This window comes from Rhineura floridana, chromosome 2 (assembly GCF_030035675.1).
Source record: "Rhineura floridana isolate rRhiFlo1 chromosome 2, rRhiFlo1.hap2, whole genome shotgun sequence".
Taxonomy (NCBI): Eukaryota; Metazoa; Chordata; class Lepidosauria; order Squamata; family Rhineuridae; genus Rhineura; species Rhineura floridana.
Window position 1 is genome coordinate 18,988,454 of NC_084481.1, and position 72,089 is coordinate 19,060,542.

Sequence of the window (72,089 nt, forward strand, 5' to 3'; positions counted from 1 at the left end):
AGGAGGTAATTAATGCCTCTTTGCGAGAGGGAGTGGTCCCTGACTGCCTAAAAGCGGCGGTAGTGAGACCGCTCCTGAAGAAACCCTCCTTGGACCCAGATAACTTGAACAACTATAGACCTGTGGTGAATGTTCCGTTCCTGGGCTAGGTTCTGGAGCGGGTGGTGGCCGGCCAGCTCCAGGGGCTCTTGAATGACACTGATTATCTCGATCCATTTCAATCCGGTTTTAGGCCTGGGTTTGGTACTGAAACAGCCTTGGTCGCCCTGTATGATGACCTTTGTCGGGAGAGGGACAGGGGGAGTGTGACCCTGTTGATTCTCCTTAATCTCTCAGCTGCTTTTGATACCATCGACCATGGTATCCTTCTGGGAAGGCTCACGGAGTTGGGAGTTGGGGGTACTGCTTGGCAGTGGCTCCGCTCCTACTTGGTGGATCGCCACCAGAAGGTAGTGCTTGGGGAACATTGCTCGATGCCCTGGACCCTCAATTGTGGAGTCCTGCAGGGATCAGTACTGTCCCCCATGCTTTTCAACATCTACATGAAGCCGCTGGGTGCAGTCATCAGGAGTTTTGGAGTGCGTTGTCACCAGTATGCTGATGACACGCAACTCTATTTCTCCTTTTCATCTTCCTCAGGTGAGGCTGTTAACGTACTAAACCGTTGCCTGGCCGCGATAATGGATTGGATGGGAGCTAACAGACTGAAGCTTAATCCAGACAAGACCGAGACGCTGTTAGTGAGTGCCTTCTCTGCCCAGATGGTGGATGTTCACCCTGTTCTGGACGGGGTTACACTCCCCTTGAAAGAACAGGTTCGTAGCTTGGGAGTTCTTATCGACTCTTCCTTGTCTCTTGAGGCTCAGGTAGCCTCAGTGGCAAGGAATGCTTTCTACCATCTCCGATTGGTAGCCCAGCTACGTCCCTATCTGGACAGTGATGACCTCGCCTCAGTCGTTCATGCTCTGGTAACTTCTAGATTGGACTACTGCAATGCGCTCTACGTTGGGCTGCCCTTGAAGACAGTTCGGAAACTACAGTTAGTCCAGAATGCAGCGGCCAGATTGTTGACGCGGACAAGAAGGTCCGCTCATATTACACCCGTTCTGGCTCATCTGCACTGGCTTCCTATTTGTTTCCGGGCTAAATTCAAAGTGCTGGTTTTGACCTATAAAGCCTTACACGGCATGGGACCGCAATACCTGGTGGAGCGCCTCTCCCAATATGAACCTACCCGTACACTGCGCTCAACATCTAAGGCCCTCCTCCGAGTACCATCCCATCGAGAAGCTTGGAGGGTGGTGACTAGAAATAGGGCCTTTTCGGTTGTGGCTCCTGAACTATGGAATGGTGTTCCTGATGAGGTGCGCCTGGCGCCGACGCTGCTATCTTTTCGGCGCCAGGTGAAAACCTTTTTATATTCCCAGGCATTTTAATGCGTTTTATTATATGTATTGTTGTATTTTGCTGCTGTTTGATTATTTTTGTTTACCTTTGTTGGCTTGATTTTATTGTATTATTGTATTTATATATTCCTGACTGTTTTATTTTATGTACACCGCCCAGAGAGCCCTTGGGCTTAGGGCGGTATATAAATTAAATTAAATAAATAAAATAAATAAAAATAAATTAGTTGGCTCTTCCTGTCATTGGCTCTGGCTCCTCCTACTGTTGGTCACCCTGCCTTCCACCCTATCAATCCCAAAGGACACCAACCACTACTGGTCCAAGTGACTGTTTTTACGTATCTGTTGTACATTAAGGGGATTGCTTTCAGCACAGGCTCCTAGTTACTTCTGAGAGACCCTTCCTGAAATATTAATACTACCGTTGAAGAGCGAATTTAGATACAGCCAGAAGAATGCAAAGAATAGAATCAGAACTCCAGTTCCTGTCATCCTAACGAGATCATGCCTGCTTTCTTCCATAAGAAATCATTAGGAAGACACTATTTTGGTCTTCTTCTCAGTCTCGTCAGTCTCTCTTTACAGCTGCCAATAATGGGCTTCACAGTGTGACTGGAATAGCTTTGCTTATTTCCCTTGTGGGCCCTGAAGAGCAACACATTCAAGCCTCCTCTGTCCCTACATCAATACTCTGGTGGGAAGGAGAGCCTTTTCTGCTTAATTACGTGGCTTATATTTAACGTTCTCCTCTTCCTTTTCCCCTCCAACTTATTTGCCTGGCAGTATGTTGTGTCTGATACTAATTGCAAAACTGCAGAGGTTTGTTCAGATGCCTTGTAGACGGCTCCATGTAGACAGGTGGTATGATGTATAGTCATGTAGCTTCCCCACTCAGATGCTTTTAAAAAATTCTTTATGTGTTGCACTGCTTACCTAAAAAGAAAAGGCTCCTATGAATAGGTACTGAATACTTTTTTGAGGATGGGGGAGGAACAATAAGTGGAAGCATGTGTGGAGATGCACGTTGCTTCAGAGAAAAAATATGTGCAAGGATTGCCAGGAGTATGCTGTGGAAACATTTGGCTGTATCTCAAATAGGCTTCAGATGCAAATAAAATTCTTTTGCACAAGCTAAAATGGAAATAGCTTTATATTATTATTACTATTTTAGGTTTAAAGCTGCTAAAATCAAGGCAATTAAAAGTTAAGGCTGGAATTTTATTCTGTACTCTCTTCCCCTTCCCCCCAATGAAATATGCACAGTTCAGCCCTTTAAAATGCCTTGGTATTGCAAAGTATTGTTAAAGAGCAGAAGACTTCACTTGGCTTGTTTCAGAATACAACCTTGCAATGAATTAGGAAGTGAGCCACTGGCAAAGTATCTGATGACATGATCCCTATCATCATCCTTCTTTTAAGGTTGAAATGTGGTGTACTTTGAACAGGAAGACCTGAGTTTTCAAATCCCTTTGAAGCCTTGTCCAAGTCATTATCTCTTGATCTAGTCTACCTCAAGGGGTTGTTGGGCATGTGTGTTGCTCCAAAGAGGAAATCTGGGATCCAAGTGTGATAGATACTCATATATCAGATGAAACATGCAAACCTTAAGAATTTACTAGGTCGATAAAATAATTAAACATCAATGTATTTGATGTAATACTTGGCATCATACTTGCTACTGCTCTAAAGGGAACAGGAAAGATTCAAAAAATAGTTGTTTTGGAGACATTTCAGGTTGATATTACCGCTAGAAGTTTTGCTACATACGTGCCCTGCTGTTACCGTCTAGAAAATAATCCTGTCCATCACACTAACTTGATGGCCTTATAGGCCTCTTCCAACTCTACTATTCTATGATAATGATTATTAATAAATTAATGTCCAATGGGTACATCACTCACTCCAGCTGAGTTATCAGAAGCCTTCAAGATGATGGACTGATTAATTGAGTATTAGATGTTTCAACAATATTGATTTATGACATGGTTGTTTCTTCAGTTAAAAGTGGGTAGAGATGTTAATAGTGTTATTATGTAGCTTAGTCAATAAGTGGCACTGGACTTAGTTGTATATATGGGTGGAGTCAGGAATTTCCTATGTCTCTTCTGCTCCTGTTTAAGAGAGAATTCTTGTCAAGCATCTTGGCTGGGCTGTTGTCTATGCCTTCCATGACGCCTCAGCACTTATCTGCTAGTGTTGGGCAGTTGTGCTTCGATAGAGAGGGAAAGAGAAAAGAATCTCTCATCTATTTAATATTAAGTTATGGGAGGGGGAAGAGAAGATAATCAGAAGATAATCAATCAAAAGACAGAAGAGGTGTCATAGTGAGATGGATACTACCATATCTTTTACAAATCAGGAAATGATCTCCTGATAGGAAATTTGAAATTATACTCCTTCCTTCCTGAGTTGTAAGCTGTGACTGAGCTTAGAGCAACCATATGGTCAGAAATCTTAAAGGGGCAGATCTAAAAGGCAGCTAGAGCCAGAACAGAAGGGAATTGGACACTGGGTAATGATTCGAAACCAGATCTCTGAGGAAGAGACAAGTTGGGGAGGGATGAACTACTGGAGCTGCATTTGATTTCATTCATAATTTTGTTCATGCCTTCTAGGTGTCTGAAGCAGCTTTCACAGAAGTAATCTAAAACTTGCTGGACTGTGGCTGCATGAAAGTGAATGGGCTCGGGACTTCTGGGAAGGGTGACTTCGCTTGTGCCTGATTTGAGACGGGCTCCCGCCTCAAAAGAAGCTTATTCAGATATAAATCAGTCAGAACATTTTTTTTTGACTGATGAAATTTCTCCCGGGCAGGGAGAAACGTAGAGATCAACCTCAAAAGCCTGTTTTTGTTGGGAGGACTGGATTTCATTAATTTATGAGAAAAGGTCCAGCCAGCAATGCCGGACGGACTTCCGAACAAGCTCTATCTGATTAATGCGATACGTTTATCTTTTCTTCAAAGAGAAAACGGACTAACAGGCAAGCACCCTTCTTTCTATTATTTTTTTTACTTGGTTTAAATTGTTGCAGCAAAAAGAGATTTGTCAAATGAATCGGCTTTAAAGAACTTCTGGGTGAGCTATAACTCTTCTCTGTTATTCACGAAATTAACAGCTTATCTCTGTTTCTATTGCAAAAAGCTGTCCTGCAAGTGCATTCTAAAGATATAAACAGAAGAGGGATTTCTATTCCGAGGAACATTATATTGTCTGGGACTATTCTCTTTTTGGTCTATTTTATTTTGACGATTCTGCTTCTTCACGACGCCACTAACTGTTTTGATGCTGGGAACTAAATTTGTTTTGTGTTCTTGAACATAGAGAGATAAGGCAGGCTGCTCTGTTTATACTGTGATGTCATCAAGCCTGGAATATTAACCCAATTGTTGCTGAAATAAGAAGTGGTTCTTCTTTATTTTTGTTTTGTTTTGTTTTCGTGGTTTTAAAAATGGCAATCAAGAAAGTGGCTGAGAATCTGGAAGTAATTATGTTTCAGAAAATAATGGATGAGATTGAGATAACGAAACAAACCCTGCGACAGGGCAGTAAGGAGCTGAAAATTGAACTGAGCAAAATGACGCAGGAGCTTAAAGAAATAGGGGATCCTGTGAGAGAGGAGAATGAGATCAGAGATGAGAAAAGAAAAAATAAAGGGAAGATACAAGCCCTGGAGATTGGAACAAATGTGGAATTGGAAAAAGATCTGGAGTTTATGGATATTAGAAATAAAATCTACTGTTTGGAATTTAACGTTATCTCTGAAGAAATTAATGAAGATTTTAGAGATAAAGTTATCAATGGCTTGGATAATCTTCTGGACTGGAATGACGTGATGGAGCTTGATATAGAGAAAATCTATGGAATTAACTGCAGCCATGTGACAATGGAAAAACTCTCAAGAGATGAGCCAGTGCATTTTGTAAAAAAGAAGAACACAGATATGACTTTACAACAATATTTCAGCAACTTATTCAGAATTGATGGCAAGAAAATATTTGGGATAGAGGAAATTCCCATCAGACTCTTATTATATGACTATGGCTATGACAGCAAGATTATTATGGAATACTGATAATGGAAGATTGGACACTGAAATTACTGGACTTAACAGGACTATTGAAGATGGAAGATGGAATAATGGCTATTGAAATTATTGGACCTAACAGATTTTGATGAGATGGATTAATCGATATGTTTATTTGGACTATGGTTATGACAATAAGATTACTATTATTATTAACGAGATGGATTAATCGACATGTTTATTTGGAGAAAAATTGATAGATATATTTCTTAAAGAATTGAAACCTCTCTTTGACTTTTTGTGGAAAGAATAAAGTAATGTTTATGAGATTTGATGATTAATTAAGATAACTACTGGAGGAAAGTGATTTTATGATATAATTTAAGAGACAGGATTGTTATATATTGTAGACCTACAACTGATTTGATCTGCGACAAATGGGAAGTCAACATTTTATTTTTTTGTTTAATCATTTTTGTTTTGTTTTGTTTTTTGTCTTTGAATGTTTTATGATTTTGTTTTGTATGTTTTATGAAAATTTGAATAAAAATTATTGTAAAAAAAAAAAGTGAATGGGCTCAATTTTCATGCGATGGTTTCAGCTGGGGGAAGGGCTGTGTCTCAGTGGTAGAATATCTGCTTTGCTTGCAGAAGGTCTCAGGTTCACGCCCTGGCATCTCTAGGAAGAGCTGGAAGACTTGTGTATGATTCTGGGAGCCGCTGCCAGTGGTAGTGGTTGGCAGTGTGGCCGGCACTTACCTGACTTGTTACTGGCGTCACTGTGGTTTACCAGAGGGGTGAGGCAGTGGTGAGGTTGACACAGTACACACACACTGGTGGAGCCAGGCCACCACTGCCTCATCCCTCCCCCTATCGGTAAGCTGCGGTGATGAGCGGTTAGGTGAGACCTGCTGCCCGCTGAGCCAGATGGACCAGGGGGCTGACTCAGTATTAGGCAGCTCCCTATGTTCCTAACCGCAGCATTGAAGATGCTACAAAGGGATTTTCTTATTGGGGCTGTTGATCTAATGTATTTATCTGATATGGTCTCTGTAGATAGACCATGTGTCCTGTTCATTAGAGTGTGACAGATTTTTCCCTTATCAGATCACCGGAAGCAGTGCTTGCTAAAAAGCAGTTAAAAAACACAAGAGTCTTCTCAAGAAAAAGTTGGCAACTCTACCAAAAGCAAGAGGGAGAGAAAATGGGGGACGTTAGGATGACCAGATCCAAAGGATGGCAGGGCACCTTGCCTTCTGTGCCAAATAGGAGATTTGGGCAAGTACAGACATCCTGCTATTAAAGGAGTGGCAGATTAACCTCTGCCAGATGGGCATCTAACAAATCTAATAAATAAATAAATAAATAAATCTGTCCAATGGTTATATGATATTTAAACGAGTGACATTCAGCATATAGTTCACACTCATTGACAGCCAGTGTAGAATAGTGGTTACAGTGTCCAACTAGGACTTGGGAAATCAGAATTTGAATCTCCATTTAGCTCACTCGATGACCTTGGCCCAGTCACAGGCTCTCAGCCTAACCTACTTCACAGGGTTGTTGTGAGGATAAAATGTGGAGGGGGAGAACCATGTATGTCACCTTGAGCTCTTTGGGGAAAATGTGGAATATAAATATAAGCATATGTAAGCTGAATTAGCTGCACCTGTTGAATCTGTAGCTTTTAATGGCACAAACCTCCATCTGGAATAAGGTGGCAACATTATCTTGGCTGTTCATAAGTAAGCCTACATCATTTGCAAAAGCATGACAAATACATTTTAAAAAAAGTATGGGACAACTCCCCCCCAAACAAACACAACTCACTGAGGACTGAGCATTCTCAGTAGCCACAGAATGTAGTGTCACGGTTGGTTAAAAAATGAATAGTAAGGAAGGGATTGGAGGGAATGGCTGCCTGTAACCCTGGAGCACCCTTTTAGGAGGGAGGATATACTGCAACATTTTGTTGCAGGCCTCACGTGTATATTATAAGGACCAGTGAATGGTATACATCTGATGCTGTAGCAGTGCTGTAGCTCTCATCAGGTTTGGCCCTAATCAGTATTATAGATGGAAAATTACTGGGAGCCTTGTGTAAGTGAAAGATGTAAGTAAGAAAAACAAATTCTGTGTGTGACTTTATAGTCTGGGACAAACCTCCTAACGACTTAAGCTTGGAAATCTCAACCCCTATTGGCTCCAAATAGTTCAAATTCTTACATTTATTAGAAAGTTAGTCCAGAGGGGGGAAGGTTTGCACTCTTTGACTGTGTATGAATATTTCTGTTATTGATTTGATCTAGATCTAAAGGGGCAGCATCTATGATTTATAAATATTTGGTTAATATATCTATGACTAGTTTGTTAGTGCTCAAGGACACTTGGGAAGGAGATTTGGGTGTTGACATTCAGGATACTATATGGGATAAAGTATGGACTAAATCTTCTCTTATGACGGTTTCTGCAAAAATTCAGGAAGTAACTCTTAAGGTTTTATTCAGATGGCATTGCACTCTGTTGCCCTTTATCATATTAATAAAGTGATATCTCCAAAATGTCAGAGGAAATGTGGTGCATTGGGATCTTTTAAGCACATGTAGCAGGATTGTGCTGCTATCTGGACCTTTTGGGATTCTGGTTTTTGTATTATTTCTTCCACAGTGAGCCAAACTTTGTCACCTGATCCAGTACTGGTGCTGCGTTCCTTGGAACATGACAGTAACCCTGACATAGTTCACAAGGAACTGGTGGCCTTTTTGCTGTCTGTGGTGCACTTCACAATATCTGTGAAATAGAAAACTGGCGTGGACGTTTCCATTCAGTGCTGGTTAGAAGAGTTAGCCTTGGCCGAGTGCCTCATGCAACATAGCAGAGCAGACTGAGGCCAATCAAATAAAGGCAGATTTGATGCTGTTGAGTTCCTTTTTTTGTGTTATGGGAATAATCATACGTCTTCTGTATCTCCCCCAACATTGCAGGTATCTTTATAGAGAGGGCATGTTAGTACTGCTGGTGAAGCATCCTTATAACATATTCTTTCTTTGCCCCTATTCCTTATTTTGTATCACCCTTGATATGTATTGGGTCTACTATTTGTCCTTATTTGTGTACGAATGTCTGGAATTTAGGGGTCCGATTGACCAAGGGTCCTGAAGAAATTGAGGACACAGGCTTGCAGCAAAAACGTAGGCCTTTATTTAGTAAGGAAACATACAAGAAGCCAGTTTCCCATGATGTTCAATGGAGCTCTGCCACATGGCACTGAGGTCTACATTTTTATACCCTCCAAGACAAAGAAATTAGCATCTTCCAATCCAAAAGTTACACATGAGTATTACCTAGACATTATGCTGCTTACATTAAAATCTAGCCAACCAGATAATAGTCAGAAATTCTAATACCAATCCATCCCTTCTATGACCTAATACATTCCAAAGCTAGCCCTTTGGAGACACTGAGGCTGCTGTACCAGGGTCTTAATCCCCTTTATCTTATCTCCTGGCCTTGCTGTCCCAGCATACTGAACATTCCAAGAAGGGACCCCAAAGAAACAGAATCAAGCAAGAAAAAGAGATTTTTAGCTTTGATTCACCTATTAATATATTATAACTTCATTATTCCTAAAGAATATATAGTTTATTAGTTTATTATAAAAATTCCATATCATTTCCCCCCTTTGAAGCTACAATAGCTTCACACAACATCTCTTAGCGGCTCTGGAACTCCTTCCTTGCCTATTGCTGGGCCTGCTGGAAGTGTCCATTCACTGTGTCAAAATTCTTCAGACGGCTCATCTACTTTGTAGGGGCTTTATTTTGGCTCGTTTCCTTTGGTGAGGGTGGAGTTGAAGACGTCTCCTTATTACAGATTTTCACAATACTCAGGTCCGCGTAACAGCTCAAGTAATTACCAGCAATAACAAAACTACAGTAATAAAACAGCAAGAAGAAACCCAACAATGCTTCCCCCCTTTTCCCAAAAACAGTTTGCTACAAACCTGTATTAATATAACATAGAAATGGACACTTACCGCCAATGAAGATGAAAGCTGGAGGAAAACAGGAAGAAACAAACTGCAGGGGGTGGGGATTTTCAAGTGGATCCCTTACTGACTGTTTCAAGGTCTCAGCTGTTCAGTCTTCCCAGTTTCACCAGCCTTTGTGATCATCTGGTGTCCCAGTCCATCCCACTTCTGGCACCAGAAATGACGGGGAATTTAGGGGTCTGATGGACAGGGGATCCTGAAGAAATTGAGGACACAGGCTTGCAGCAAAAACGTAGGCCTTTATTTATTAAGGTACAGGAAGTCAGTTTCCCATGATGTTCGATGGAGCTCTGCCACATGGCACTGAGGTCTACATTTTTATACCCTCCAAGACAAAGAAATTAGCATCTTCCAATCCAAAAGTTACACATGAGTATTACCTAGACATTATGCTGCTTACATTAAAATCTAGCCAACCAGATAATAGTCAGAAATTCTAATACCAATCCATCCCTTCTATGACCTAATACATTCCAAAGCTAGCCCTTTGGAGACACTGAGGCTGCTGTACCAGGGTCTTACTCCCCTTTAACTTATCTCCTGACTTTGCTGTCCCAGCATACTGAACATTCCAAGAAGGGACCTTGGAAGGGGCCCCAAAGAAACAGAATCAAGCAGAGAAAAAGAGATTTTTAGCTTTGATTCACCTATTAATATATTATAATGTCATTATTCCTAAAGAATATATAATTTATTTAGTTTATTATAAAAATTCCATATCAGTTGTTTGTACTACTTTGTACTCCATCATTGTTTATTGTAAATTCTAGTTCCTTTGTTTAGGAATTTCAGGTGTTGTTAATGTTTTTGTTTTATAAAAACCAATAAAAATAGCTCTTTTTAAAAAAAAGAAAACCAAATTCTAACCCCCCTTCCCAATATATGTGATACCATAGTGCCTATCCATGCTCAAACTCACACAGTTTGGCTGATGTACTGAATTTTAAAAATCTGGGAATGTGTATGAAAAGTTGAAAGTATGTAAAGATGTGGTGCCTTAAGGTCAAAACCTGATTTCTAGGATGTAGAGAAACAGGGACACACAAGGTACTTTTGTTACTCTAGATGTGCTGGTGCAACCTGGCTATGTCCAAAATTAAATCTGAAACAACAGGCAAATCCTATAAATGGTAGCCTTGGCCATAGCTGTTTATCATAGATGGTTGCCAGTATTTGAAGCATAGTGTCATTTGCTGCCTATCATAAATGTGTCTGGTATTCATGGAAGTTGCTTTGGAAATTCTTGTATAAGGACTTGTCACAAGACATAAATAGTAACATCAGTGGGAATTCTTCAGATTAAATAATTTGGGGATCATAGCTATAATTAAATGGGAATCGGTCATACGGTTATTATTGGATAGGAAGCAGCTAGTTTCCCATTTTTCATATGTCAGTAATGGAAGCTATAGTACAAAATAAGGTTGCCAATTTTTTGTCTGGCTTGGGCTTCTGGTGGAAATTTAGGCTGCAATCCAATACATGTCTGCTCAGAAGAAAGCTCAATTTGGTTCAATGGGACTTACTTCCAGGTAAGTGTGTATCAGACTGCAGCCTTAGCAGCTGAGGCTGCCCCCGCCCCATTATTGTATTTCTGCACACATACCCCTTTGCATCTCCTGCAGAATTTCTGATTGTTGTGCAGGTACTCAAGGCACAGGTAAGACAGCTTTCAAATAACTTCCTCTGCTTGTTGAGATCATCTTGAAGGGCCCTTTGTGAGCCAGGTGTGTGGCCCTTTACGTTTAGAGAAGAGAGGGTGATGGATCACACTGGAGTTGTGTGAGCTCAGTGGAGATTTTCTTTGTTTTATGGCCTCCTGGTTTGATTTTTATTTTTTTTAATTGTCCAGGTTGCTAGTGGGGTTACAAGTCTATTTCCTGAGAGACAACATAGAGAGAAAGGGTGGGGGAATATTCTCCTATAGGAGAACTAGCCTGAATAGTTTGGCTCAGGATTTTCTGCTTTCTTCCACTGTCTCGAACTGTTTGCCCCAAAGATTAGCATGGATCTTTGTTTTTCCAGCTGGAACTTTGCCAGAAGCTGATATCATTCTGTCATCATTAATGTGGCTCAAATGGCAACAGCCATGCACTGTTTGAAAGGTGTCAGTAGGTTTAGAAAAACCCAAGCCTGGAAGGGTGACCACCTGGAAACAGTGTGCACACTGACTTGCGCTCTGCAGCGGAACAAAGGCAGGATACACATGTAAGAAAATAAAATAAGCCCCAATGTTTGCCCAAGTACAAAAAAAAAATGAGGGGGAATAAACTCTAAGAGAGGGGAATCCCACTAATAGCCCAATTACAGTAGAGCCAAGCATGCACAGCTGGTATGAACTACTGAGTGTCGACCTGGAAGGGGAACGGACTGGAGAGACTCAAATCCTGAAAAGCAGCACTCCAAATAGTAATATTTTGTTCCCAGTCTCACTTGTCCTCTTAAATCAGGGATGGGGAATCTTTTTTGGGTTGAGGGCCACATTCCCTTCTGAGCAACCATACAAGGGCCACATGTCAGTGGCGGGCAGGGCCATAGGCAAGAGTGGGAGGAGCAACTGATTAAAATGTTACCTTTTCACGGTAAGCTAGTTTCTATGCCTCCCCATCCAGACCAACAAGAGACATTGGGTTCAAAGACGTTCCAGCCAGGCAAAAACACTTATGGAAGTGGACTGCCTTCAAGTCGATTCTGACTTATGGTGACCCTATGAATAGGGTTTTCATGATAAGCAGTATTCAGAGGGGGTTTACCATTGCCTTCCTCTGAGGCTGTGACTGGCCCAAGGTCACCCAGTGATAGGGTTGCCAGATCTCCGGCAAACGGCCAGAGTCTCCGGACCCGCCCTTGCCTTTCTCACCTCCGGCCAGAAACGCCTCCATGTTGTATAATCTCCAGTTTTCACCTGGAGTCTCTGGTTTTGGGGGGGGGCTCCAGCTCTCCGGCTAGCATCCCTTAATCTCCGGACTCTCAGCTTCAGTTTAAAGAAATAAGTAAGTTTCTAGGTGGTCTAGTTCCCAAGATATACACCAAAACATCAACCGTCCCCCCGCGCAACTTTTTTTTACAGTTCATTGCTCTAGCTACAACTCCCATCAGCCCAATAACTGGCCATGCTGGCTGGGGCTGATGGGAGTTGTAGTTTAAAAAGTAACTTTTCAAAGTTCTGGCTGTAACCCCGCCCTTTCAGAATTGTAGCCAATGAAGCCAGAGTTGTGACTTGTCGATCCAGGCATGCCTAGGCTAAACATCAGAAAACGGTGGCTTTAAGATTTTTGCAGTTTGCGTAAGTAATATGGCTTAATGTTTTTTTCCCTCTTCTGTCCAAGAGTCAGACCCTGGGCTATGAAATATGAAAGTATTTAATCCAATATCTGCTTTTCTGGGAGTAAAGCAATTTCTTGGAGTAAAGCATGTACCTGGAGTAAACCCCACTGAACTCCATTCAGACTTACTTTTGAATAGACATGGTTAGGATTGTGCTGTAAATTAATGGGACTTGTGAGTAAACATAGTGCAGACTTGTGTTTGTGTTGTAAATCTTTCTCTCTCCCTCCAACCCTATTTTTAAAGAAATTAGGCAGGGTTTATCACAGTTTTTATTATGTAGGAAACTTACTGATTTTTTTAAAAAATGAATGAAGTTTATTTATTTATTTATTTTTATTATTTGATTTATATCCCACCCTTCCTCCCAGTAGGAGCCCAGGGCGGCAAACAAAAGCACTAAAAACACTTTAAAAATCATAAAAACAGACTTTAAAATATATTAAAACAAAACATCTTTCAAAACATTTTTAAAAGCTTTAAAAGCATTTTTTTTTAAAGAAAAGGTTTAAAAACATATTAAAAAGCAATTCCAACACAGACGCAGACTGGGATAAGGTCTCAACTTAAAAGACTTGTTAAAAGAACAAGTTCCTTATCACTTCAGGGTACAGTTTTCCCTGGTTGAGTAAGCCCCATTGAATACATTGGGACTTGCTTCTGAGTAAACAAACATAGGATTGCACTATAAATATCTTTACAGGTTGTATAAATAATAAACATATTTGATAGTCATGCTTATATAAATATTTTCATAGAATCATAGAATAGTAGAGTTGGAAGGGGCCTATAAGGCCATCAAGTCCAACCCCCTGCTCAATGCAGGAATCCAAATCAAAGCATTCCCGACAGATGGCTGTCCAGCTGACTCTTGAATGCCTCCAGTGTTGGAGAACCCACTACCTCTCTAGTAATTGGCTCCATTGTCATATGGCTCTAACAGTTAGGAAGCTTTTCCTAACTGGCTTCTTGCAACTTGAGCCCATTATTCTGTGTCCTGCACTCTGGGATCATCGAGAAGAGATCCTGGCCCTCCTCTGTGTGGCAACCTTTCAAGTACTTGAAGAGTGCTATCATATCTCCCCTCAGTCTTCTCTTCTCCAGGCTAAACATGCCCAGTTCCTTCAGTCTCTCTTTATAGGGCTTTGTTTGGAGTCCCCTGACCATCCTCGTTGCCCTCCTCTGAACCTGTTCCAGTTTGTCTGCATCCTTCTTGAAGTGCAGAGACCAGAACTGGACGCAGCACTCAAGATGAGGCCTAACCAGTGCTGAATAGAGGGGAACTAATACTTCACATGATTTGGAAACTATACTTCTGTTAATGCAGCCTGATATAGCATATGCCTTTTTTGCAGCCACATCACACTGTTGGCTCATATTCAGCTTGTGATCAACGACAATTCCAAGATCCTTCTCACATGTTGTACTGCTGAGCCAAATATCCCCTATCTTATAACTGTGCATTTGGTTTCTTTTTCCTAAGTGTAGAACTTTGCATTTATCCCTGTTGAATTTCATTCTGTTGTTTTCAGCCCAATGCTCCAGCCTATCAAGGTCCCTTTGAATTTTCTTTCTGTCTTCCACGGTATTAGTTATGCCCCCCAATTTTGTATCATCTGCAAATTTGATAAGCATGCTCTGTACCTCCTCATCCAAGTAGTAAATAAAAATGTTGAAGAGCACTGGGCCCAGGAGCAAGCCCTGTGGTACCCCACTCGTTACTTCCACCCAATTTTGTCATGCTGTGTCCCTATAAGTATCCGATTTCATACTATGGTTGTACAATACTTCCTTTACATTTTAAGTATGCCTTGGGGTAGTCATGGTTCTCCATTGTATTCATCCTGAGGGGCAGATAGGCTGAGAGATGGTGAGTAGCCCATGGTCACCCACTACAGTTTATAGCTCATTTCCATTTTGAAAAATTAATTAAAACAATTTACATGCAGGCAAAATTTATTAAGTGGATTCACACAATATGTGTAAAGCACATCCAACTCGCATTTAAAGCGCAGGACTTCCCCTAAAGAATTCTGGGAAGTGTCATTTCCCCCTCACAGTTATAGTTCTCACCACTCTTAACAAACTGCAGTTCCCATGATTCTGTGGTGGGATTCATGTGCTTCAAATGGGTGTTGAATGTGCTTTAAATGAATGGTGTGGATCTGCCCTAGGTATGATGTTCATTCAAGAGTGAATTGAAAAGAACAATTTTAAAAGATACTTCTTACTCTTACTCATTTTTCAGACCTCTTTCTGAAGTAAAGGGTCAAATCTATAAAAACGTTTGGAGCAGCCACGTTAAAAGATAAGGGCAGGGTATTCCAGGCAGGGGGTTGCCAACCCTGCTTGGATATGGATGTCTTTGCAGAAGAACCCTAGTCAAGGTTTACCAACAGCACAGTCCAAACTATATCTACTTAGAAGTCAGTCCTGTTGAGTTCTATGGGGCTTAATCCTTTAGTAAGTGTGTTTAGAATTGCAGCCTTCAGGAGCATCCATCTTTACTCCCCAAAGCTCCCATCTAACATCTTCACAACAATAGGTTCCTTTGTCTCTGCAGTGGCCTTCTGGTGACTGCCCTGGCCTGAAGGCACTTAACCCTTCTTGCTGAAAGCAAGTAGGCTAGATTAAATGTTCCCTACCCAGGCTCCATCTTTTAGCTAAGATTTCTATCTTAATTTCCAATCAGATTTTTTTTAATTGTATGCTCCAAGCAACTGTGAATGATGCTTAATGTATCATGCTTAATGACATCACTTGGGCCCACCCCATGACATCACTCGGGCCCACCCCATGACATCACTAGGGCCTGCCCCTCAAATCTCAGGTTTTGGGATGCTTCTGACCTGGCAACCCTACCCAGTGAGCTTCATGGCTGTGTGAGGATTCAAACCCTGGTCCAACACTCTGGAGGGTGCAAAGAAGGGCCAGTAAGGGGTGTGCCCTGGGAGAGTGCCAAGAGCCAGATAGAGATTGCTCCTCCTACTTTTGGCTGTGGCCTCTCCTCTCACTGTGCCTTAGGGTTGCCAGGTTCATGGCCTGAGACTGATCCTGTATCTTTAGGAGAAGAGAAAGTCAGCCAAGTGCAGGTGTTCTTGCAACACTGTAATGGGAAAGAACACAAGGCGGTTGCCAGGCCCGCCTCCAAGAGGTCTTCTGTATCTTTAAAAGTTGTGCAGGGGGAAGGGAGAATTCCACCTTGTGGTTTTTCCCATTACAGTGTTGCAAGAACACCTGCACTTGGCTGACTTTCTCTTCTCCTAAAGATACAGGTTCAGTCTCAGGCCATGAACCTGGCAACCCTACTGGTCCTAGGGTTCCCCATCCCTGTCTTAAATGGTGATTTGCAGAGGCCTATTTCATCTGTACGGATACCAAGAGAAGACCATTTGAGCTTTGATATTTTATTGTTTCAACTAAAGTTGTCTATCTCGTGCTGCTGTTTCTTAATGTTTGAAGGAAACAGTGTAATAAAACAGTCATTGAGGTTTTTCAAATACAGACATTTTCATGTGGATCCTTTGCAAAACATTTGCTACTAAGTCTACTTCCCCATGAGTACCTAACTTATTTTGGTAGCAGCGGTGCTATCAGAGCAGGACTTTGCCGGAGAAGCCCCACTCAGCATGATGAGCAGGAGGACCCACATACACAGTAGGGTTGGCCCACTACATTTGAAGTAAGTGATGTCAACATACATTACCATCTGGAGCAGGGGTGGGGAACCTCCACTCTGTGGGCCAAAGTTGGTCTGGCACACTCCCAGTTTGGCCCATGAGGCTGTTTTCTTAAAACTACATGCACCTGCCCCACACATCAGGTGCGGTGCAGGTAAAGATGCAGCTGGATTGGCTGTGCGACCGAGTTCTCTGCAAGAAGCAACAACGGGGGGTGGGGGGGTGGGGGGGAGGCTAATAATTCTCTGGATCACATCAGGCAGGGAGTGGGGATTTAACCTATTCTTCTTGTGTTGCAGCCCTGAGGAAGATCCCTCTCCTGAAACTAGTATTTGCTTTGAGGGAAATCCCCCATTGGCTTCAATGGGGTCTGTCCTCACTGCGCACAGAGCACCTGCATATTACATGCAAATACATCTACTCTGGCCCTTTGATGGAGCCTGCCATATCTTTAGAGAACAATGTAAGGTCTAATTTAGTAGGAGCTTTAATTTGTCTTCATGATCTACATCTATGCTGTATATACGCTGCAAACCTTTAATAACGCAAGCAGGATTATTCTGTGAATTTTAAGAACATAAACATAAGAACATAAGAACATAAGAAGAGCCTGCTGGATCAGGCCAGTGGCCCATCTAGTCCAGCATCCTGTTCTCACAGTGGCCAACCAGGTGCCTGGGGGAAGCCCGCAAGCAGGACCCGAGTGCAAGAACACTCTCCCCTCCTGAGGCTTCCGGCAACTGGTTTTCAGAAGCATGCTGCCTCTGACTAGGGTGGCAGAGCACAGCCATCATGGCTAGTAGCCATTGATAGCCCTGTCCTCCATGAATTTGTCTAATCTTCTTTTAAAGCCATCCAAGCTGGTGGCCATTACTGCATCTTGTGGGAGCAAATTCCATCGTTTAACTATGCGCTGAGTAAAGAAGTACTTCCTTTTGTCTGTCCTGAATCTTCCAACATTCAGCTTCTTTGAATGTCCACGAGTTCTAGTATTATGAGAGAGGGAGAAGAACTTTTCTTATCATTCTTTTATCATTCATTATACTAGCGGGTGGGCTGTTTCACTGAAGAGCAAATTACTTTTAATATTCCCTTCTTGAGAGAGGAAGGCGAGCAGGATGGGAACATCAGCGGTATAGATTTCTCTCTCTCAAAAAGTTTCTCTGCCACTCAAGGACAAATTTAGCAAATGCAAGAGAGAAAGTGAGGGGGAGGAATGAATACTGGAAAAAGAGGAGAGAAAAACGACATGAAGGACGGAGCAAGTTAATAAATAAAACAAGAGCCTGAAGGAAATGATGCTTTGTCAGAATATAAGCATTTACCTTCCCTTTTTATCTTTAATGTAGTGAGAGGAGCTTATTAAAGAAAAGTCTCCTCCATCCCTGGAGCCCATCCCCATAAAGACATGTGGGGAGTTGAAGCCAATACTCTTTCACGTTGCACAGCCAGTGCCATACATTTATAGTTGTCTCTGCTGGAGGCGAGCCTAATGTACCAAATAATAAAAGAGGAAAAAGGAAATCGGTTGTGGCCATTAAGGATTTCTTATCTTGATGGATCTGGTGCCACATGATGAGGGCTAAATGAGAGAACCCTCTGCTCTGATGGAGTCTGAATTGCAGTGGAAGCTGCTGTTGGAGAGATGTATTCTCTGTGTCTTTTGTTAGGAGGGAAGGGAATTTATGTCTGGCTAGGAGGACAAAGCCATTTAAAAAAAAACCTAGAAAAGTGGGCAGAGAGGATGGATAGATGGATGGATGGCTATTAGGAGAATTGCATATGCATATGCAACATTTGATTAAAGGACATGAGAGCGTTTTGCTGAGTAACTTTGTGGAACTCCACATCATTCTGACCTATGCATTATACCTATGGTCAAAGTGGCAATGTGGGAAAACTGGAGTTTGCATTAGGGACAGTTCTAAATTTCTGATATGAGAGGCTGTCAGATTCAGCCAACCTAGGGTGGCCATGTGCCCTACTTTACCCTGGGCATTATTATCATTAGTGTTAGCATTTATATCCCACCTTTCCTCCAAGGAACTCAAGGTGGCATACTTGGTTCTCTCCTCTCTCTTTTTATCCTCACAACAACCCTGTGAGGTAGGTTAGGCTGAGAAGCAGTGGTTAGCTCAGAGTCATCCAGTGAGCTTCATGTACAAGTGGGCAGTTGAACCCTGCTCTCCCAGGTCTTACTATGATATTCTAACCTCTTTGCCACACTGGGTGTCAGAGGTCAGTCTTCTGTTTGAAGGGTTGTCTGGTCCAAGTCTGGTTTAAAGGGAGAGCAGAAGGGGCCCATCAACACCTGGCACCTGAACAGGACAGGCTGAGCAAGCACACAGGTTGCCTGGTCAGGATCTTCCCCCCTACAGTGGGATCAGTATTGCATTTCTATTTAAATTATAGTCATTATGTCTAAATTTGCATCTTTAAATATAGCAGCGTATACAAGTTGAAAAATCACTTTCTCACTGAAAAGCTCTTCTCTCTAGTACCAGATATGCGGACAGCTGGTTGTAGTTGGTAAAGACACTGTGTTCTTTATCACGTTATGAATGATAATAATAGTATTGTAAGTTTAAGATGTAATCATACCAGCTGATAACACTGTAATAGCACAGGATGAGCCATAGTTAGGATTGTCATTCTCTCCCCCCCCAAAAAAAATAAAAATGGGCAGGGCTCCTTTGTCTTTAATAACTGCATCACAGGTAAAATACTTTCCCTCTGTATAGATACATCAATGGGGGAACTTCACTTGTTGAATTTCTCCCATCACAATATGTTTAAAAACCCAGGTGGAGGAAAAGGCCTCCTTGGATTAGAGAGACCTGGATTCTGATCATTATTCAGCCATGAAAATCCATGATGATCTTGGGCTAGTCACTCACACCCACATTCAGCCTAACCTATTTCACAGGGTTGTGGTGAGGATAAAATGGAATAATCCCCCAAATAATGCTACCTCAAGCTCCTTGGAGGGTATAAATGTCACTGATCAAAATTATCTGATATTTGTGTGAATAGTTCCTCAGTGGTGGTGGCAGTCAGTGTTTGCAGAGCATCTTGGGAAATCAGCCATCAAAGTATTGATTAGCCTTAGCTGAGAAAATAGTCCCAGATGCCTAAGAAAAGACTGTGTAACGCTGAGGTGGAGATTACCAAACCCTATACTAGTGCATGGGATAAGAACCAAAAGTGTCGCTCAGTCATATAGAAAAGAATAGAAACTGTTTGACTGGAACTTTCAGCATTAGATCAAGTAGCATGATGTTGTCGTCTTTCAGTCTGCAAGAAAGACTTGCAAGGTATGCATGATTTGTTTGTGACGGGCACAAAGAGAAGAAGCAGTGTGTGTTATGACTGCCCAAATGGCTAGGGATTGTTGGGCTTCAATTCCTTTATACCAGGGACGGGGGAACCTTTGCAGCCCTCCAGATGGTATTTGACTCCATCAGACCCAGCAGACTTGGCCAATAGGTAGGGATGATGGAAGCTGTAGTCCAGCAATATCTGGAGGGCCGCAGATCCTCCACCACCCCTGCCTTGTGAATGTTAATACAGTCCTTTTAGGACTCTTCTTAATCTTTTTAATCTTTTAATCTGTATTTTTAATTTTTGTAGTATTTATTTTGTTTTTGCTGTGCTTTTTGTTGTTTGTTTGTATATGTTTTTGTATTTTTATTATGATATATTGTATTTTATCTTGTTTGTTCACCGCCCTGAGAGCTATTTTACTAAGGGCGGTATATAAATTGAAATAATAAATAAATAAATAAATAAATTTTAGTTAATTGCATTTGCAGCCTACCCTTCCTTCACAGAACACAGAGTGGCATCCATAGGATCTCCCACCACCACTTTTTTTAAAAAAATCCTCACCATTGAGCTTCATTGCCATCAAATGCCTGGGTGAACAGGAATGTTTTTAAATTCCTCCTGAAAATTAATCATGATGGAGACAGACATATCTCACCGGGAAAGGCATTCCACAATGGGGAACAGCCACCAAGAAGGCCCTGCGACTGGTCAACACCAATTGGGCAGCACCACCAACAGGGCCTCTCTTGCCAATCACAGGGCCCAAGATGGTTGAGAATTATTTTTATTTTATTTATTTATTTATTTATTATTTATTATTTATTTATTTATTTATTTAATTTCATTTTTAAACCACCCATAGCGAATAGCTCTCTGGGCGGTGTACAAAAGATTAAAAGTACAGGAATACAAAATATCACAATAAATAAACTGAAACAAAGAGATTTAAAATTGTAACATTAAACGCTTTAAAATGCCTGGGAGCATAGCCAGGTCTTAACCTGGCGCCGAAAAGATAGAAGCGTCGGCGCCAGGCGTATTTCTTCGGGGAGGCTATTCCACAATTCGGGGGCCACTACAGAAAAGGCCCTAGATCGAGTAACTGTCCTCCGGGCTTCCCGATGGGTTGGTACCCGGAGGAGGGCCTTAGACGCTGAGCGAAGTGACCGGGTCGGTTCATAGCGGGAGAGGCGTTCCACAAGATACTGCGGTCCCACGCCGTGTAAGGCTTTATAGGTCAAAACCAGCACCTTGAATCTGGCTCGGAAGCAAATAGGTAGCCAGTGCAAACGGGCCAGAACAGGTGTTATATGCGCTGACCGGCTGGACCTCGTCAGCAGTCTGGCTGCTGCATTTTGCACTAGCTGAAGCTTCCGAACTGTCTTCAAGGGCAGCCCTACGTAGAGCGCATTACAGTAATCCAACCTAGAAGTTACCAGAGCATGAACAACTGAGGCGAGGTCATCCCTGTCCAGATAGGGGCGTAGCTGGGCTACCAACCGAAGGTGGAAGAATGCATTCCTTGCCACCGTGGCCACTTGCGCCTCCAGAGACAAGGAAGGATCGAAAAGAACCCCAAGACTACGAACCTGTTCCTTCAAGGGGAGTGTAACCCCATCTAGAACAGGGTAAGCATCCACCATCTGGGCAGGGAAGGCATTCACCAACAGTGTCTCAGTCTTGTCTGGATTGAGTCTCAGTTTATTAGCTCTCATCCAGTCCATTATCGCGGTCAGGCAGTGATTCAGCACATCCACAGACTCACCTGTAGAAGATGAAAAGGAGAAATAGAGCTGCATGTCATCAGCGTACTGGTGGCAACGCACTCCAAAACTCCTGATGACGGCACCCAGAGGCTGCATGTAGATGTTAAAAAGCATGGGGGACAAAACCGACCCCTGAGGGACTCCACAATGGAGAGTCCAAGGAGTTGAGCAATGTTCCCCAAGTACTACCTTCTGGTGACGATCCGCCAAGTAGGAGCAGAACCACTGCCAAGCAGTGCCTCCAACTCCCAACTCCGCGAGTCTCCCCAGAAGGATACCATGGTCGATGGTATCAAACGCCGCTGAGAGATCAAGGAGAATCAGCAGAGTCACACTCCCTCTGTCCCTCTCCCGACAAAGGTCATCATACAGGGCGACCAAGGCTGTTTCAGTGCCAAAACCAGGCCTAAAACCGGATTGAAATGGATCCAGATAATCGGTCTCATCCAAGAGCACCTGGAGCTGACCGGCAACCACCCGCTCCAGAACCTTGCCCAAAAAGGGGACATTCGCCACCGGTCTATAGTTGTTCAGGTCATCTGGGTCTAAGGAAGGTTTCTTTAAGAGAGGTCTTACTACTGCCTCCTTGAGGCTACTAGGGACTACTCCCTCACTCAAGGAGGCATTTATCACTTCCTTGGCCCAGCCGGTGGTAGTAGTCCTGCTAGCCTTCACTAGCCAAGATGGACAAGGATCTAGAGCAGACGTGGTCGCCCGCACCAATCCAAGTACCTTGTCCACTTCCTCAAGCTGCACCAACTGAAACTCATCCAATAATGAAAGACAAGACCGTGTTCTGGACACTTCAATGGATTCGTCTGTCATAACATCGGAGTCTAGGTCCCTAGGGATGCATGCAATTTTATTTTGGAAGTGCCCTGCGATGTCATTACAGCGAGCTTCAGATGTTTCAATAGTATCTCGAGGACCAGAATGTAAGAGTCCTCGTACAACCCTAAAAAGCTCTGCAGGGCGGCAGAGAGATGTCCTGATAGAGGCAGCGAAGTGAAACTTCTTCGCCGCCCTTACCGCTTTTATATACGACTTAGTAGAGGCACTTACCAAAGCATAACTGCATCCGTCTGGAGTTCGTCTCCATCTGCACTCCAGCCTCCTTCTCTCTTGCTTCATCACTCTCAGCTCCGGGGTATACCACGGAGCTGTATGAGCTCTGCATCGAAGAGGGCGCGCGGGAGCAATCGTGTCAATAGCCCGGGCCATCTCTGTATTCCACAGTTCGACCAAGGCCTCGACAGGAGCGCCAGTACTATCAGCTGGAAAAACTCCCAGAGCCGTCTGAAAACCAATAGGATCCATAAGCCTCTGAGAGCGGACCAACTTAATAGGTCCCCCACCCTTGCAGAGGGAAAGAGTCGTTGTAAGTCTAAAACTCAGCAGGTGGTGATCTGTCCATGACAATGGAGTAGATGAAAAACACCCCACCTCCAGATCACCATTTCCATGACCAGTGGCGAAGATCAAATCAAGAGTGTGACCCGATACATGCGTTGGGCCAGTAACAAATTGAGACAGCCCCATGGTTGTCATGGAGGCCATGAAGTCCTGAGCCGCCCCAGATAAAACAGTCTCGGCATGAATGTTGATGTCCCCCAACACCACAAGTTTGGGGGACCTCAGCAATACCTCCGAGACTATCTCTGTCAGCTCAGCTAGGGAAGCTGTTGGGCAGCAAGGTGGGCGGTACACCAACAGGATTCCCAGTCTGTCTCCTTGACCCAGCACAAGGTGGAGGCACTCTAGACCAGTCGCCATCTGGACAGGATGCCTCGTGAGAGAGAAAGTACTCCTATAGACCACAGCGACCCCGCCTCCCCGACCCTCAGGTCTACCATAGTGCTGCACCGTATACCCAGGTGGACAAAGCTGAGAGAGAGCAACTCCTCCCTGCTCACCCACCCAGGTCTCGGTTAGACATGCCAGGTCAGCACCCTCATCCACAATTAAGTCGTGGACAAGGGAGGTTTTATTATATACCGACCTGGCATTCAAAAGCAGCTCCTGGAGATCTAAGGGCTGGCTGATAGAACAACCAGCAGTTCTGTGGCCTTGAGGAGAACCGGAACAAGGCACAGACACAACTTGTCTGGGGCGAGTTCCCCTTACCTGGCACGTTCTCCTCCTAGCGCTATACCTCCCATAACCCGTCACTACGCTAATTGGGCCCCCCGAAAGCCTCCCCGTTAAATGCAAAATATGCTCTCCCAGGCACACATTTAAAAATACTAAAACACAACAGGCACATTCACACAACAACACATAAAATACACATAAACGCACACAAACACATCCACACAATCTCATTCACACGCACAAACAAACAAACTAACTAACAAGTTAAAATACACCCAAACATCAACACTAGCAGCCGGTATTAAGAATACTCCTCCGCATCAAACTTTGTCCATAAATAATATCTGCAAATAAAGTTGTAAAATATCTGCCCACGACCCAATAAACAAACAAACAAGTAAGCAAGCCAAAAGGGTAAAACACACCCCAAGCAGCGAACTTGAATGGAGTGGCGGCAAGCAGGCAGAAAGCCACGATGAAACAAAGACATGGGAGCAGGCAGAAGCAACGGAGCCCAGCAGCAACGATCCAGCGATGAAACAACAACAAGGAGCAGGCAGAAGCAGCCGAAAGAATGTCCGAACAACAGTGGCACGAAGGCCCCGGCAGCAGTGGAAAAGCAATGGGCCCGGCCACTACGATGATGTTCCAGTGGCGACACGGCCCGCGGTGGCGGGGGCGACGACAGCGGCAGCAGCACAAGCCGCAACGATGACGACCCGGGCGAGAGCACAGCCCGCAGCGGCAGAGGCGGCGGTCACAACGCCTGCACACGGGCGGGCCCGCAACAACGGCGGCGACAGCACCAGCCGCAGCGACAGCGCCCCGGGCAGCGACACAGCCCGCAGCGGCACACGGGCGGGCAAGCGCCGGTAACAGCAGCACAGGCCGCGACGAAAAGCAACGGCCCAGCCTCTGCGATGGCACTCCGAAGAGCGGCCCGACCGCCGCAACAACGGCACCCCGGCAGCATGGCACGGCCCGCAGCGGCGGCGATGAAACAGAGCCGCAACGCCCAGGCAGCAACACAACCACGACAGCGGCAGGCGGGCAAGCGGCAGCAGCGGGCAGGCGGCGGCAGCGGCACAACCCAGCAACGACGCCCGCACACAAGCAGCAGCAAAGCCCCAGGCAGCACAGCCCGCAAGGACGACAACAGCGGGTAACGGCGGCGACAACGGCCCCAGGTATGCAGCAATATTCAGCCCGTAGTGACAGGCAGACAAACCGGCAGATGATAATGATGGTATTGATGGCATTGACGTTTTTTTAAAGATGTTTTTAAGTTGAAGCGCGGAGCTCCCTGCTAAGCATCCGCCTCAGTCGCCATCTTTTTCCCTTTTTATATCCCGCCCTTCCTCCCAGCAGGAACTCAGGGCGGCAAACAGAAACGCTAAAAACACTGTAAAACATCATAAAAACAGAACTTAAAATACATTAAAACAAAACAACATTAAAAACATTTTTTTTAAAAAGCTTTAAAAACATATTTTAAAAAAGGGTTCAACACATTATTAAAAAAACCACATATTAACATGCAAATTCTAACACAGACGCAGACTGGGATAGGTCTCAAATTAAAAGGCTTGTTGAAAGAGGAAAGTTTTCAAAGGGCGCCGGAAAGGTAGCAGAGGTGGCGCCTGCCTAATATTTAAGGGGAGGGAATTCCACAGGGTAGGTGCTGCCACACTAAAGGTCCATTTCCTATATTGTGCAGAATGAACCTCCTGATAAGATGGTATCTGCAGGAGGCCCTCACCTGCAGAGTGCAGTGATCGACTGGGTATTTAAGGAGTAAGACAGTCTTTCAGGTATCCTGGTCCCAAGCTGCATAGGGCTTTGTACACCAAAACTAGAACCAGTAGCAAATGGGCAGCCAGTGCAATTCTTTCAGCAGCGGGGTGACATGTTGGCGATACCCTGCCCCAGTGAGCAGTCTCACTGCAGCTGCAGCTTCCTGACCAACTTCAAGAGCAGCCCCACATAGAGCGCATTACAGTAATCCAACCTGGAGGTTACCAGTGCATGGACAATAGTGGTCAGGCTATCCCAGTCCAGAAACGGCTGCAGCTGTCTTACCAGCCGAAGCTGGTAAAAGGCACTCCTAGCCACGGTGGTCAGCTGGGCCTCTAGCGACAAAGGATCCAGGAGCACCCCCAGGCTACGGACCTGCTCTATCAGAGGAAGTACGACCCCATCCAAAGCAGGCAACTGGCCAATTATCCGAATTTGGGAACTACCAACCCACAGCACCTCTGTCTTGCTAGGATTCAGACTCAGTTTATTGGCCCTCATCCAGCCCACCACTGAGTCCAGGCAGCAGTCCAGGGCTTGCACGGCCTCTCCTGATTCAGATGTTATGGAGAAATAGAGCTGGGTATCCTCAGCATACTGCTGATACCTCACCCCAGATCTCCAGATGACTGCTCCCAAGGGCTTTATATAGATGTTAAACAGCGTGGGGGACAAGATGGTGCCCTGTGGCACCCCACAGCACAACTGCCAGGGGGCCAAAAGACAGTCACCCAATGCTATTCTCTGAGAGCAACCCTGGAGATAGGATCAGAACCACTGTAAAACAGTGCCTCCAATACCCATCTCACCAAGTCAGCCCAGAAGGATACCATGGTCAATGGTATCAAAAGCTGCTGAGAGATCAAGTAAGAATAACAGGGTCGCACTCCCTCTGTCCTTCTCCCGATAAAGATCATCCATCAGGGCGACCAAGGCCGATTCAGTCCCATAACCAGGCCTGAACCCAGACTGGGATGGGTCAAGATAATCCGTTTCATCCAAGAGTACTTGCAACTGCTGCGCCACAACCCTCTCAATCACCTTCCCTAAAAAGGGAGTATTTGCAACTGGTTGGTAGTTGTCAGAAACCAATGGGTCCAGGGTGGGTTTTTTAAGATTGGTCAGATCACCGCCTCTTTCAAGGCGGCTAGGACCACTCCCTCCCGCAATGATGCGTTGACCACACCCTGGATCCACCCAGTCAGACCCCCTTGGAAAGCTTTAATAAGCCAAGAAGGGCAAGGGTCAAGAGGACACATTGCTGGCTGCATCATTGCAAGCACCTTGTCCACGTCATCAGGCCGCATCAACTGAAACCGTTCCCAAGAAGTTACAGCAGACGTTGCACTGGACACCTCATTGGGGTCTACAGTAGATGCAGAGGGAGCATCAAGTTTGCTACAGAGGCGAGCAACTTTACCCTCAAAGTGCCTTGCAAACAATTCACAGTGGGCCTCCGAAGGGTCTAAAACTACATTTCCTGGAGTTGATTTCAACAGACCCCAGACAATATGGAAAAGTGTTCTTGTACTATGTCTATTTGCCTGGCTTGCATGAAGGAGGAGTGCTGAGAAGTGTGCCCTATGTAGAAACCTTTGATTTTGCAATGGGTGGAATGTAGCTTCTTGTACAAAGGTCAGAGGCCCATCTGTTGCTCCACCCACTTCTGCATTTTGCCCCATCCACCACTTGCAGGAAGTCTGCAGAAGGTGGCCCATGAGAGGATGCAACCTTCAGGCATTTTATTTTATTTATTTATTTATTGAATTTATTAGTTGCCCATCTGGCTGGTTATCCAGCCACTCTGGGCAACGTACAAAATAGACATACAAATACATTAGACATTAAAAATCTGAAAACACTGATAATAAAAAAGAAATACACTATTCTAAGGATGATAACTTACATAAGCTACACAAAAAGATCAGAAAAAAACCAGGCTAGTTTCTTCCTGCTACCCAGAGGTTAATGTTGCCGTACCCTCTGTATTCATCGTTCATTTTAATATGCAAACATTTCCTTCTCCTGGGATCATCCCTGCTTTTCAGCTCCTTCCTAGGAACTGTTGTTAAGTGTAATGGTTATGGAAACTGAGGCCTTTTGCTTACCAAATTGTTTTCTGATGGAGATGTCAGCATGGCTCTGTAATTGCTGGGGTGGAGCCATTACTTACTAGTCATTCTCTACCGATCAGGAAAGCATGTAGCTCATAAACCATCTTGCTCCCTCTGTCTGTGTCCAGGGGTGCACTATGCATTTGTAGTGGGACAGAATCAAGTTCCTATTTTTCCCCATCCTGGTGTAGAACAGATTAACAATACTTATATAATTATAATTATCTTAATTACATTGGGGGGAGGACAACAGCAGGGGTTAAGACTGCACTGCAATCTCTTAAAACCCGTTTTCGTAGGTGCTTCCAGCTGGTGGATTTTCTTGTTGCATCTTAATCATCTACGCTCTAGGTTGAAGGCGTACTGGATTTGCCAGGGTAAAATCCTAATGCAAACATGTCCTTTATCAGGGTTATTCTTCTCTGCATGCAGCAGGGTTCAGCTTGAACAGTCCTTGACTCCCATATACTATCCTGTATCATTCAACATCAGGATTTATGCTGGCGAGGCAAGGGATCAACTAGGTAGACTCACTTGGTGTAAACAACCATGATATTAATATTATTTCATATAATAATTTTTAAAACCCTGATATGCCTTCTAATAAGCTAGTTGGCACACACTCCTTTAAACCTGAAGGAAACGTCTGATACACTGTCTTACACACACACTTAACAGAAACTTGCTTTACTACTCTGGTTGTTAAATTCTAATATTTTATTTTTATTTATTATTGATTTATATCCCGCCCTTCCTCCCGGCAGGAGCCCAAGGCAGCATGTATAAACCTGCATCTTACAGGCCTACCTCTACCTGCTAAAATCTAATAGAAACCTGTACTGCACCTTATCGTCCCATCTATAATAGGCAATATCATGCCCCTGGAGAATGACTTCCCAGAGTCGATGCACCGTGGGTATATCTACACCCAGTGGAGGCTCATCTGTTAGGGCAAGTGGGGCACTGCCCAACAGCCTCAGTCTGTCCTTAGCTAGACCTGCCATGTCTGCCTTCTTACTTATAACCAGTCCAGGTATTGATATTGGCAGTCAGCTTTCTCCACCTCAGTCTCAAAGTTGCCTCTTGTAGAGCTCAACAGGGAGGAGGATTTGGACAAAACTAGAATTAGTTGGCTCTGCCTATCATTGGCTCTGGAGCCACCTGCTGTTGGTCTCCCTGTCTGCTACTCTACCAGTCCTGATGGGCAACAGCCACCGCAGTCTACACCACAGTTTTGTACCAGTTTAATGGTACCAAGGGACTAATTTGGTGAGAGCTCTGAGAATTCCCTGCTAGAGAGAACCTTCACTAAACTACAGTTTCCTGGGGAGATAATATCTGCTAAAGTGGTATAGTTATGTTCTGTAATGAAGTAGATGTGGGATATCATAATGAGTAAAACTTTAGTTCTCATGAACTGGAACATGTTCTTATTTATACAGGGAACAAATATGAAAATACCTATGCTAGTTGTTGTACTAGTACTAACACACAGCATCCCAGGGTTGCCAGGCTCAGGGCCTGAGACTGATCCTGTATCTTTAGGGGCTCATCCAGACGACTGTATAATGTGCAATATGATCGCTTTGTGTATTCATTAATTTTCGGTGGTCCATATGACATCACCCATTTTTCCTCATTTTCTCACGGTTAAATCCACATTTGCATTATCGCAAAAAATGCGATTTGCATTTTTAAATTGGGAATCATTCGCTGTACCTTCAGGCGCTCAGATGGAATACCGCGGACTTTAGAGCTGTGGGCATTTCATGGGCGGTTCTTGGGCGGTTCCCCATACCCCTTTCCTCATTCTCAGCCAATCATGTATTTCCACTTTTGCACATGTGCGCAAATGTCTGGGGAAAGCCCAGGAAAACTGAACCAATCAGAGCTATGGTGTGGTGTTGGGGGGGGCTCTGCAACTTCTACTGCACAGATGCAAAAATGTACATTTGCGCAGAAGCAGCAACAGCCGTTAATTTTTAGCCAGTCTGCGAACTGGGCGGCCGCTCTGGGTGAGATCTGTAATTGTGGTTGTTTGTAAAGCCCCCCTTTTCCTGGCTGGTCTCACTCAAGTGCGGCTGGTTGGTGCAGGGAGCTTGCTTTGCTCTTTCCTCCTCGCTCGGAGACAGACAGACACGCACAGGCACACACAGCGGAGAAAAGCGAGAGCCTAGCCCTTTGCAAAGGGCCACAGGAAGGAAAGGGAGAAGGAGGTGGAGTGAAGGCAACTGAGCATCAAGTTTTGCCTGAAGTGGTTGGGAAGCTGCTGGGAAGCCTTTCTTGGTGGCTGTTCCCTGATTCTGCCGATGCCGCCGCCAATGGAGAGTGAGAGGCAGGCAGAGCGAGAGCAAGAATGGGGAGGAGCTGGGAGCCGCCGCTGAGCGCTGCACTGTAGAAAAGCTCAGCGTTTACCCTCTGCCATTGATGGCAAGTGGGAGAGCGGCAACCAGCCTTGTGTCTTGTACACATACAGTTGGTTTTGCGAAATATCGCAAAACAAGCAAAAAATAACACAGGAATTATTGGCATAAACATACAAGTGGTTTGCTAGAGCGTCTCGGCCACCCGGAACCATAGAGACTGGTGCTCTACCTTCCTAGACATGACACGTTGTTACTTGCTTTTCCGGAGAAATAAGTGGAATTGCCAGCCTTCTGTATCTCCAGAAACTTTAATATGCATAAAGGCAGAAAAGCATACAGTCAAGCAAACAAAAATACAGGAATTATTGGCATAGAAGTGGTTTGCATGTTTCTTTTATCAGAGGGAACACCGCAAAGTCTGTGCTGGGCGCTTCAGCGCAGATTGACATAGCAGCGTGTGGGGCTGTTTGCCTGCATTCCCTGCCTGAGCCCAGAGCGGCCACCCACGGGGGGGGCTGTTTGCTTCCCTCTGGGGCAGCATTCCTGCCGCTGAGCCACACAATGCCCTGCAGTGAATGAGTCCAGGGGTTACAGGGGATTCGCCCGGCGATTACAAGCACTGATCCCTTGCACTGCCCACAATTCCCCTGGACGGTCAGGGGCACCTGGAGACACCCCCCGGTTGGCCCTGCTCCAGAGTGGCGAGCGGCAAGGAACTCCATTACAGCCACTACTACCAAAGCATCAGGGAATTCAAACTTTCGCGCTCTTATGTTCAAGTGCATGCGCGTTATTGTGCTTCGGTGCAAAGGGGGACAGGAGCATATGTCATATTTTGCAGACCAATTGGCTGATAGGGGGTGGTGTTACAGGCGGAGCTTGGAAAAAGCGAAAAGAATGTACGGATCTTCCCGCTGTGTGTGCAGGCGCAAAAAAATAGTATTTTTTACATCGGGAAAGAGCGAACAAACAGGCAAAGTGGGGACTGTCAGATGACAAAGTGAATATGGAAAACATGGATTATCCGGGTCAGTTTGGACAGGCTCTAGGAGAAGAGAAAGTCAGCCAAGTGCAGGTGTTCTTGCAACACTGTAATGGGAAAAACCACAAGGTGGAATTCTCCCTTCCCCCTGCACAACTTTTAAAGATACGGAAGACCTCTTGGTTGCCAGGCCCAGCCTAGAGGTCTTCTGTATCTTTAAAAGTTGTGCAGGGGGAAGGGAGAATTCCACTTTGTGGTTTTTCCTGTTACAGTGTTGCAAGAACACCTGCACTTGGCTAACTTTCTCTTCTCCTAAAGATACAGGATCAGTCTCAGGCCCTGAACCTGGCAACCCTACATCATTCTGATGTTCAGAGCTTGTATGAACTGAAAAAATGGCAGCTTCTTAGGCTGATTTCTTACCTCTGGAATGTAATTGTTGCTTCTATATGATCTGCTCCCATTTCACACTGCTAGTATTTTTAATGGAGAGGTTTCACAGAGCAGGCAAGTGACATGATTATCACACATTGGTATGACCTGACCTTATTGCAACAAAAATGCAATTAGGGTGGCCAGATGCAAAAGAGTATAAGGCTCCTGTACCTTTAATAGTTCTCTAAAAGAGGAGATTTCAACAGGTGTAACTTGTCATTCATGCTACACCTGTTCAAATTATTTTTTCTACACAATGATTAAAGGTGCAGGAGCCCTGTTCTCTTTTGCATCTGGCCACCCTAAATGCAATAATAAATCATTGCTCAGAATCTGAATCATGCATTGAAGTCTGACTTCTGTGTAGTATGCTTTCTTTCATCTTGAGCTTTCTAAAAGTTTTCAGATGTTCATCCAACTGGCTTCAGAATTCCACTGCAGAAACTTACGGAATATGTTAGTAGTTTCTAGCAAGCCAGATTCTTAGGGTGTTACTCAGTGCTAGTCCTACTGAGAGTATACCCATTGAAATTAATAGACATTACTAACAGGTTCATTAATATTGGTGGGTCTACTTTAAGTAGGAGAGGTTATCCTGGTTATTAGATAAAGTGTGCAACTTTGTTTACATACATTTAGAACTGAATTAGTTTTTTTAATGTATCCATATAAGAAACAACATTAAGAATGATCTGGATATTACACTTTCCCTTTCATACACACCAAAAGGTTTATTTCTTCAGGGAAAGAAGACGTTCAACTTCTGTGAACAAAAGGAGACAAACAAAAGGCATCTTTTGTAAGTTTGGCGGTATTTGTGACAGATGTCATTATGTGAACAGAACAGGACTGAGCAGCTTCTTCTCTCTTTTGCAACAGCTGGCTTGCTGTTACACCTGAAGAAGTAATTAGAAAGAGGTCAGAACACTAATTGGCTACACGCAAGTCTTCCCTGAGAAGGTATCACCATCACAAAGGGAAATAATAGAACTCTTAATGCAAGCAAAGGGGAACTGCCCACAATTTTTCACCCCATTTGCTGGCAGTTCAAGGGTGACCTTTAACCCGTTCCCACCAGCCTCTTTAAAGAAGCTACAAGATTCAGATGAGGAAAACAGAATAATGTCAGTATACAAAATGTTGAGCACACTTGTCCTTACAAAAGTGGTAATTATTCTGATTCCCAAGCTTTATGTTTCTTTCATGAGCTTTTAAAAGGCAACAAATTGTGTTTGCTATATGGTCACTATAACACAATATATATGGGTTTGCAGAAACTCAAAGGGGGAACTGGAATAGGAAGCTATTTTGGAACACATAAAATATTTTTTATGTGGAGGTATCAGTTGACTTCATATATATTAATAAACTGAGCCTCTCAAAATGCACCTGGGAGGCAGTTAATTTGATGCCATGTGGAAATGTTGGGATAGTACCAAAGCTAATTGTGTTGAATGGGTTTGGGGGAACAGTTTTTAAAGTTGCTTTTAAAATAATTTTGTTTAGTTCTGCCTAAAAAAACAAAAGCTGGAACTGTCTGCTGATGGGTTTGTTTATGAGTCAAACCATTTTGCTTAAGACTCCAATGACTCCTAATATTTTAGACTGCCAAAGGGCAGATGTTAGCAATAATCTTGTATACATTGAGTAGGACATTCTTCCCTATCTAGAGATCCATTCTGAAGAATAATACTATTGGTAACTATGTTTGATAGTTAGTTGGCAGGAAATAGCTTGACTCCTTCAGCACAGAAAGTTTCTTTCATTCTATACCACAAACAGTCTTTCTACATGTGACAGTATTTGGGACGGTTAGATGAATTCCAGGAACATCAAAAAAACAAACACAGTTTTCCTGGCCCATCACAAGGATCCAGAGGCCAGCAACCATTTTCAAGGAGTTCTTTGTTTACAAAATGGTGTTTGAATTAGACACTTGTTTAGCTAGGTTCTTGTGTTACAATTTCCTGATTCACTGAGTAGAGAAGGCAGATATAGTTTCTATATAAAAAGAGAGAGAGAGAGAGAGAGAGAGAGAGAGAGAGAGAGAGAGAGAGAGAGAGAGAGAAGAATCAAATCAAAATATCTATCTACTTCCAAACTGAAAAACTGAAATTATATGTGCTGGAGCTGATATTATATGATGAAGGAATGCTTTTTAGGAGATACGGCTATAAATATGCTATTCATAGTTCAAGAGAAACAATGAATGAGAAGTTTTGTGTGTGGCAGAGAGAACTTTGATACATGGAATCTCAAGGTCACCATTGCCCAAATCAGAGTTGGACACACCATTGCTTGTTTCAGTTGAGGAAGGTTTCAGAGGCATGCCTAATGCAATTTCAGTTTATAGTTCATCATAGGCTCTCTGCAACTGGGGTCAAAACAATTGGCTTATTGGGTCTTCACAGGTTGTATGAATTGACTCTCATTTGTGGTTCCTTAAAAGAAACTAAAATGCTTCTTCTAAACACAGGTATTATTATGTAGGCCCTTCCCCAGCCTGGAGTCCTTCAGATGTTTTGGACGGTATCTTCCAGCTGCTGTGCTGGCTGGGGATGCTGTGAGTTGTTTTCTAAAACATCTGGAAGGCACCGGATTGAAGAAAGCTGTCCTACAACTTTTTTTAAATTATAATGCAGTAGTTGTACTATTGTTATTTGGGTTACTAATGGGGCAAGCAGTTGCTTGAGGAATTATTTACATCGAGAAAAGTTCCACAGAGAAGGTTAAAAAACGCTTCTCCTATGCTTCAGTCTCAAGCCAATTAACTCACAAGTGTCCACTATGCACACCAAAATGAACGCTTAAAAAAAATAAAGTAATGGGAAAGCCAAGTATTGATCTAACTTAGTTTGGTCCAACTGAAAGCCAAACATCTTTTCCAAGTTGTGCTTCTCTGCAGATAAGCTGCATTTCCTAGTAATAGTAGTAGGAATGATAATAATTCTGAATTTGAAAGCTCCAGCATTGTGTTGCTAACCATGTAGAGCAATAGTTCCCAACCTGGGGGCCGTGAAGTAATCCAGAGGGTGGCCGTGAACAGTAAAGAAATGACTTATTTATATATATATATATATATATTTAAAAACTCTTCACTCCCTGAATGCAGTCTGTTCCCCATTGCCGCTGCAGATCACACATCCCCCTTGCTCCAAATAAGGGAAGGACTTTGCTGAAGCACCAGAGCATCTTTCAGGCGCACTGAGGGCAGGCATCTGCATATACCACACATGGCAGATGCCAAAGGAGGCTGAGGGAGGTGCTACCAGGAAGAAGAGGGGGTTACTGTCCCAACTCCTGTCTCCTTGCTCTGCTGCTGGTGATGACATCCTTACTCAGAACGAGAGGAGAGGGCTTTTCATGAAGCAAAAGGAAGCAAGGTTGCAAGGAAAGGCTGCTTTCCCCCTTCCTTCCTGGCAGCCAGCCTGCCTGCCTTTCTTGACTCCTGCTTTGCTGCCACCTCCTTTTAAAAATTATTCTTATTTGCGAGGCCACCCAGATTTCGCCTTCGACCCAGACAGAGCCAAGGAGCAGTGACAAAGGTCCTGCTCGCCCCCCATCTCTGAGGCTAAGTGTGTGTGCCAGCATCCCCCCTTTCTTCCACCTACATTCTGCCCCCAACCTCTCTCTCCAAGATGCTGCAGCAGTTGAGGGTTCCCCCTCCCACATGCCCAAATGCATGCATACCTGCAGATGCTTGCAGAAGGGGCAGGTGTGTTTGTGTGTGTGCATGTGTGGATCTATCTTCTGCTCCGCTCTCATTCCCAAGTGCATGCTATCTAACTCATCAGTTCTGATTATTGTCTCAAGATCTAAAAGCATTAACTCTTCTCAATCTATCCACCCTTTTGTCTTCACAACCTACCATTCCCACCACTACCACATTGCTGTTTCTTGATACGGATGATTTTTAAAAAGCTCAGCAGGTTGGCTGAGGCTGGGATCCTGGTATTGCAGCTGAAATGTATTTATTTATTTAATTATTATTGCATTTATATCACACCTTTCCTCCAAGTTGCTCAAGGTGGTGTACATGGTTCCCCTTCTTTTGCATTTTATCCTTACACCAAGTCTGTGAGATAGTTCAGGCTGAGAGACTGTGTCTGACCAAGGGTCACCCAGTGGGCTTCATGGCTGGGTGAGGATTTGAACCTGGATCTTAGTCCAGCACTGTAACCCACTGATGTTGGAAGACAGGACTGTACATCTTCAGACTGTCGGGGAGGGAGATCCCAATTTGACTGGACCCTTACATTAAGAAAAGAAAGCAACACCTCCCTGTCTGCAGGGAGCTTTTTATGGAAAGGGATATTTGGTGATTTTTGCCATGCATCATTTTTTCAATTAACAGAGACTAAAATTACAATTAGTGTTTGTGTGGGGTCATGAAATCTTTTGAGCTTACAAAGGGGGTCCCGTACTCATAAATGTTGGGAACCACTGGTGTAGAGGGTCACAGAGACAATTACATTAGTTGCATTTCTCCTCTGTGTGTAATATCATATCAATCCACTTCATGAATGCAAATACTAGCATTTTGTACTCTTGGATGTACCTCCTCCACTATTTTCTAGTTAGTGGAGAGGCCACAACTACATGAAGACAGCTGGAAGGAAGCGTTTCTTTCATGTCATGTCTGTTTATAGGGACATACATGTGTGTCCACCAGATCCTTTGAATTAGAGTCACATTTCAAGGCTCTACTTTGTGAACTGTAGCTGTTCCCACATTACATGCTACATTAATCACAATTCTGATCATTTTTGAAAGACCCCATAAAACTATAATATGAGAAGTTGCCTTCAGCTTCATGAGGACTTGTGTATTTTCTGGCTTCTGTAGTCACTTTATTCAGCTTGGTGCCTGAAGCCTAAAAGGTCTGACTAATCATCTTTGTGATGGATATTCTTGCATCTGAAGTCCAGTTCACACACAGTACTACAAAATGGTTCTTCATGATACACCCTGAAGGGCATATTCATATTGAGGAGTATAGCATATGAGCAGGACCCTTTTTATTTATCTACTTCATGCATTTTTATCCAGCTCTGTCGCCAGAATGGTCCCAGAATGGCTTACATAAGATCAGTAAAAAGGATGTCCTTGCTTACAGACGCAATACAAAAAGAAAAAGGGATGAGGAAGGAAAACAACCAAACACAAGCACAGGTTCCTAACATTACACTGTTCATATAATGACCAGTGGAATGAAAACAATTGAGAGAACTTAGGAACCAAATCAAGCTAGTCTTGCAGCTGAACCTTGGGGACTAGGTGGAGAGAGAAAATCTTAACTAGTCAGCATGTGATCCTGGGCATTTAATTTTTCTGTTGTTATTGTGTGAATAACTAGATGTAGATGACAAACAACATAACTATGAGATAATTGGATCAAATGGTAATACCAATGGACTGTTGTGGTCTATCAAGATTTTTTATTCTCTTAATGTTTCAGTGTGTATTTTTAATATGTATGTGCTGGTGGGGGACTATGGCTCCCTGCTTGCTTTGTTCACCACCCCATCCCAAATTCACACATACACCAGGCACCCCCAAACACATGCGGCTGCACACGCATGCACATTTACACATACACACACTCCCAGGCACTCCCAAACACACATACAAATGTGCTCCTCAGGCACTAGCAAATGCCCCTCAGGCACACACACCCAGACAGCCCATTTCCCTTGCCACCTCCCTTGCAATTCCCCTCAGTGCCTCCAGGCATTGGTGTGCACTGGCTGCTATGGGCCTGCTAACACTTCTCACCTGTTCCTCCACTGCATTGCTGCCTCCTCAACAAATGGCAATGTTGCACAGCGTGCCTAGACCATGGGCTCCTACTGGGAGGAAGGGTGGGATATAAATTTAATAAATAAATAATAAATTTATCTGTGTCCTGCTCAGGCTGCCACCGCCACTTGCCCCACAGCCACTCCCCCTAATGCTTGCCTGCTCTCTCCACAGCTGCACAAACACTCACCTGCCCCACAGCTGCCCACTTGCCTTGCTTGGTTGCCTGCCCCCCAGCCATCCTTGCTGCCCTCACACCCTTGCCTCGCTTGCCGCCTGCCCCCACCCTCTGCCCCCACATGATGCTGTGTGATAGCATGACAGCATGACAGCTTAGGAAAATATTATATGGTATGGTTAGGGTAGGGTAGGGTAGGGTAGGTAGGTAGGTAGGTAGGTAGATGCTCACTCATTAAAAATCCTTTGCACATGAAAATCCATTTTTACAGAATTTAAATAGGTAGAAGGTATTGCACCCTTTGCTACTCACAACACAGTGATTCATTTATACAGAGATAAATATAAAGTCCATTTCCACATCATAAAACTCAGATATCTATTTCAACTTTCAAGTCTTTTTTCCCCACCCCCTTTCATCAAAAGGGTATTCAGATAAGCATTTCAGTATGGAAAGTTAAGTGTCTGAGTGAGTTGATGTTAGTCAATTTAGTAAAACTAGAACAAATCAATGAACCACCCAGGAATCTAACGCTCTCAGTATTCCCACTGATGGCTCCACAACATCAAACAGTATGGAAAACATTTTCAAGGTAAGCCCTCTGTATTTGGAAACTGGTCCCTAAAGGCAGAAAGATATAAATTTCTTGGCCTACCTGTTTAAAAGAAGGGTTATGATCTGCATTCACAATAGGATCAGGCTCTGCATAGCTCATGAAAATGAATCTTGAAAAATGCTGGATCAGCCAGTCTCCTCAATAGGATGGGTGATTGAGAAGAATGGACCTGACCATTGGATACATGGGCCTTTTGTCCCAGCTGGGTGGCCTGCCAAGAGCACTAGGCCATTGGCTTCTGAGCTTTCCCACAGCTGCTGTCACCCTGTGCCACTCTGCAGTACTGATGCCTCTCCCAGTTCTTTTTGCTGGTCAGAGTGCGGACTAGTGTTTGAAACCCTGAGAAGAGGTCGAGGAGAAACTGCTTGGGAGGGGCGATTTGGAATAGAAATAATAGAGAAAGGGATAACTACAAGCAACTTGTCCTGTTAAAAAAGGGCCATTAAACTACCGGGTAATTTGGTCCTTCCTTAAAACAAACAGTGAACTTATGAATGGGTCAGTTCTCTAGCATCAGATACTGAACTCTGGATCATTCAGATCACCTGTCAGGAAATTTATGGAACAAAGTGGCTTGCTTTCACGTGACAGTTACTGCTTTCTACATACCAAACATTATCAGATACTATATACTATATCTGAAAAATTGTCAAATGACAGGTATTTTCATATAAATGATTGCTTGCTTATGCGCTGATTTGATCCATTGTTTCATCAGGGAGCACAGATAAGCCCACTCAGTCCCCCATTTTTTCTCTCACAACCACCCTGCAAGACAAACAAGCCCAATGAGCTTCATCACTGAATGGGAATTGATCTCCTCAGGTCCAGGTCTAATACATTCTCACTGAGGTGGTGAAGATCAAGTATCAGGGCAAATGTAGTTGACTTTAATTTTAAAAAAATCTAAATGGAATGTAGGATATTATTTTCTAGCATGGAAGGTAGACAGGTCATTGGACCTTCCTATGTAATAAAGCTGGAATTTAGGAATATCTGCCATGTGACTGCATTTGTGTACAGCAGGTGTGGGGGACATTCGGCCTTCCAGATGTTGCTGAACTGCAACTCCCATCAACCCTAGTAAGCATGGGCCCATGGTCAGGAATGATGAGAGTTTGTAGTTTATCAACATCTGGAGGGCCAAACCTTCCCCACACCTGGTGAATAGGAAGGAAGTAACATCTGGAGATGACTGGGATGACTGACCAAGCTTTGAGCTGGGAAACAGGACACATTCCCTTTAACGCCTTGTACCCTCCCTTTACCAAATCAGCTTACTAGTGAGGAAAATTCCTTTTGAGTGCTCAGCTATAACAGTTGGTAATAACCTACCTCAACTTTGCTCATAGCCCTTGTGAGATTGTAGTTTTATGCAATGATCTGTAGCCTTCTCAGAGAGTGCCAGTTTAGACAGCTGCTGGGGATATGCATCGTGGCTAATTGCTGCTCCTCATCTAAAGCACCCCGCATGCAGAACAGAAGCACCAGAGAAGCTTAGATTAGTGCCCTATTCCCTGACCTGTTACCTTTTTGCTATATGGGACGGTGGGGAGAGGAGAAATGTATTCACATATGTGAATGCTTCTCCCATATCTGCAGTTTGAAGAGATATGATCTATGATGTACCGTGTGTTATTTCTAAGTGTGTAGTGTGGGCCTCTGTTCTTGGAAATTATCTGCCTGGGGTGGGATGAACTAGATAATGTTATGTGTGCATTATGAGAATGCATGGGGTATAGATAAACAAAAGGTATCTCTCAAATTAAACAGGATATTGCAATGTAACTTACTCAAAAGCATCTAGACGGCCTCAATGGTGAAAATAAAGAATCCTTATTGCTTTCTGAATGTCACTGTTTTGAGATCCAGATCTGACTTCACTTTAGAGGTACTAAGTACTTATCAATACCCATTGAGTTAAAGGAAAATATACAAGCTGTCTTAATGTCTCTGTAGATCAGATGCAAAGAAGTCTTTTCGGGCTTTACATCTCCAAAGTTGTCACTTCTGAAGACCTTTGCTTTTATTTGTTCACCTATATTTTTATACTGATGTAAGCTTTTTTTCTGAGCTAAAAGCAGAAAGTCCTGATTTACACCACAGTTAAAGAGCACTCTTCAAGTTTTGTCTCTGGGCAAATGGAGGTATCCTGTTCTCTAGCTACAACGTGGCATGTGCCCTCAGAATTTAAAAAACAACAACCCCCAAAAACAATACAAATAATAGCAATCAGTTGGGCTACTGGTGGAAAAGGTGTATGTGTGTGTATGCATGTACGCAAACCATCCTTACCACATCCAGAGCTTCTGTGAAGCCAGTTATTTTGGAAACACAGTCCTGTTGTTTAAAAATGAAGTAATGAGATTAATATATACGGCAAATGAGGAGAAAGCAAGAAGAATTGGTGGTGGGTGAGGAGGAGAGAAAAGGAAACAAGCTCTCTTTCCCTGTTAATTATTTATCATTTGGGTTGTGCTCTGGCTCTCGCCTTTTAGACACTCTAGAGATGGATAGTTGTGACAGTAAGGATATGGGTGTTAATGTATTCCTCCCTCTAAACCCACCTTGCATGGGAAAAGGCAATGGTAACAAAAAGCAGACTGTTCCTTGTTCATGAATATTAATCGGTAAACTCCCCCTGGTATTTCAGATCTGAGGCAAAGCCCTCCCTCCCCACCACAGCTCCCCGCTCAAGCAGGCCCAGAGGAGGAAAACCTTGAATGTCCTGGGAAAGCCGTAGACTAAAGCAGCCCTGACTAAAGGCCTTCCAAGCAGTGACATATAAAACTCTGAGGTCAGGGGGGCAGAGAAAGAGGAGGAATCAGCTTTGTTTCCGCTGTGTGTTGCTGAAAGCGAAACCTTTATGGAACATTCTGAGCTGCATTTTTGGCTATTTAACCTTCAAAACAAAAGACTTATTTATTCCCATCTTCCCCTCCCCTCATACATTCTCCTTCAGCTAGATTTTTTCCCCCACGTTGACAGTAGTGACATATGAAGGAAACCTGGTCTCTCAGGCCTGAGTAGGCTGCGTTAGCTGCTGTTTGCCCTAAAAGGAAGAGTATGTGTTTTTTAGCAAATAAGGGAGGGGGGTGTAAATTGTACAAAGCCAAGGTAAACACTGCTAAGTAGTTCCTCTGCTTTAATTTTCAAGAAGGTGTATGGTTGCCATATTCCATTTCCACAAATCTGGCCAGGCGAATGTGTGTATTATGCAAATTATTTGCAAATTATGCAGATTAAGCATATTCATGTGTTGTCCAGTTGTTTTGTTTTTGTGCCTAGTAATTGCAACCAAAACCTGGAGGAGGATGTGAGGAATCTTTTTTTAAAAACTTACATTTTCAGCCTTAAATGTCTTAACTCTAGTTTCCAACACTGGAATATTTATTTATTAAGAGGATTTATATCCTGCCCTTCCACTGTTAAAAACAGAGCTCAGGGCAGTTTACAAACATAATAAAAACAATAATACACAATCAATATAAAAACATAATAAAAACACAAAATAGAAACAAACACAAAACAAGTCAATGCAGCAGTATAAAAATCCAGCATAAAAGAAAAAGCCAGCAAAGCATCAATTAAAAGCAATATTGTGAGTTTGTCTGTAACAACAATTAGGAAATGTGAAATGAACACACCACTACAGCTTGTAACACAGATAGAAATCAAGATTTCAATATTATCAGTTCAGTCAATCATCCTATCTAAAGAGAGTAGTGTCTGAGCGTGTGAGAAGTATCTTTAGTACACTGATTCTCACAAACCAGATCAGGGACATGGGAAACACAGCCTTCTATGATACAGGCTGGAACTTATGGAGATTTGAATGCTAGCACCTCTTTTTTTTCTTTTAATGCAGTGAATTCTAGAGACCTGCCAAGCTGTGCTAGCATTAGACAGGGCAGCTGTTCCATTCCTATTGATCTTAGAGGGAAAGACCATTCCTATTGGTCTTGGGGGGGAAAGGTTACACCCCCACTGCACTAAAATAAATAAATATGTATGTATGTATGTATATATGTGTGTGTGTGTGTGTATATATATATATATATACACACACACACACACATCCATCCCTGGGGAGGAAGAAGTAGAGTGATCTTTGGTGGGGTAATGACTGCCAGACATTATGAAGAACGATATGTATCAAAAAAACACTTTTTAGCCTTTTCTGAATTGCTGAATACAGGTTCTGCTGGGCAACAGGGTGAGAGTGGGGATGTGTGAGAATTTTGATTCAGTTTGCATTTCAAGCTGAATTTATCAAATACACACTTTCTGAAACAATATGAGAACCGAAACACAGCCATCCCTTGAAATTTGCACTTATTCGAATTTTGCAATGCTATTTGCCAACCAACCAATGTTTACAAACACACATCTATTAGGGCAGTGTTTCTCAACCTTTTTTTATTTTTTTTGTTGCTGGACTACAGTTCCCATAATTCCTGACCATTGGCCATGCTGACTGGGGCTGATGGGAGTTGTAGTCCAGCAACAAAAAAATAAAAAAGGTTGAGAAACACTGTATTAGGGGAAAGTGTGCAGAAAAATGAATATATGAGTGAAGATAACATGCAAAAATGCATTATATGAAGAGAAATGGCTTGGAAAAATGTATACATTAGTCAAAACAAGATTGGTTTGATGAGAATGATACTGAGATTGAACATATCAACAAGAAAAGGAAAGCATTCTGGATATGGCAGAACAACACTGACTGTGCTGCTAAGAAGAAAATCTATGCCAGTGCAAAGGCTGAGGTCCAACAAAGAACTAGAGAACTTAAGAATGCCTGGTGGATAAACAAAGCTCAAGAAATCCAGCATTTTGCAGATGCTCATGATATACAAGGCTTTTTTAATGCCACAAGGGCTATCTATGGACCAACAAATTATGGTATTAATCCCTTATGTTCAATGGATGGTACCAAACTTGTTGCTAAAGAGTCTATTGCACTGCATTGGAAAGAGCATTACCACAACCTCCTTAATCTTTTGTGGCTGGTGAGGTCTTCTTGCAAATTCCACAACAACAAACTAGAGACAAGCTTGCAGTATCCCTTAATTTGGATGAAGTCAGGAAAGCCATTAATCAAATGAAGAATAACAAAGCTAGTGGACCTGATGGGATTCCTTTAAAGGAGGTGGGCCTGAACTTACACAACAACTTCATAAACTCATTGAAAAGATCTGGATGAGGGAGGAAATCACAGAAGACTTTAGGGATGCCATAATTATCATTCTTTTTTAGAAGGGCGATAGAACAGATTGTAGGAACTATCAAGGTATGTTTCTTCATGCTACCGCAGGTAAAATCATTGCAAGGATCCTCACAAATCGCCTCCTACCTGTCTCAGAAGATATCCTCCCTGAATCCCAAAATGGTTTCCGTCCTTCCAGGAGGACAGTGGACATGATCATCACTGCACAACAGCTTCAATAAAAATGTCGGGAACATATGTGGCATTTATTGATCTGACTAAGGCCTTTGATACTGTGAATCGAACTGCTGTCTGGACCATCCTTCTGAAAATTGCTGTGATAAATTTGTGAATATCTTGCAACCCCTTCATGACAACATGATGGTGACAATTTTGGATAACAATGGCCATTCAGAGTCAGATCAGGCGTAAAACAGGGATACGTCATTGTTCCTACCTTATTTGCTATTTTCATTGCTATGATTCTACACCTTATTGAGGTGAGACTTCCTACTGGTGTGGAAATCACATATCGAACAGATGGAAAGCTTTTTAATCTCAGTAGGCTGAAAGCAAAAAGTAAGGTAATTACAACCTCTGTCGTAGAACTTCAATATGCCAATGATAATGTAGTCTCTGTGCATTCAGAGAAAGATCTTCAAACTATCCCAAATGTCTTTGCAGAAGCATATGAAAAGCTTGGCCTCTTGCTTAATATAAAAAAACAAAATTATTGTAAGCCGCCCTGAGTGCCTTATTATAGGGTAGAAGGGCGGGATAGAAATATTTATAATAATAATAATAACAACGGCAATGGCAACTAGATGGATGGATGGATGGATGGATGGATGGATGGATGGATGGATGGATGGCAGGGGTGTAGTGACTGGGGCAAATTAGGTCATTGCCTTCCAAATTATAATTCTGTTTCTCCAAAATTTTCCTTCAGTCACCAAATTTCTAGCATTGCAGTAACTTTTAAAGCTTCAGTTGAGCTTTTAGAAATATAGTTTAGGCATCCAAAGAGAGAGGCAGGGCAAACCTACCATGGGAATGTGAACACAGCAAATATAAGGGTTAAAAGTGTGAACGAACACAAGTATTGATGGCTGGTGGAGAGAGTTGGCAAACCAGAGGGTTTGCAGCTGAATGAAGGCAAGGTGGGAAGGACAGTACTGTTATGCACTACAGAGCATCTTCCCTTTCCCTGTAATGCTCAACCAGCCTCTGTAGATGGTGGGTGCTATTAGTGCATCTGGTGGGTGTGCGTGTGCCTAAGCTTTTGGGCCTAGACCGTGCAGCAGCCTAGCCTAGTCCAGGGCAGGACCTGAGACCAAGCAGAGAGGTGAGTAAACTGGCTCTCTAACACACAGGAATCCTAATGAGACCTTACTAACATAGCCCAGGCAATGGAGAGCTGGAATACTGTGTATGTGTGCGTGTCTGGGGGGCATTTCTTCCCTAGTTCGTTTAAAAAGTTAAAAAATATATCCTTTTAAACTGGTTCCATTTCAAAATGGTTTTGAAGAGTATAATGTGACTAGAGCCTTAGCTGCAACAGTTTAAGACCTTCACCCAACTGTGCAAATGATAATTATGAATCACATTATATAACTTTTCTCATATTAATTTATGCAGTACCAAAATAGGGTGTGTGAGATTTGCTGGTAGAGCCATCAGAAGCCGTGTTAGCTGGCTGGTCCAGAGCGTTTCTGTAGAATAGAGATTGTGTACTTGTACAGTTGATTCTAGCACTTGTAGTTCAAGAAGATGTATAGTTCCTATGTGACATGCTGAAATGTTTATAGGTATTAATTTAATTTTTAAAGTGAAACTTCTCTTAATTTCTTTCCTGGAATGGCAAAGGAGACCAGGGTCGTTAGTTCTGGAAAGCAGCTGGAACTGAACTCACAATTCACAAACTTACTACAACATTGTGTCTATACAAGGAAGTCTTTCCACGCACATACACCTTTGGTGCATCTACAGCTGTGTGTGAAAATTCATTCTCAACTTTGACACGTGTTGACACCATACAGGAGTTCAGTTGTTCATCAGAGAAAAACAAACTTCATAGAATCATAAAAGAGTAGAGTTGGAAAGGGTCTGTAAGGCCATCAAGTCCAACCCCTTGCTTAGTGCAGGAATGCAAATTACAGCATACCCAACAGGTGGCTGTCCAGCTGCCTCTTGAATGCCTCCAGTTTTGGAGAGCTCACTACCTCCCTAAGTAATTGGTTCCATTGATGTACTGCTCTAACAGGTTTTCCTGATGTTTAGTTGAAATCTGGCTTCCTGTAACTTGAGCCCATTATTCCATGTCCTGCACTCTGGCACAGTCAAGAAGAGATCCTGGCCCTCCTCTGTGAGGCAACCTTTCAAGTACTTGAAGAGTGCTATCATATCTCCCCTCAGTCTTTTCTTCTCAAGGCTAAACATGCCCAGTTGTTTCACTCTCCTCATAGGGCTTTGTTTCCAGTCCTTTGATCATCCTTGTTGCCCTCCTCTTAACCTGTTCCAGTTTGTCTGCATCCTTCTTAAAGTGTGGCGTCCAGAATTGGATGTAGTACTCAAAAGGAGGCCTAACCAGTGCTGAATAGAGGGGAACTAGTACTTTATGTCATTTGGAAACTATACTTCTGTTAATGCAGCCTAAAATAGCATTTGCCTTTTTTGCAGCCACATTACACTGTTGGCTCATATTCAGCTTGTGATTGGCAACAATTCCATCATAAGGCTGATCTAAGCAAAGCAGAGAACAGAAAAGTACAGATGCAGGATGGGGGGGAGGGGGGAATGAAGAGGACAAATAAGTGCAGAAGTAAAACAATCTGAAAAGTAACCCAAACCAGTCCTTATTCCAAACAAAAAAAATTCTCTTAACAACTCAAGATATTATATTAACTTGTTTAGGCATCCCATTCCACGTAGTGGATGTATACACATGGAAGCTCACCATACCACCATCACATATGAATAGTCACAGTGCAGCTCCCAAACTGTTTTTGAGAAATGTTAAAAGGCTCAGCCCATTCAAAGCTCAGCACTCTTAACACAGCCTTTCCCAACCAGTGTGCCTCCAGATGTTGTTGGACCACAACTCCCATCAGCCTCAGCCAGCATTGCCAATGGCTGAGACTGATGGGAGTTGTGGTCCAACATCTGGAGGCACACTGGTTGGGAAAGTCTGCTCTAACATCTCATTGATTTTTGTGGGAGAGATTTAAGCACCTGTGTGTGCAGTTTCCCACTGAAATCAGTAGGTCTTGTGTCTGAACAAGTATGCATAAGATTTCTTTGTGAAGTTCTTAACTCTGAGTGTATTGTGAGCCCAAAATCCATAGTGTGCCTATTCAACTCTTCATCTCCTCCTCCTTTGTAATTTAAATGGCAAATAATAAGCTGTTTATCCAGGCTTTCTAAGTCCCCATATGCACTATACATTTAAAACAGTAGCATACCACTTTAAACAGTCATGACTTCCCCCAAAGAATCCTGGGAACTGTTGTTAAAGGTGCTAAGAGTTGTTAGGAGACCCTTATTCCCCTCACAGCACTACAATTCCCATAATTCCTTAGGAAGAGAGATTGGATGTTAAACCACTCTGGAAATTGTAGGGCTCGGCAGGATTCTTTGGTTGAAGCTGTTTAAAGTATCATAGTGCTTTAAATGTGTAATGTGGATGGGTCATAAATCTGCCATGAGCCTCAGGGACAGAAAAGCTTAGAGGTGGGCAGGCTTTAGGCTTCTTGGATCTGCTTTGCTTTTTAATAAAACCCTCAGATCTACCAACCAGTGTCAGATGAAAAAGATGTACTGTGGTCACATCCACATCATACGTTTAAAGGACTATGATACCACTTTAACAGCAGTGGTTTCCCCCAAGGAATCCTGGGAACTATAGTTTATGAAAGGTGCTTGGAACTGTAGGCCTATGAGGTCAGCTGCCTTAACAGCAGGCCTGGCACATGCAGGCAGCCAGGTCAGGCACTGGCCCAGGAGCTCACAGGGCCCCTCACCAGCACCATTACCATGCCTGCTCACCTCCTCCTACCGCCCGTCTTCACTGCCCACTGGGGCCGCTACCGCTGCTACCACCTCCTCCTCCTCAGCACTAAAAATAATCTTTAACTATGCACACACTTTTCCCTTACCTGTGCTAGGATTGTGGTCATAAAAGAAAAAGCAACAGAATTCTCAATTTGTTTTGCATCTTTTATTTGCTGAAGCAATACTGACATCAGTGGGTGGTATCCCATGCTGGTCCTACTCAGAGTAGACCAATTAAATTTAATAGACATGATTAATTTAGGTTTCTGAATTTCAGTAGGTCTGTTTTCAGCTAACTCATTGCACTAACGAAAGCCAGCGCAAGGATTCCCCAGTGGCACAACTGGACTTCCCCCCTCCTCTCCCACCCCCCATGCACTCACCAAATCTGCTCTGGGGGGTCAGGAGAACCCCTAGAACAGCCGAAGGGGGGGAGGAAAGGGGAGAATCTTCCATTGGGCAAGCAGATCTCCTTACCGCTATGTTGAATACAAGCCAGTATCTTTGTTTTTGAGTATGTGTATGTGCATGGGGGAAATTGGTACTAGCTGTGCAGCACATAGGAAAAATTCTTCCCAAAGGAGGGGGTCATACAGCTACCATTCTCACTTTTACGGTTTACTAACGATGACCTCCTCTTAAAATGGAGAGGGCTAAGGCAAAGCAGCCCTGATTGTGTCATTAAGCTGGTGTTGCCTTTCTTGCTTGGATCGCTGCTCTTCAGTGCATAAGGGTTAGAGTTCTTGTTTACGACAAATCCTCCTCATATTACTGTTCATATTACCTGCTGTTTGACTCACCAGCCTAGAATGGTTGCAGAAGTCATTATGCTCCCTGGAGACCTGGCAGGAGTTGGCTATGGAATGCACAATAAGAAGGGCTTTCTCGTATCCTGGCTGTGTTCACTAGGGGCAAAAAAAAAAAAAAGGCTTCTGCACTGTCAGAACATTGTTTCAAAGTGTAGCGCGTTGGCTCTGCATTGTGCTTCGTCTTTTGCCCCACGTGAATGAAAATGGGCCACTGGCAGGTGGCCTAAGGAATTGTATGAATAGCTGTGATTGTCTGGATGTCAAAAGGATGAGGCTCCTAGAAGAACTAGGAATTAAAAGGACAGTGATGGGTGATGTCAAAAGGGGAAGAGTTTAGCCATCTCCTTCAAAGACATGTTTTTTCTTTTTCTTTCTTTCTGCCATTTTACATTATCTTGGCACTTTAGATGGTGGTGGTGGGGACATCTAACGTGTCTTCTAAAAGTGCTACTAGAGAGGTTTTGTGAAGCTAGAGGTATTAGGATTTTTCAAACACGAATCTGAAATTCTAAAATAAGAACATAAGAACATAAGAACATAAGAAGAGCCTGCTGGATCAGGCCAGTGGCCCATCTAGTCCAGCATCCTGTTCTCACAGTGGCCAACCAGGTGCCTGGGGGAAGCCCGCAAGCAGGACCCGAGTGCAAGAACACTCTCCCCTCCTGAGGCTTCCGGCAACTGGTTTTCAGAAGCATGCTGCCTCTGACTAGGGTGGCACAGCACAGCCATCATGGCTAGTAGCCATTGATAGCCCTGTCCTCCATGAATTTGTCTAATCTTCTTTTAAAGCCATCCAAGCTGGTGGCCATTACTGCATCTTGTGGGAGCAAATTCCATAGTTTAACTATGCGCTGAGTAAAGAAGTACTTCCTTTTGTCTGTCCTGAATCTTCCAACATTCAGCTTCTTTGAATGTCCACGAGTTCTAGTATTATGAGAGAGGGAGAAGAACTTTTCTCTATCCACTTTCTCAATGCCCTGCATAATTTTATACACTTCTATCATGTCTCCTCTGACCCGCCTTTTCTCTAAACTAAAAAGCCCCAAATGCTGCAACCTTTCCTCATAAGGGAGTCGCTCCATCCCCTTGATCATTCTGGTTGCCCTCTTCTGAACCTTTTCCAACTCTAGAATATCCTTTTTGAGATGAGGCGACCAGAACTGTACACAGTATTCCAAATGCGGCCGTACCATAGATTTATACAACGGCATTATGATATCGGCTGTTTTATTTTCAATACCTTTCCTAATTATTGCTAGCATGGAATTTGCCTTTTTCACAGCTGCCGCACACTGGGTCGACATTTTCATCGTTCTGTCCACTACAACCCCGAGGTCTCTCTCCTGGTCGGTCACCGCCAGTTCAGACCCCATGAGCGTATATGTGAAATTAAGATTGTTTGCTCCAATATGCATAATTTTACACTTGTTTATATTGAATTGCATTTGCCATTTTTCCGCCCATTCACTCAGTTTGGAGAGGTCTTTTTGGAGCTCTTCGCAATCCCTTTTTGTTTTAACAACCCTGAACAATTTAGTGTCATCAGCAAACTTGGCCACTTCACTGCTCACTCCTAATTCTAGGTCATTAATGAACAAGTTGAAAAGTACAGGTCCCAATACCGATCCTTGAGGGACTCCACTTTCTACAGCCCTCCATTGGGAGAACTGTCCGTTTATTCATACTCTCTGCTTTCTGCTTCTTAACCAATTCCTTATCCACAAGAGGACCTCTCCTCTTATTCCATGACTGCTAAGCTTCCTCAGAAGCCTTTGGTGAGGTACCTTGTCAAACGCTTTTTGAAAGTCTAAGTACACTATGTCCACTGGATCACCTCTATCTATATGCTTGTTGACACTCTCAAAGAATTCTAATAGGTTACTGAGACAGGACTTTCCCTTGCAGAAGCCATGCTGGCTCTGCTTCAGCAAGGCTTGTTCTTCTATGTGCTTAGTTAATCTAGCTTTAATAATACTTTCTACCAGTTTTCCAGGGACAGAAGTTAAGCTAACTGGCCTGTAATTTCCGGGATCCCCTCTGGATCCCTTTTTGAAGATTGGCGTTACATTTGCCACTTTCCAGTCCTCAGGCACGGAGGAGGACCCGAGGGACAAGTTACATATTTTAGTTAGCAGATCAGCAATTTCACCTTTGAGTTCTTTGAGAACTCTCGGGTGGATGCCATCCGGGCCCAGTGATTTGTCAGTTTTTATATTGTCCATTAAGCTTAGAACTTCCTCTCTCGTTACCACTATTTGTCTCAGTTCCTCAGAATCCCTTCCTGCAAATGTTAGTTCAGGTTCAGGGATCTGCCCTATATCTTCCACTGTGAAGACAGATGCAAAGAATTCATTTAGCTTCTCTGCAATCTCCTTATCGTTCTTTAGTACACCTTTGACTCCCTTATCATCCAAGGGTCCAATTGTCTCCCTAGATGGTCTCCTGCTTTGAATGTATTTATAGAATTTTTTGTTGTTGGTTTTTATGTTCTTAGCAATGTGCTCCTCAAATTCTTTTTTAGCATCCCTTATTGTCTTCTTGCATTTCTTTTGCCAGAGTTTGTGTTCTTTTTTATTTTCTTCATTTGGACAAGACTTCCATTTTCTCAAGGAAGACTTTTTGCCTCTAAGAGCTTCCTTGACTTTGCTCGTTAACCATGCTGGCATCTTCTTGGCCCTGGCGGTACCTTTTCTGATCTGCGGTATGCACTCCAGTTGAGCTTCTAATATAGTGTTTTTAAACAACTTCCAAGCATTTTCGAGTGATGTGACCCTCTGGACTTTGTTTTTCAGCTTTCTTTTTACCAATCCCCTCATTTTTGTGAAGTTTCCTCTTTTGAAGTCAAATGTGACCGTGTTGGATTTTCTTGGCAATTGGCCAGTTACATGTATGTTTAATTTAATAGCACTGTGGTCACTGCTCCCAATCGGTTCAACAACACTTACATCTCGCACCAGGTCCCGGTCCCCACTGAGGATTAAGTCCAGGGTTGCCGTCCCTCTGGTCGGTTCCATGACCAACTGGTCTAGGGAATAGTCATTTAGAATATCTAGAAACTTTGCTTCTTTGTCATGACTGGAACACATATGCAGCCAGTCTATGTCCGGGTAGTTGAAGTCACCCATTACTACCACATTTCCTAGTTTGGATGCTTCCTCAATTTCATATCTCATCTCAAGGTCTCCCTGAGCATTTTGATCAGGGGGACGATAGATCGTTCCCAGTATTAAGTCCCTCCTGGGGCACGGTATCACCACCCACAACGATTCTGTGGAGGAGTCTGCCTCTTTTGGGGTTTCGAGCTTGCTGGATTCAATGCCTTCTTTCACGTATAGAGCGACTCCGCCACCAATACGTCCTTCCCTGTCCTTCCGATATAGTTTATATCCAGGGATAACCGTATCCCACTGGTTTTCTCCATTCCACCAGGTCTCCGTTATGCTCACTATATCAATGCTCTTCTCTAAGACCAAGCACTCCAGTTCTCCCATCTTGGTTCGGAGGCTCCTAGCATTAGCGTACAGGCACTTGTAAGCAGTGTCTCTCTTCAAGTGCCTTTGGCACTTGTGGTTAGGCCTGTGGTAATTTTGCTCTTCTGAATTTATATCCTGTGCCCCTGCTCTCACAATGCCTACTTCTAGGCCTACCCCTTTTAAAATTTCATCATTTCTTTGGTTTTTATCCCAGGGGGGAGGTTTATTCCGAACCGGACCTTTCTCAGCTCCTGTCGGGTTTCCCCCCTCAGTCAGTTTAAAAGCTGCTCTGCTACCTTTTTAATTTTAAGTGCCAGCAGTCTGGTTCCATTCTGGTTCAAGTGGAGCCCGTCCCTTTTGTACAGGCCCGGCTTGTCCCAGAATGTTCCCCAGTGCCTAACAAATCCGAACCCTTCCACCCGACACCATTGTCTCATCCACGCATTGAGACTGCGAAGCTGGGCCTGTCTGGCTGGTCCTGCGCGTGGAACTGGTAGCATATCAGAGAAAGCCACCTTGGAGGTCCTGGCTTTCAGCATCCTACCTAGCAACCTAAATTTTGCTTCCAGGACCTCACGGCTGCATTTCCCCATGTCGTTGGTGCCAACATGCACCAAGACCACTGACTCCTTCCTAGCACTGTCTACCAAACTATCTAAACGACGGGCGATATCCGCAACCTTCGCACCAGGCAGGCAAAACACCTTGCTGTCTACACGCCCATCACACACCCCACTGTCTATGTTCCTAATGATCGAATCACCCACTACAAGGATCCCTCCACCCCCTGGAGATATATCCTCGGCACGAGAGGATAGCTGCTCATCCCCCAAGGAATGGGTCCCTTCTAAGGGATCGTTTCCCTCTTCCTCAGCTGGATGTTCTACTTCCCCGAGACCATCGTTGTCCATGATAGCAGGAGAGCTATCATCGTTGGAGTGGGACACAGCTATAACGTCCCTGAAGGCCTCCTCCACACACATCTCTGCCTCTCTCAGCTTTTCCAGGTCCGCCACCTTGGCCTCAAGGAAATGAAGTCGTTCCCGGAGAGCCAGGAGCTCATTGCACCGAGAGCATACCCACGACGTCTGTCCAACAGGCAGATAGTCGTACATGCTGCAGGCGGTGCAAAACACTGGAAAGCCCCCACACCCCTGCTGGCTTCTTACCTGCATAGTTTTGTTTAAGGTTTATTACGTCAATGGGTTGGAGACTGCGGTTTAGTTGAGGTCAGGGAACAGACGGGCACAGTGGGGGGCCCTGGCCTCCTCGCCCTGCTGCCGAACTCGCTCTGCTGCTTAACTCGCCTTGACGCTTTGTCAGCTGGGGCCTTGACGCTTCCTCAGCTGGGGCTCCCTCTAGCTCGTGGAGCAGGCTAAGTTTTGTCTGGTTTTTCCCCTGAGTATTAAACAATGCATCACCATTTTTATGATGCTGGTTTCTTCCTGAGATCATGATGACGAAAGGCAAGGGTGTTAATAAAGTGTCTTTTAAAAAATAATAATGGTAGCCTGACTTACAGTGGTTCTTTTTCCTACCTAATGAAGAGCAAGTGAATTGTGCTCTATTCCTTCCATTTCAACCTCATCTTTGTTGTTTCTTAATCAACATCTTTTTTGAAATAAAATAAATAACTGATTTTCAATAACAGCCTAGATCTAGGGAAAGCTGCAAATCTGGGGTAGCCAATGTGGCACCCATGGGCTCCAGCATGCCGTCCAATATCTCCTAAGGCACCTGTGAAAGATCTCAGTAGATATCCCCTCAAAAATCTACAATGCTATTTGCTCTTCGTGCTTGCTCAGTTCCTGTTCACAGTAGCTCAGTCTCTCTTACATTGAACACACACCCTTAAATATGCCCACATTTCATGGGATGCCAGGATTAGACACCTGTCCTCCCATCTGTTCTGGACAGAGGAAAGGAGAGGAGAGGAGTAAAGAGCATTTTTCTGTGAGTGAACTTGGCAGTGGCTGATGTAGGTGCCTTTTGCCCATTGATGGGGCGGCTGATAGGGGCACGCCCATACCTCGTTTGTGGTCCTGTCTCCTTTTCTGCTCTGTTAAATGTGGCAATAATTTTTTGTTATGGCATTCTCCCATGGTAGCCATTTTGTTTTATGCCACGCCCCAACAGCAGACAATTTGTGATTGGCACACATGGAACTTTCTCAAAATTCCAAATGTGCCCACTGGCCCCAAAAGGTTCATAATCCCTGCTATAAAGGAAGGAATTAATAATAGAGGGACTGTAGTTCTACAGTAGAATGTCTGCTTTGCATACAGAAGGTCCCAAGTTCATTTCTCGACATCTCAAGAAATGTCCCATCAGAAATCCTAGAGTCATTGCCACTTAGTATGGACACTACTGAACGAGATGGACCAATGGTCCATCTTGGTGTAAGATAGCTTCCTATATTCCTATATATGCAGAAAACGTTTGGAAAGCCAGTATAGGGTAGTAATTTGATTCAGACTGAGCAATTCCAGGTTCAAATCCCACCTCCACCATGCAACTCTCACTGGTTAGCTTTGTGCCAGTCAATGTTTCTCAGTCTAACCTACTCCATAAATTTGTTGTGAAGATAAAACACTGGGGGTAGGAAGAACCATGTGTGCCACCCTCAGCATCCTCTCTCTCTCTTTCTCTCTCTCTCTCTCTCTCTTTCTCCCATTAAGCTCTCATGGCATATAACACAGTCCCTGCTTTTGTTGACTATGTGAAGAATTGTCTGGGGAAAAATATCAAGGTACCGCCAGTGAGCCCATATAGCATAAGACAGAATGCTCAAACAGCTGAGGTTAGTACAGTCCTTGGCAGTAAAATAATTGGTGAATCACTACCTTGCACTACTGGTTTTACTAGTTCAGCAGAAAGCTTTCTTGCACCCCTTTGGGAAAAAATAATAATAAGCATGCAAAGGTCTTAACTACACTGTTTTGATTTTGTGGCATTTGGGCCAGAATGTTTGCTATTTCTCCCTGTGTCATGTTAGGTGTCAAATTGCCATCCATCCTTGCTGTTTCTCTGACTTCTAGCAAGTTACTTCTCCTGGCCTCTACCAAGGGAGTCTCTTCTCATGCTATGTTGGGAGTGTGGATGGTGGAAGCCTTTAAGCACAAGCAGTGGAAGCTGGTGGTTCAGATGTCAGTGGGGCAGTGAATCTGCTCCAGGTTTTAGTCCAAACTTTCAAGGAGCTGTCCAAGCACTTGGTGTGTGTGTGTGTGTGATAAAAAATGGCTGCCATGAGGCATGGCATAATACAAAATGGCTGCCACGTCCAAAAGAGAAGAAAAAGAGACAGCATCATAAATGATATAGGCATGCCCCTCCCATCAGCTGCCCCATCAATGCAGGGGGTAGGGAAGATGGCTAATGTCTGTGGAACATTTTGATAACTCAAAAAGTTGTATACATATTATTATCATTGTTTGTATACCGTTGGCCTTCTAGTGTTGTATCCAACTAGGGATGTGCTAGAATTCCACCCAGTTTGGATTTGGCATTGGATTCGCTTATTCTCTATTGTTGCAGATCAAATTTTATGTCACAGTTTCCAGCAGCTATTTTTGAAAATGGATTAAAAAAATATCTGCCTCTAAAATAATGATATTAAGAATGTCAATTTAATAGATGTTTCCTTTCCTTTATCAATATTTCACTTCAAAATATTTATGTTTCCTTTCAAACCATTGATATTATAATAATTTTTTTTGCAAAGGGGGAATGGAACAGTAAAATGTCCCATTCTGTTATCTTTCCAGCGCCGACTCTCTTCGCCATCTCTTCGCCTACTGAAGACCTTCCTCTTTCAACAAACCTTTTAAGCAAAGACCTTATCCCAGTCTGCATCTATGTTTGGAATTGCTTTTTAATATGCTTTTAAACCTTCTTTTTTAAAAAAAATAGATGTTTTTAAAGCTTTTAAAAAATGCTTTTAAATATGTTTTGTTTTAAAATGTTTTTAATATGTTATAATATGTTTTTGTTTTAATATATTTTAAAGTCTGTTTTTATTATGTGTTAAAGTATTTTTAGTGCTTTTGTTTGCCGTCCTGGGCTCCTACTGGGACAAAGGGCAGAATATAAATCTAATAAATAAATAAAAGCAGCGGCTAGTGCACAAAGAATGAACTCGAATTGATACCGGTCTGTTGGTTGTCTTTCCCCTCCATCGCTTTTCCTCTCCCTTCCTCCTCCCCTCCTCTCTTCCTTTGTCCTCCTCTCCTGCTCAGAGGCACATGTTACCAAATTCTTCCAAGCTACACAGCAAGTGGATTGGACTGTGAAAGACCAACCCAAATTGTGTTTGCGTTTTGACCAATTTGTAGGGCAGTACAATATGTCAAAGAGGAGGTCAGGTCTCCTGCTCCGCTGATGCATTCACTATAGCTGCCAGGTTTCCCTGCTTTTTAAAGTTTGATAGAAATGTTGACTATAGGTATGTTCTTAAACAGCAAGGTTTTTTGCCTATTAGTGAATTCCGTTATTCTGATTTCTTACCTAGTAATTTGCGCATTAAATTTGATCTTTCACATGATATACATAGAATCATAGAATAGTAGAGTTGAAAGGGGCCTATAAGGCCATCTAGTCCAACCCCCTGCTCAGTGCAGGAATCCAAATCAAAGCATTCCCGACAGATGGCTGTCCTGCTGCCTCTTGAATGCCTCCAGTATTCATAACCTAGCTCTGGAATTCTAGTGGAATGTAGTTCAAGTTTAGTGCAAATTTCTGTGATAAATGATACCAGAAATAATCCGTTAGCAAGGCTGGGAAGCTGGAAGATTGCGGGAGTTTTTTGCTAGCTGCAGCTGCTCATATGACAGGCATCGTAGCATGCAGTGCATTCCCGCCTGTTAGTCGCGGTGTATTTTTTTTTTTGCCTGACGAAAATTGTACCAGTATTCTGGCATCAGCGTAGATAGCAGCAGCATTCACACACACACTCCTGTGTTGATACAACTAAAATAATTTAAAAAGTCAGATCCTAAAGGGAGAGGGCTTGCATGGTGACGGGACACAGTGGGGAACTGTGCATGTGTATAATGGGTGAGGGACAAAAACAAGCCATGTGAAAGACAGTTGTGAGAAATGTTTGTACATCGTCTGAAAAAACTGCTCTTCCTTAACGCAACAGGTACTGCAGTGTGAAAGGAATGTTAGAAATCAGGAGAGAAGCGCTACTCTTAAAATCCATTAGACTAACCCAATCAGCCCCATGTGTGAAAGCAGCCCAAGGTATATTCAGAGTAGATCAGATTAAATTAATCAAAGTTAGTCATGTCCATTAATTTTAATAGGTCTTCTCTGAGTAGGACAAACATTGGATATGACCCCTAGCCTTCTGCTTCTCTCTTTACTCTGGAAAGGTGCCTGCAGCAACTGGTTAGTTTTGAACTCTGTGTTTCAGGGAAGATTTCTTGAAAATGATCTCTTAATTGTCATAGTGCTTCCTGCCAAACAGATGGCAGGCTTATTACTGTGCACCTTCACGAACAGGATGGTAGGTGACAGTGTACATATTAATCCCTTGAAAGTGGCTCTCTTATTTAGTGTTGGAGGAAACATTAGTATCTCCTCTTCAAAGTTGAATTAATACTTTTGTGCTCAAGCTAATTAGCTGTGGCTCTGAAAAATGCTGATAGCATCGCATGCAGCAACTGGATGAGAAAGGACCCTAGTTTCTCCCAGATGCTGCTGCTCAGAGTGAACCTACCCATATTTGAGCAGTAACAAGCTGTCCTACTGGGAATTCTTGCCAGGGCCAATTCTTTAGGGCAAGTATGCTGATTGACCGACATGCTGAAGCAGAGCTGAGCTTGGTTCAACTTAATCCAGAAAGGACAGTCAGCTTGTTGCATTTCCTCATTCCTATTTCTCTCACACAGCAATATACAGTGTGGTGTTGGTGAGCAAGGCATTGTATAGCTGTGTTTTCATATGCTAGTTTTTCTTGTTTTGCTTCCCTTTTCCTTAAGTGATAGAAAGGTCAGTTCATACTGGAGCCTTGTGATGAAAACTGGTTTGTTTATATATCTGTATGATAATGATTGAATGGGAAGTAGCTGGCTCTTGAGCAGAACCAAGGGCAAGTCACAAAATCCCAAGGAGCTCTCCAACCTGCACCTAGCCATCCTCTCTCTGTTGTCCTATGTGTCTTGTGGAATCAGTTCATGGGAACATAGCAAGCCACGTTATACCAAGTCAGACAGGTGGTCCATCTAGCTCAGTATTGTTTACAATGTCTAGCAGTGGCTCTCCAAGGTTTCAGCCCTACATGGAGGTACCAGGCATTGAACCTGGGACCTTCTGCATGCAAAGCAAATGTGCTGCCACTGAGTTATGGCCCTTCCCAAACTAGATTTTCAATGAAACCTTTGCTGTTTTAAGGCCAGACTTAAGGAGAGCACTTCCCTTTGTTTTTAATATTTCCTGAAGTCTCATCTAAAATTAGGGAGGGAAGCCTGAACCTTTCCTGAGCTTCTCTGTCTATCCAAAGTGGGCTGAATGGTGAAGAGTTGAGCTTACCTTACTACATGCACATTTTGCTATAAAAAGTAGACATTTGTCCACACCACAGATATTATTAGTTATTTATTTTCAACTTATTAGCTGCTTGCTACATAAGAAGTCTCTAAGCAACTTAGGCCGCACCACTAATTTAAAGCAGCATTATATCACTTTAAACAGTCATGGCTTCCCCAGAGAAACCTTGTTTGTTGCTGAGACCCCTGTTCCCCTCACAGAGTTGTAATTTCCAGAGTGGTTTAACAGTCAATCCCTCTTCCCAGGGAACTCTGAGAATTCCTCTATGAGGGGAATAGGGGTCTCCTAACAGTTCCCAGGATTCTTTGGGGGAAGCTATGCCTGCTAAAGCAATATCAAGTACTTTAAATATATGGTGTGGATGTGGCCTTACAAACTATTGGGAGCATTATAAAAAAACATGAATGGGACTTGAAAATAGAAAATGGACTGCCTTCAAGTTGATCCCAACTTATGGCGACCCTGTGAATAGGGTTTTCATGGTAAGCTGTATTCAGAGGTGGTTTACCATTGCCTTCCTCTGAGGCTGAGAGGCAGCGACTGGCCCAAGATCACCCAGTCCTTCCCTCTGCATTTCCTCCCCTCCCTCCTCCTCCCCTCCCCATCCCCTGTCCTCAGTTCCACCTATCCTGAGCATGATTACAGGTGAGTAAATCCCACTGAACTCAATAAGCATGCAAATGATCAATCCATTCTCAGCAAACTTGGACAGGATCCCATTTCTTACCTCCTGGATTAAAAAGCAGAGAAATTCACTAATAGGCAAAAAACCTTGCAGTTTAAGAATGTACCTATAGCCCACAGATATTTCTATCAAACTTTAAAAAGCAGGGAAATTGGGCAGCTATAGTGAATGCACCAGGGGAGCAGGAGACCTGAACTCCTCTCTGAGATATTGGACTGCCCTACAAATTGGTCAAAATGCAAACACAATTTGGTTGGTCTTTCACAGTCAAATCCACTTGCTGTGTAACTTGGAAGAATTTGGTAACATATGCCTCTGAGCATATGGTGACTGGTGGCAACACCTGCAATCAGCCCAAATAATAGAAAGAAAACATGTGCTGTGTTGATCTTGTTTTAGCAGGGAGGAAGCAACATTATTAAGACAGTTGATATAGTTCAGGTGGTCACTTTAAATATGTCTGATTTACTTTGCAATTTTAGTGAAGTTTCCTATAGGAAATCATTTTCTTTTGTTTCTATTTTTGTGAATATGTGAAGTACAGCAACACTTTGCAAAATTTACACTAAAAAAACTCCAAACATAATTGTGGAATAATGGCACTGACGTCTGCAGAATAGTCTCCAGTGGGCCTCAGGAGTGTCTCAATTTGCACAAGATTCAGTGGGAGGTGAAATATATTCTAGCAAAATGCTAGGTGTGCTCTATGTTTTTAATTGACCGTGCCCACCTTGCCTTAAATGAAGTGGTTTAAATGTAGCAGGCTGAAAACATGCATCCTCTTTTTTCCAACAGCTAGAGTCACTGCTGAAGTAGCAACATGTTGTAAACAGTCTGATTTTACATCAATCTGCAGTTTCAGATTCAACTGTTAATGCACTCAAAATAGAAATAGAACACAACCTCCAATTTGAAATACAAAAGGCTGTCTTCACCATCATATGACATTGACCAGTAAAAAGGCTTTGAAATTAATAAAATAAATTTGACAGTTTTCTGGGATGAAGAATGAGGGAAATAAAATTTTCTAGTTTAGATTCTCTGTAGAAACATTAGTAACATAGGAAAAAAGCCAAGAACCCCAACAAACATACAAAAATATAATTATCCATATTTGGAGATGGCAGGTATTGCCACCACTCACCCTATGCTCAGAGGCACATGTTACCAAATTTTTCCAAGTGGATTAGACTGTGAAAGACCAACCCAAATTGTGTTTGCATTTTGACCAATTTGTAGGGCAGTATAATATGTCAGAGAGGAGGTCAGGTCTCCTGCTCCCCAGGTGCATTCACTATAGCTGCCCAATTTCCCTGCTTTTTAAAGTTTGATAGAAATATCTGTGGGCTATAGGTACATTCTTAAACCACAAGGTTTTTTGCCTATTAGTGAATCAACATTGAAAACACTGTAGCATGGGCTGTGTACAGTGCTGATTGGCTGCTACCTGTCACATTGCATACCTTGCCCTTTTGTAAACTAGCAAAGTCATTTTCCCCCAAAGTTCAAATCTTGCAGAGGATACATGTGACAAGAGCATGGGGAGCATGCCTCCAGAGTTTGACAACTTCTCCTTTTATGTACTTCTCAATGTACCCTTAAATACCAAAAATAGCTGTGGTTCTGTGTAGTCTACTACGAGAGGTAGAAGAAAGAAGAGACTCTTTAGTTAATTCCATACACAAGGAACAATTGGACAGAACATGTACGGTTCTCAAATGATGAAATACAGTCAATTATATATATTCCTTTCATAAAAGAATGTTCATGATAGCTCAATGTACAGTAAAACAACCCATATTAAAATAAACTATACTTTTCATCCTTTAAAAAGGAAAGAACTAGCCTGAACAACTCTGTCAGAGTTTTGAGTAAACACAGCAGCAGGAAAAAATATCTTTCTTCTATTGCTCACCCACCGTGTTCTTCTTTCTCAAATAAGTGTTATTCTTTTCTTAAGTACTAAATGCCAAGAAGACCTCAGCTATATGGTTCTTTGACTTTTACATGCGTGGTTGGTTTTAACTATGTGAAAATGGTAGTAACACTCTTGGTTGACTTTAATGTGTTTGAATATTTGCCTCTCAAAATACATGCAGCTCTTACCCAGTAAAAATGCTAGGAACAGCAGGCCTTGGTTGGTCTTGGCATGTCTTCATTCTGTGTTCCCCTGGCAACAACCCATGTGGACAGACATGTAGTGGGCTGGACCACATGTTTTGGTCGCCAAATGTCTTCCTCTGATGAGCACCCTGCCCAACCTGTAACACAGTGGTGGGGAACCTGTGGCCCTCCAGATCTTGTTGGACTTCACCTCTCATCAGTCCCAGCCTGCATGGCCTAGTGATCAAGGATGATAGGCACTGCGTGTGTGTGCTATTGGCCTTCAAGTCAATTACAACATATTGCGACTGTATGAATCAACGACTTCCAGTAGCATCTGTTGTAAACCACCCTGTTCAGATCTTGTAAGTTTGTTTGGTCTTCCTCTTTTTCCACTCCCTTCTGTTTTTCACAGCATTATTGTCTTTCCTAGTGAATAATGTCTTCTCATTATGTGTCCAATGTATGATAACCTCAGTTTTATCATTTTAGCTTCTAGTGATAGTTCTGGTTTAATTTGTTCTAACACCCAATTATTTGTCTTTTTCGCAGTCCATGGTATGCACAAAGCTCTCCTCCAACACCACATTGCAAATGAGTTGATTTTTCTCTTACCCAGTTTTTTCACTGTCCAACTCTCGCATCCATACATAGAGATTGGGAATACCATGGTCTGAATGATCCCGACTTTGGTGTTCAGTGATACATCTTGGCATTTGAGGACCTTTTCTAGTTCTCTCACAGCTGCCCTCCCCAGTCCTAGCCTTCTTCTGACTTCTTGACTATTGTCTCCATTTTGGTTAATGACTGTGCCGAGGTATTGATAATCCTTGACAAGTTCAGTGTCCTCATTATCAGCTTCAAAGTTACATAAATCTAGTCTTGGAATATTTGGAGGGCCACAGGTTCCCCACTCCTAAACATAAGAAGATCCTGCTGGATCAGGCCAAAGACCCATCTAGCCCAGCATCCCGTTCTCACAGTGGCTAACCAGATACTGTAACACTGGTGGATTGGGACTGGGTTGCAGTCTGCTCTGAGGTCCTTCAAAACAACAGCACTACTACCATGCAAATCTCAGGAAACAAAATTAAGAAGTGGATGCCCAAATGCATGTTTGGATAAACAGTGAGTCATGGGCCTGAAGGTTGAAGACAGATGCTTAACATTTGCAAGTACAGTCCTCCCCACTCCCTTATGTTTGTTTGTTTTAAGCATTTGCAGCCCACCCCTCAGAAGCTGGTCCACAGTGGCTTACAACAATACAAGAACAATTAAGACTAAAAGGAGCCATGAAAAAGAGCAGCGTTATCAGATTCCTTGCTCCTGCTCCACATCCCTGGCAACTTCTGGGAATAATAATAATAATAATAATAAAATAATAAAATTTAATTTGTGTGTCGCCTATCTGGCCAATGGCCACTCTAGGCGACGTACATATAGTAAATACAGCAAAATACAATACACTAAAATACACTATAACAATATAAATTATAAATTATAATAACAGCAGAATACAGAATAGGAAGCATTTCAAACATAAGAACATTAAGCCTCCCCAGAAGTCCCAAAAGCCTGTTGAAAAAGCCAGGTCTTTAAGGCCTTGCGGAACATATTCAGGGAAGAGACGTGCCGAAGATCTTGTGGGAGGGAGTTCCAGAGGGTGGGGGCCGCCACTGAAAAGGCCCTCTCTCTAGTTCCCACCAACTTAGCTGATTTGGTTGGCGGGACTGAGAGAAGGCCTTGTGTGGCCGATCTTGTTGGGCAGCATAATTGGTGGCGTTGTAGGCGCTCCTTTAGATAAACTGGGCCGAGACCGTATAGGGATTTAAAGGTTAACACCAACACCTTGAATTGGGCCCGGAAAACAACTGGAAGCCGGTGTAGATTGAACAACACTGGCGTGATGTGGTCCCGGCGACGACTGTTTGTAAGTAGTCGAGCCGCCGCATTTTGAACAAGTTGTAGTTTCCGGACCGTCTTCAAGGGTAGCCCCACATAGAGCGCATTACAGTAATCTAATCGAGAGGTGACCAGGGCATGTACTACCAATGGGAGCTGATGATCAGGAAGGTAGGGTTGCAGCCTACGTATAAGGTGAAGTTCCTCTCTTTATGACAGTGAGAGAAAGGCATGGGCTGTGGCATATCCGGGCTTATGCAGCTAATTGTTATAGTTATTATTATTAAATATATTTATATACTGCATTTTCCACAAATACACATGTGCTCAAAGCGGTTCACACAAGTAGTCCAAATGCAATAGCACAACACATAATAAAAAGTATAATCACTACATTAAGGAAAAAAATATATACATCAAAGCATAAATGAGCATAAAGCTCAACAACAAAGCCAAAGCAAAAATATTTAAAAACTAACCCCCAAGCTGATACAAAAATCTCTTCCATCCCCCGAACCCCCATAGCTCAACCCAAAGGGCCAGAAAGTCTTCTGAAAGAAACTGTGTTTGAAGGCTTCCAGGGCTGGAGGGTGGGGCAAGGCAGGTGGAAATAGCCTCCCCTGATGACAAACTGAGTCTCTCTCTCCTAATTGTAATAGCTGTGGTGTGTGCTACATTTTAGTGTTATGTCACCAAGTTCTTCTCTGTGGGAGACTTGTGGCTGGCTGTGCGCAGATGGGCTAGTACTGTGGACTGACTTCCTCCTTTGCTCTTGTAACATGTCTGGCCCAGATCCTCCTCCTAGTGTTAACTTAGCTGGGATATATATTGAAAAACAATCATTTAATTGCTACCCCATGTGGCAACCTCCATGTACTGAGTGTTGTGTTCAGTGAGCTTGGAACTCTTAGGAATAAGAATATGGATACACACTAAGTTTAACAGATGTAGTTTAAGGTTATCTTCCTTCTTTGACCTGTATCCTGCCCTCGGGCCGTACAACCCTGAGCTGCAGGCCTCCAGAATCGCCTATCACCTCCAAAGGTGCCTAAAGGTGTCACCTAGCTGCCCTTCACCTTTAACCTTTCCACACTTCCTTGCCACCAAAGAGGGGACAAACCTCTGTTTAGTTCCCACTTGCCCCACCGATGAACAACAGTTCACGCAAACCCCCCTGCAGGTCCCCTAAAAGGACATCATTACCCATATCTCTCATATGGACTCTATCTGACCTATATAGTTCGATCCTACTGCGTCTTATCTCTGGATGGTGTATAACCGACCCACCAGAGCCCAAAAGAGCCAGCCTGAGCTGCCTATTAACTTTCTTGTGGGTCCTATTTATACCCCTAGGGTCACCTATGCAGTTCCACTGCCTACGGGGCAAAATATCCGACCACACCAGGTGCACTCCTGGCCAGCGTCCTTCGATGGCCCAGAAGTCAGCACACGCCTGCTCGATAAGAGCCCTGCCTTTAGCATACCCAGGTCATTACCACCAAGGTGAATAACCAAAAACTGTGGCACCTCACGAACCACTGTCGACTGGAAAAGTGTTGGAAGGAGCCCGTCCCACCGCATCCCTCGGCGGCCGAGCCACTGCACCCTGGCCCACTGGCTAAGCCCCAGCTGTGTGCCAACACGGGACTTCGCCGCCCTGCGGCCGGCCCCAAAGATCATACTATGGCCGCAAAGGAGGATGCATGCTCTTCCGTTTTCTTTCCAGTGGCCTGTCAAAACAAACAAACATATAACAGTAATAACCAACTTCAATGGCTAGCGTTTTGACTCCCTGTAAACGATCGCACATAGGACTTATATGCCTTGGAACGCTATGTCCCCAAAGCCTGTAGTCGCTCCTGGGGGTATCCCAGGCATGCTGCTGTAGAAGCCACCCCGATACGAAAGGAGTGAGTCCCGAACAAGTGGTGGTTGAGACCCAAATTGTCCATGGCCCTCCGAGTCCAAGCCCAGAATTGAAATTTTGCAAGTGGTTGACCATCCTCCTGAGTGAAAAGATATCCTGGTTGTTGACCCCTCAGGGCCAAATAACACCTCAATGCTAACACTGGGCAGATGTCACCCATCAGTGAAGGGGAGAGTATCACCAGCTGACCCTTCCTGCGTTGGTCAGTTTTGGACCATCGCAGCCGTAAGAGGGCCTGCTCCTTCTGCCAACTAAGGTCCGATATCAAAAGGATGCGTAGAGATAAGTCCCCCTTGGACCTAGCCACCACTTCACTAATCCGGAATGCTCTGAAGAAAAGTGTAAGTGCAGTAGCATGAAGAAGCTTGGCCTCAAAATTGGAAGAACATAGCACCTCCCACTGCCTTTGAAGCCCCCTAAGAAGTTCTGGGTGTATCGGAGAGCGAGCATCCGGAATTACAGGGTGCTCCCGTGCCCAACCTTCCAACACCTTACGGATGCGGAAGTCATCTGAAAGGTCCAGAAATCCCTGGGACTTAGCCAAAAAGGAAAGGCCAGAAAGCTTACCTCTAATGTTGTGACAGCCAGGCCCTTCCTTCTGCCTTCTACACAAAACTCCATGAGGTGCTCCACTGGGACAGGCCATTGTTGTATGTATCCCCTTTCAGCCCTGAAAGCCAAAAGCTCCCTACCTGATCTGTGGTAGCTGGCCATAGTGCTGGGCACAATAGAGAGGCTTATTGCTTTTTCTGATTCAAGCCGCCAATCTCCCACAGTTCCGGTGGTACCACGTCTGGCTGAGCCCTGGCCCACGGTGCCAGCTGTTGAAATCTCTCCATCTGGTTCCGTGACAGAGCATCAGCAATAGTATTATCAACACCTGGGACGTAGCATGCCAGGAACAGAATATTAAACTGGGGACAATGCAACACGAAGGCGCGTACTAGGTGCATGACCCTAGGGTTTTTTTGATGATAATGAATTAATAACATGCACCGTGGACAGGTTATCACACCAGAAATGTACTGTGGTATCCTGTAACCTGTCTGGCCAAAGATGTACTGCCACTACTATGGGGAAGAATTCCAAGAGGGTCAAATCTCTGACTAAACCCTCTTGAACCCAGTGCAGCGGGCAGCTACCATGGCTCCAGGAATCATTAAAAATAACTCCAAAACCAAAAGACCTGGAAGTGTCGGAGTGCACTTGGAGTTCAGCCTCCAGTAGGCGATCCTGCCTCCAGAAAGAGACCCCATTAAAATCCTGTAGAAACGCAGACCAAACTACCAGGTCTGCCTTAAGGGCCGCTGAAACTCTAATGTGGTGTCGTGGATGTGATAGTCCTGACATTGCATCGTACACCCTCCGAAGGAAGGCGCCCCCCGGTGCTACTACCCTGCATGCAAAGTTTAATGAACCTGCTAGCTCCTGGAGAGAAAGCAGTGTCGCCTTCCTGGAGGCCAGAACACGTGTGATCTTGTCACACAACAACTTTAACTTTGCCAGTGGCAGCCGGCAGCATTGGGACAGAGTATCAATTTCAATTCCTAAAAAAGTAGTAATAGGGGATAGGCCCTCAGTTTTCTCCTCTGCTAGCGGAACCCTAAGGTACTCTGACAAACCCGCGAAGTGATCCATAAGAGCTTTACAATCACCAGTGCGTGCACAGCCAGCAAACAAAAAATCATGCAGATAATGAACCACTGATTGTGCCCCAGACCGCCTCCTGATTGCCCACTCCAGAAAAGAGCTAAAACGCTCAAATACTGAGCAAGAGATCGAACAGCCCATGGGCAATGCTCGGTCCATATAAAAATTGCCCGCAAAAGCGAACCCCAACAATTCAAAGTCCCTGGGATGGACAGGCAGGAGGCGGAAAGATGACTTTATATCGCACTTTCCCATCAGTGCACCAATCCCGCAGCGCGGAACCATCACCACTGCACTGTCAAAGGGGGTGTAGCGCACTGAACAGAGATGTTAGGGAACAAAGTCATTTACTGACTGGCCGTGCGGGTAGGAGAGGTGATGTATCAAGCGGAACTCACCAGGTGCCTTCTGTGGCACAATGCCCAGCAGAGAAACCCGAAGGGAAGAAGGGGGTGGTGAGGGAAAGGGACCTAAAACCCTACCTGCCTCCCTTTCTTTGTTAATTTTGTCTTGTACCACCTGTTCCATGCCCAAGACCGACTTAAGGTTCTTGGACCGGAACACACACCTAGGTCCTATATAAGGGATCCGAAAGCCTCTTGTAAAGCCGTCTAACAGAAACTGAGCTTCGTGAACCAGGGGGTAAACTTCCAATAAACTTCATAACTCCATCAACTTAATTGGACTGGGGCCCTTTTCCTTGATTTGAGCCAGGAGCTCCTTGCCTCCTGGGGCCGGGGTGGTCCTTATTCCCTCCTTTGAAGAAACATCTCCTTGGGCAGGACGTACAGGCATGCTGGCCCCCACACAGGGAACACTCATGCCTGAAGCGGCATGAGCTGCGGCCGCAGCAACCACGGGAGCTGAACTCCCAGCAGAGCAGGCGTGATTGAACCCCTTGCCCCGTGGGAAGGGGTCAACATTAACTGCTTAGGCAAGAGGTATCCACTATCCGTACGGTCGCCCGGCACTGGACGTGAATGGGACATGAACTGAAGCCATAGGTATTGTCTTAGGTATTTTCCATGTAATGCCCATGAGACTGAGACCGTTTCGCACGTTTTATTCCACTGTAAATTTTATGATCATGTTAGAAATGATCTTTTATCTCCAATTTTTTTAACCTTCCCAGGTCGACCTAAAAATATACTGCTAATTCTTCTTTTACAGGGCACAGATGAATTTATTACCCTTGCTGTAGGCAAATTTATAAATCAGGCCATGCAGATAAGGAAGAATCTGCTTGGTGCGAAGTCTTGATTTTATGTTTCTGTCTTTTTGTCATGTATGTATTTATCTATTTCTTTGTATTTTACCTTTCGATTGCTGAGGTCTGTTGACTATGCAATAAAGAATTCATTCATTCAACTGAAGCCATAGGTCCGCCTCCTTCTTGTCCCAAGGAAGGGAGGTGTCATATGCAGCCCTCATGCAAAAGGCTTCATCATATGAAAGCCAAGCCAGACCCTGGAACTCTGCGTATGCTCTATAAATAATGTCAAGATATTTAATCATGACAGAGCCACGCTGTGGCTGTTTTTGCACGACACCCATATAAGCAGAGCTTGGAAAAGTTACTTTTTAAAACTACAACTCCCATCAGCCCAATCCAGTGGCCATGCTGGCTTGGGCTGATGGGAGTTGTAGTTTTAAAAAGTAACTTTTCCAAGCTCTGCATATAAGTTAAAAAGGCAGGTAGCCAATTAGCCCAAGTACGTTCAATCTTGCGCCTCTTAGTCATGTCACTATCCTTATCGTCTCCCTTATCTTTCTCCTTCCTCGCTGGTTCCCTATACAACAGGGTAAAAAGGTCTATATAGTCACCTTTCCATATTTTCTCCCTAGTTGCAGGCAGCAAGTGAAATCCCAAAGGGGCAGAACAGTTTCACCAAATGGGATGGCTCCCACACAAATGCGCCCTAGAGGGTCAGCTGTAACATCTGGCGAAGTCCCCCCTAAGGAAGCCATAGCACCAGCCTGAGAAGGTCCCCATACCCGGTTACAGGCCTGGAGCAATGTGGGTTGTTGTTCCTGAATGCCAGCCCCTTCTTGCATAGCAGTAGCTTGGTCAACCTCCTCAGCTCCCATCAGTGCTGAAAAGGGCCAAGCCTGCCCCGGCCCCCAGTGTGGATAGCCCCAAGGCGGCCAGCCCCACGCAGGACCTGGTCCTTGCGAGCTGGCCTTGTCGCACTCACCCGAGTTCTCCCCCGATCCAGCATCCATTGATGACTGAGTGTTTGGCATAGGGGTTGCTAGCTGTGGTGGTAACCCCTCGAACAGGAGTGGATTGCTGGGAAGGCCATAGCTGTATGGTCATTAAATCCCACGCATGATACCTGCTGACCCCTCCCCCTGGCCCGCTTTGCAGGGGGGTTGTTAGCTGTGGTAGCAACTAACTGAGTAGTGGTGGAGTGCCGTGAGGAAGCCCTCTCCAAGGCCTCAAGGCGAGCCAGGATAGCAGCCCAAGGTGGTTCAGCATCCTTCACCATGGAAGCACCGAGAGGAGGTGCCTCCAAAACCAATCTGGGGGCCCTACCTTTCCCCTTAGGCCCCCCTTGTCCTTTTTTAGGTGGCATTATGAAATCTCAGGTAAAAGTGGGGGCCTGATGCCCCTGGCTCCTATTACCCCCGCTCCCGTTATAGGAGGCCTTATAGACCAAATTCACAGCGCACTAACTAAACTAACCCCTTGAGAGCAGTCGTAACGAAACCCCCTGAGAGCAGTTGTAAATGGGAAGGCCTAATGTTCCTGCAAGCCTATATGATACCCCCATAGACAACGTGAGGCCCAATCAGCCAGGCTCAGCAGGCCTAGAATTGGGCCCTGTTAGTCAGCCTCTGAAAAGCTTGCAAGCCGTGCAGAACCTCCCCTGGGAGGAGTTAAGGCTCCCACCCAGTGAAGGCTCAAAGGCCTCGCAGGCCAGCTAGCTATCCGTGGGGAGAGGGAGGCCCAGACCCAGCCCGTGCCAGCCAGGCCCCAGATCGGGCCCTGGAACCAGCCGCAAGGCTAGATGGCCCCCTTAACGCTCCTCGCAGGGGAATATAAGGCTGGAGAGGCCCAGGAACCGGCCTCTGTAAGGCCAAACATATATACTCCCCGTGAGGGGGAAGGAAAAAGCCTACAAAAATGGCTTGAAAGACGCCCAGAAATGGCGCCCACCATGCCGCTCTTTTGCTCCGTAAAAATGGTGCTCGCCACGCTGCAGCCTCGCTCTCTTCACTGAAGCGCAGATCTTTCCGATGCCAAATAAAGAAGAGGGAGAGGAGGAGCCTGCACCAGCTTAAATAGGCCCGGCCACTCGTCCTCTGAGGCGCGCCTTGATGACATCATGCCAGTTCAGGCACGCCTGCCCTCTTCGTTGATGGCTGCTGGGCTTCACTCCAGGCCGCAAACTGAGTCTCTCTCTCCTAATTGTAATAGCTGTGGTGTGTGCTACATTTTAGTGTTATGTCACCAAGTTCTTCTCTGTGGGAGACTTGTGGCTGGCTGTGCGCAGATGGGCTAGTACTGTGGACTGACTTCCTCCTTTGCTCTTGTAACATGTCTGGCCCAGATCCTCCTCCTAGTGTTAACTTAGCTGGGATATATATTGAAGAACAATCATTTAATTGCTACCCCATGTGGCAGCCTCCATGTACTGAGTGTTGTGTTCAGTGAGCTTGGAACTCTTAGGAATAAGAATATGGATACACACTAAGTTTAACAGATGTAGTTTAAGGTTATCTTCCTTCTTCTATTCCTTCTCTGCATAGAAGGAATCCCCAGATTTCCAGAATCCCCCTTCTTCCTTCCAGTTTAGTGTAAATCCAGGAATGGATTAGCTTGTGGTTAACCCAGGATATTTTGAAATACTGGCTTGGATCAAGAAATGGATGTACACCGCAATGAGCTGTTCACCATGAGCAATTTGCTATGCTCACAACAGCTTCACATCTCTGCATGGAGGGGCACCACAGACAAGCAGCTCTCTTGGGTTGAGGGAGTTCCCACACGTCACAATTTAAAGTGGCCTCTATGTGGCAGTTCTTTATGTTTATTGCCATCTGACATCCACACAATGAGCACGAGCATCTGAGAAGGGGGAAGCATGCTCAATGTATGTAAGGACACTGCAGAGCTTGGAAAAGTTACTTTTTTGAACTACAACTCCCATCAGCCCCAGCCAAGCATGGCCACTGGATTGGGCTGATGGGAGTTGTAGTTCAAAAAGGTAACTTTTCCAAGTGTGTAGCAACAAAATTGTGTGATCTATGCATGATTCTATGCATGATCCTGTCACAGGATTAGTGCATGAAATGGGCTTACATCATGTTTTTAAGATGTTTCTATTGTTTTATTGCTTGTTAGTCGACGCCTTGGGTTCCTTTTGGAAGGAAGGGTAGGATATAATTTTTTAAAAACAAACAACATAATCTTTAAATGACACAGTAGCCTCACATTCAGTGCAGGAGTGGGGAACCTCTGTGGCCTTCCATATATTGTTGGGATTCCCCCTCCCATCATCCTTGACCTTTGGCCATGTCAGCTGGTGCTGATGGGAGTTGGAGTCTGGCATGATCCAGAGGAACGCAGATTCCCCGCCTTCTGTTGTAGTGATTAGTTTGCACTGAAATGTGATCATTAGTGATTTCTTGGTGATCAAGGGAACTCAGGGTGCTTCCAGACTGTCACATACCAGCAAATTTAACTGCACATACTGGGCGATTAAATTTGATTTGGTGCTCTTGTGCAACAAACCCACTTATCCCCAAAATTGGAATTTTTGGTCAATAAACAGCCGACATTCTCAAGCTACTTAAGTAGCTTCCTGCTCAGCTAGACCAGACTTCTTCTTCTTCTCCTTCTCCTTCTTCTTCTTCTTATTTCCTGTTGTTCACCAGCATGTCCCAGGGCAGGTAATAACAATCTAAAATTCAGTATTAAAAGCGATTGAAATGAATTACATTCACAAGAATAGGGTGGGATATGAAAACATACATCTCAAGTGAGAAAGGCCAGGTCAAAGAAGTACATCTTTAGCATTCGCTGAAAATTGGGGAGGGAGTTCTACAATTTAGGGAGTGTCACAGAGAATGCCCTCTCTCAGGCCACCCCCCCAAACCTCTGATGGTGGTGAAATTACCAAGAAGCCCCCCTCTGCTGATCTTAACACCCGAGAGGTTCTGTAGGGAAGGAGGCAGTCTCAGATATTTGGGGCCTGAGTCATTCAGGAATTTACACAAGTGTAAGCATCTTAAATTGGACCCGGAAATGAACTGGCAACCAATGCAACTGTTTTAAAACGGGCTTATAAAGGTAATCTGGCCACTGCATTTTGGACCAGTTGAAGTTTCTGAGTAGTCTTCAAGGGCAGCCCCATGTAGAGTGTGTTGCAATAATCCAATCTTGTAAAAGGATTATTTTTTCATAATTACATTTATTTTATGTCTTATCTATTGTATTTTTGTATTTTAACTATTTTGTTGTCATGTTGATTATGTATTTTATTTATTTTAATGGGTCTGTGACTGTATAATATTAAAGAAAAAATAACCCAATCTGGATGTTACCAGAGCATAGAGTACTGTGGCCAAGTTGTCTCTGTCCAAAAGGGCTGTAGCTGGTGAACGAGCCATAGCTGGAAATAGGCACTCCTAGCCACTGAGGCCACTTGTGCCGCAAGTGACAGTGTTGTGAACAGGAGTGTCCCTATATCTCTGACTGCTGAGGTTTGGATGAGTAAGAAGCTATTCATCTAGACCCAAACTAGGGTGCTATAGTGCAAAGTAGG

General features: G+C 43.9%; 1 long non-coding RNA gene across 1 annotated transcript; it reads left to right on the forward strand.

Annotated features, from left to right (window-relative positions):
• The first annotated feature begins 12,704 nt into the window (after positions 1–12,704).
• On the forward strand, positions 12,705–55,350 carry LOC133378088 (uncharacterized). The gene is made up of 3 exons (XR_009760850.1): positions 12,705–12,769; positions 16,393–16,492; positions 55,267–55,350. It is a non-coding gene; the product is annotated as an uncharacterized LOC133378088 (long non-coding RNA).
• The last annotated feature ends 16,739 nt before the right edge of the window (positions 55,351–72,089 follow it).